At 38.8% G+C, this 72,089-nt stretch overlaps 2 protein-coding genes and 1 pseudogene across 8 annotated transcripts; 1 reads left to right on the top strand and 2 right to left on the bottom strand.

Moving 5' to 3' along the window:
* Nucleotides 1-22,857: 22,857 nt before the first annotated feature.
* Nucleotides 22,858-36,533, bottom strand: LOC109189145. Of its 4 annotated transcripts, XM_019339916.1 has the most exons (5): nt 36,443-36,533; nt 36,119-36,139; nt 35,876-35,952; nt 35,469-35,559; nt 22,858-23,171 (listed from the first exon to the last, which is right to left on the bottom strand). In XM_019339916.1, the coding sequence occupies exons 1-5, from the start codon at nt 36,504-36,506 to the stop codon at nt 23,101-23,103; spliced, it is 324 nt and encodes a 107-aa protein (XP_019195461.1). In that variant the 5' UTR covers nt 36,507-36,533; the 3' UTR covers nt 22,858-23,100. The 4 variants fall into 4 exon arrangements, 2 of the variants coding, with proteins under 2 accessions (XP_019195461.1, XP_019195452.1); XR_002055550.1 differs by lacking the exon at nt 36,443-36,533 and having other exon boundaries at nt 35,469-35,551; nt 36,119-36,435; XM_019339907.1 differs by lacking the exon at nt 36,443-36,533 and having other exon boundaries at nt 36,119-36,429.
* Nucleotides 32,920-50,252, top strand: LOC109189135 (annotated as a pseudogene).
* Nucleotides 50,253-50,639: 387 nt separating this feature from the next.
* LOC109189114 (pleiotropic drug resistance protein 1-like) lies at nt 50,640-57,964 on the bottom strand. 4 transcript variants are annotated; one of them, XM_019339860.1, is made up of 24 exons: nt 57,333-57,814; nt 56,992-57,112; nt 56,811-56,896; nt 56,648-56,732; nt 56,397-56,556; nt 56,220-56,296; nt 55,758-55,811; nt 55,598-55,688; nt 55,211-55,512; nt 54,847-55,131; nt 54,440-54,756; nt 54,187-54,347; nt 53,996-54,099; nt 53,730-53,886; nt 53,534-53,638; nt 53,349-53,440; nt 52,935-53,267; nt 52,532-52,822; nt 52,357-52,440; nt 52,125-52,258; nt 51,772-51,999; nt 51,524-51,695; nt 51,189-51,443; nt 50,640-51,047 (listed from the first exon to the last, which is right to left on the bottom strand). In XM_019339860.1, exons 1-24 carry the CDS (start codon nt 57,665-57,667, stop codon nt 50,790-50,792), a joined length of 4,287 nt encoding a protein of 1,428 aa, XP_019195405.1. In that variant the 5' UTR covers nt 57,668-57,814; the 3' UTR covers nt 50,640-50,789. The 4 variants fall into 4 exon arrangements, with proteins under 4 accessions (XP_019195405.1, XP_019195421.1, XP_019195413.1 ...); XM_019339876.1 differs by having other exon boundaries at nt 54,187-54,287; XM_019339868.1 differs by having other exon boundaries at nt 53,552-53,638; nt 57,333-57,812.
* Between the last annotated feature and the right edge of the window lie 14,125 nt (nt 57,965-72,089).

Here is a 72,089-nt window from a genome sequence, read left to right as displayed (position 1 = left end):
CCCATCGAATTGAAACTTCTGCCCCAAGGGTGAGATGTGTGAACTTCATCCCTTCAAATTGCATCCCTATATAAATTTTGAGATACTTCATCCCTTCAATATTATATATTAGGGCCTTAATTAAGTGCTGCAAGTTGACTAGGCTTATTAAGTGGTCTGGTTGGACTTAATAACTAGTAGTTGTTAGTCAACCAAACTCTGTGCCTAATATAATTCTGGATTGATGGGATACAGGATGATTGATGTTAGCACATTCAGTTACGGTACTCAGACATGCTCAGTAGATACAAATACACCATCTAGGGTTCTGAGTCAGGTCTGAGGCAAAACATGGCTAACGGTCTACCGTTAAGAGGCATCACAACAGGAACAAACATGGCTAATATAATCCTGGATTGATGGGATACAGGATGATTGATGTTAGCACATTCAGTTACGGTACTCAGACTGCTCAGTAGATGCCAATACACCATCTAGGGTTCTGAGTCAGGTCTGAGGCAAAACATGGCTAACGGTCTACCGTTAAGAGGCAACACAACAGGAACAAACATGGCTAACGGTCTACCGTGAGGCAACACAATAGGAACATCAACTATGGCTGGAGATCACAATTTTATCTTTAAGAAAATTCATCCCATAGTCAACTTGGAAATCTCATCCCATCGCCAATACTTCATCTGATGGATTTAAACTTGGCTTCTTAAAATATGTGGGATGTGAGATTCAAACCTATGACCTTGCATATAATATTTCAAGTTTCATCCAACTCATCTATACAACCTTTTAGTTATCATCTTGTTTCGCTTGGTGTACTTCTTTCTTTCTATAGATGCTTGATCTTCAAGATAGCTTCATGCAAACTTCAAGTCACGTTCTTTCTTCTTCGGGATTTCTTGAGGGATTTCTTCATTAATTTCTTGAGAGATTTCTTCTTAGGATGATAGTCTTCATAACTTCTTCATACGCATACATCTTCCTCTTTTGTTTGCCATTTTCACTAGGCAAATTCTTGATTTTTGGCTTTATCTCTTCTTCATCCATTTCCTCAACTAATGAATTTATTTTTCCCTTTCTTGGTCTATGACTCGACTAGTCTAACCAAAAATAAAATTGGGGATCTACGATTTACAATATGGCATATCAAAATCTATTACAATTTATTCCTAACAATTTCCCCCCTTTTTATAATGCCATAACTTATACTCAAACATTGGCTTTAAGTCTTTGAAAAATAATTTCACTTTATGCTCAATTTTATTTGACAAAGCCAAGATGAGTTTGACAAAAATAATTCTAGGGAAAATGAAAATACTTGTGAATTAATTCAGACAAGTCCTATACACATCCTTGATTAATTTTTAATCAATTTTTATCTTTTCAAATTTTTGCATGCGTTTGACAATTCTTGTCTTTTTAATTCACGAACTAATACATGATAGCCAAGAATAAATCAAAACAGACTTAGATCAGACCATGGGAAATATTTATTCATATTAGTCGATTAGAGGAAATATTATTATAGTCAAAATCATTCCAAAATAGATATTCAAAAACATCATATTTTTGAGGAGTTCATATCTGATTACCTTCTGGGTTTCTTGACTCCCATGTCAGCTTTCAATATGTCCTTGATATGTTCTCTCATCTTGCAGATATCATTTTTGAACTTTTCACATTCAAACCTCTTAGTCACATCTCCAGCCATGTAGTGTCCAAAGGCCTCTTTAATATTGGTGCCCGGAAGAGCTCCGGCTTCCCACCAAATTATGCATTCTTCAAAGCTTCTTTGGAATCCCAAACTTTCACCATTATTTTTGGTATAATCTCTAAGCTCATACCACATCTCGGTTTGCTTCCTTTTTGCTTCTTCTTCCTTATTCTTGTCAGATATCCATTGAGCTTGATCAGCTTTGGGCCATCTTTTCACCATACTTGGCACATTCTCGGATGTCCAAATTTTCTGCGGTGTTATGGTTCCTTTTGAACATTCGAACCAATTTCGAGTTTCAGCAAATTTTGATGAGCTTGATCCAAGACCCGGATTTGCAAATTGAGCGAAACCAACTTGGGATTGTTGACCACGTCCTCGGCCACGACCTTTCGCTGGTGCGGCGGTGAAAACTGGCTGTTGTGGTTGACTTCCAAGGATGAATTCTTGTTGTTGTAAAGCCAGATGATTGAGAATTTCTTCACCCCTTATGGCATTATCAATCAAAAAGCCAAGGGATTTGGAATCTTGTTCTTGATTGGCTTTAACAAGTTTGACACCATCATGTGTTTTGAGAGAAACATCCTGCAAATCAGATATTTTGTTAGGCATAGAGGATAATTCTACCTCAAGGTGATTTATCCTTGTCTCTTGGTCTTGTATGGCCTTTATTTGTCTCATGTGTCTTTCATTGTTGATCTTCTCGGTAGCTTCTTGTTCCTTCTTCATGAGTTGGATTATCTCCAATAATCCTTCGGTGAGATCTCCTTTCAAATGTCTTTCGGCTCTGTCTATCTTTGTTTGCAGAGCGTTTTGATGTTCCAATAGCTCCTTCAAATTGTTTCGTGTGTCCTCAAAATGTTGCAAAGAGAGATGTCCTTGCTCGGTAAGAGTAGTTCCAATCTTTTGACACACAACATCACTTGATTATGTGACTTTTGCAAATAGTGATGTTAACAAATCTTCTTCAGCTTCTTCTCGGGTTCGGCTTCTACTCATGTTCAGAGAGTGTAGACTTTTGAACGAATTCCTTCGTGGATCACCAAGAACTGGATTTTCAATGAGTTTCAAGTTTTCTTCTGGTGATTCGGCTTCTTGAAGATGATTTCCAGTTTCTTCTTCAATAACCTCTGTTCTTGAAATAATCTCTGTATTTAAATTGACTTCTTCCAGAGAGTTGTTTTGAAGAGACATCATAGAGTTGTTATCGTGCACTGGTGCTTCATACAAACATTCCCCCCCCCCCCCCCCCAATTGAGGGTCTAATTTCACCATCAATTTGATCCCTTACTTCATCCCTTGTAGGGTCCATTGCATTTATATCAATATTGGTGGGGGCACTTTAGATATTAAAAGTTCAGCACAGTGAACTCTGGCAGGAATAGACTCATGATTTTCAGAGGCTGAAATTGGTACCTCAACAAGTGTACTTCCTTCATTCGCCATTTCTCCAAAATTTTCAAGAAAATCATTGGCTATATTAATTGAATTATCACCTGGATGTCGATGAGTGTCATTTAAAGATCTGTGTAGAGCAATCTGTAGTCTCACTTCATTCTCCTTTTCAATATTGTCAGAAGGGATTTGAGTGACATTTTCTTGTGCTGCTGCGGCCACTCGTTTTCCTTTACTATTTTTCTCTTGAAGCTTCAGTCCATAAATTTGATTTGCATCCATGTTTAGTGCTTCGAGCATTGAGTCATTTCCAAGCCATTCAAAGGCAAATTCTTCACTTCGTATCAACTCTGAATCAGGGAATTTGAAGCAATCCTTGATGTCCTTTTCAGAAATTTGAACATCTGTTCTTCCAACTTTAGAATGAATCACGTTGTCCTTCATAGTAGCATGATGATAGAACTCGGTCACATCTATTTCAAAAGCTCCAGCATATTTGTAGGTGAAGAAATCATATAGTCCACAATCCTTCAAAGCATTGAGAATCTTCTTTGCAATTTCCTTGTCGACTGCTCCAATCATGAAGAACTCCGGATTGAGTGTCATCCCATCAATCAATGGTTGTTGTAGAATAAGCAGATTTTTGGGTTGCATGGCTTTGGTTCCAGACATGGTGTTCGCCGGTGAGATTGAGATCTTAAGAGAGATAGAGATTTCTGATCTTGATAGAACTGGAATTTTCGTCTGAGAGGAATACGAAGGGTTTCGTATGGTTTAAGAAGGATTTAAGAAGAGGTATAATTCTCAGATAGAAATCTCAATTGAAACCCTTAGAATAGGTGTGGTGACAAGGCACTTTTAGGGGTGGAGGTGTCTTTTGGTTAAGGTGTTACTAGGAAAGAGAAAAGGGTTATCATTAGCAGACAAGAGCATTAAATGCTTCACAGTCTCTTAGGTACCCTATATACGTAAAGTGTATAGAGTAAGAAGATTATGAATGGACACCTCTGATTATTTTTGAAGATTTGAGAGAGAGTATGGATTTGGGAGGAGATTTTTCGGGAGAGGGGATCTGATTTACGAGAGAGAGGGTAAGATTTCTGTGGGATTAATTATGGGTGGAAGTTTAAGGGGTGTGGGTTTTGAGAGGTGAAGAGTTTTAATGGGATTGGGTTTTATGGGTAGAGATTTAGTGGGAGGAGGTTTCAATCCAATCTGATCTCTTCCTTTTTCTTCTCAAAAACACGTACACATCAGATAATCACATAATTCCACATAAATATGATCACACAAATCAGACACATATCCGTATATCTCACATGCAATTTTCAAAACATATATGGAATTCTAAATAATTAGCAATTAAATCACATCCATATATAATCATGCATAAACACGGTAACTCCCAATTAAAATAAGCACAAATTTTGGTAACTAACCAAATTTCAATTATATTACCAAGAAAATACATACATACATACGGTACATTCTAAACATATATATGTAAACAAATTTCTTAAACACATAAGCAATTATTTAGAAACTAGTAAAAATTATTCTAATCACAAAATAACATAAATATAAACCAGATTATAAATCATATTTCGCAAATAGATTGTTCATGCAAACAAATTAACACAAACATGAACATAACTTGCGGTCCAAGTAGCGATAAAACATGCAATTCAAAAACAATTTAGATTAAATAAAAATTGCACATTTTGTCACATTAATTTGCATGGCATATAAAATCACGTTAAACACTACATGCAAATTCATAATTAAAAACTTAACACATTTAGCAAATTAGTTTACATAGAAATTAAGTACATAGAAATATGCTAACACGTAAAACATATAAAAGCATATAAACACGTAAAACATGTAATTTTGAGCATATGTATCATATTAGATCAAGAGATTAAATTGAGTGATACTTAGCTCATTTCCAACATTCCCAATTCATGCCTTAAAGTAGAAAATCTCGTTTCGCATAAAGGGTTCGTGAGAATGTCTGCAACTTGGTTCTCCGTAGGGACATACTCGATTTTTAGATCTTTCTTTTCAACATGATCCCTTATGAAATGATGTCGTATGTCGATATGCTTGGTTCTTGAGTGAAGCACCGGATTGTGAGTGATGGCGATTGCACTTGTATTGTCACAAAATATGCTAACATCGTCGCAATTCACTCCATAATCCTTCAATTGTTGCTTCATCCACAAAATTTGAGCACAACAACTTCCTGCAACAATATATTCGGCCTTGGCGGTACTAGTTGCGATGGAATTTTGCTTTTTGCTAAACCAAGAAACAAGCATTCCTCCCAAGAACTGACACGTTCCGGAGGTGCTTTTTCTGTCTATTTTGCAACCTGCAAAATCCGCATCTGAAAAACCAGTTAGCGTAAAATCTGTACCTTTAGGATACCACAATCCAACATTAATTGTGCCCTTCAAGTATCTTATGATTTTCTTTGTTGCGGTGAGATGGCTTTCTTTTGGATTTGCTTGAAATCTTGCACACACTCCCACAGCATAAGAAATGTCCGGCCTGCTTGCAGTGAGGTATAGTAGTGAACCAATCATTCCTCTATACTTTGTTTGTTCGACATCTTTTCCATCTTCATCTTTGTCTAGCCTTATTGATGTACTCATTGGAATTTTAATCGATGATTTTCCATCAAGGCCAAACTTCTTTATCAAGTCCCGGGTGTACTTTGCTTGATTGATGAATATTCCTTCCTTCAATTGTTTGACTTGTAAGCCCAAGAAATAATTCAATTCACCCATCATGCTCATTTCGAATTTATTCTGCATAAGCTTCGAAAATTTCTCACACAAAGAATTGTTAGTGCTTCCAAAGATAATATCATCGACATAGATTTGCACTAATAAAATATGATCACCATCTTGAATTCTAAAGAGAGTTTTGTCAACAAGGCCTTTGGTGAATCCACAACTTATCAAGAACATTGACAAGGTATCATACCAAGCTCTAGGTGCTTGTTTCAACCCATACAATGCCTTTTTAAGTTTGTAGACTTTGTCACCTTCGCCTTTTACCTCAAAACCTGGGGGTTGTTCGACATAAACTTCTTCTTCGAGTAGTCCATTCAAGAATGCGCTTTTCACGTCCATTTGATAAACAGTGAAATCTTTGTGTGCGGCGTAGGCTAGGAAAATCCTTATAGCTTCGAGTCTGGCTACCGGTGCAAAGGTTTCATCAAAATCTATTCCTTCTTCTTGAGAGTATCCTTTTGCAACGAGCCTTGCTTTATTTCTAACAATCACGCCTTCTTCGTTTGCTTTGTTCTGGAAGACCCATTTAGTTCCTACGACATTGTGGTTCATTGGTCTTGGAATAAGTTCCCAAACGTCATTTCTTTTGAATTGATCGAGTTCCTCTTGCATGGCGTCAATCCATCTTGGATCATTTAGAGCTTCGTCCACTTCTTTTGGTTCAATCTGAGATAGATAACATGTGAACAATGCTTCCATGGTAGATGATCTTGTTTTCACGCCATCTCGAACATTTCCGATCACTAATTCTGGTGGGTGATTTTTGAGCCATCTTAAGTCTGGTTCAAAATGGTACATGGTACTGGGTGGATTCACTGGTTGAGAAGTGGTTTGAATTTCTGCTTCATTTTCTAGATTTCCAACTTCTCCAGTAATTGCATCCAAGGGCTGATTTGCAATTTCCACTTCAACTGCATCCCTGGGTTGATTTGCAATTTCAATACCAATTGCATCCCGCACTTCATTTCTTACTGGATGAGAGATGGGATTTTCTAGAGAATTAATTTCCAACTCATCCATTCCCTGCAAAATATTTTCTTCACACGTATCATCAGTATCACAAAAATCAATATGACACTTGTTACCATTTTGCTCAATATTTTCGCCATTTTCGTCCAGAGCATCAATATTGACGTGTGATTTTTCATCAAATACCACGTGTATGGATTCTTCAACCACCATTGTTCTTTTGTTCAACACTCTGAATGCTTTGTTGGTAGTCGAATATCCTAGAAAAATTCCTTCATCTGCACGCTCATCAAAAGCTTTTAGATGCGATTTATCATTAATATGAATAAAGCACTTGCATCCAAAAATATGAAAATAACCAATATTTGGTTTTCTCCCTTTATATAGCTCATATGGCGTCTTCTTATACTGCTTATGGATCATGCTTTGATTTTGCGTGTAGCAAGCAGTATTGATAGCTTCCGCCCAATATCTTTTCGGGAGACCGGCTGCACTTATCATCACTCGTGTGGCTTCTTTAAGCGTCCAGTTTCTTCTTTCGGCAACACCGTTTTGTTGTGGTGTTCTAGCGGCAGATAATTGATGAGAAATTCCATGTGAATTGCAAAAAGCTTGTATAACGCTATTCACGAACTCGGTTCCACGATCCGTTCGGATTTTTGATATTTGCAATTCTTTCTCATTTTGTAGTTACTTCAACAGCTTCGGCAACATTTGTTCAACTTCGTTTTTCTTCTTGAGAAACACGGTCCAAGTGTACTTGGAAAAATCATCAACAACAACAAGAGTATATTTCTTACCACTTACACTTATTGGATCAACCGGTCCAAATAAGTCCATGTGTAGCAAGCTTAGAGGTCTTGATGTTGATTCGTGCGTCTTAAACTTGAATGATGATTTCATTTGCTTTCCGCGTTGGCATGCATTACACACTTGGTCCTTCTTGAAGATAATACTTGGTAGTCCTTCAACTAGATTTTTCTTTGCAAGCTGATTGATAGTCTTGAAGTTTAAATGGTTGAGCTTTTTGTGTCATTCCCAATTTGCTTCATTTGAATTTCTGGCCATTAAGCATACTGAATCTTTGCTTGTGCTCCAATCAACAACATACATATTCTTTCGCCTTTTTCCAGTGAGCACAACTTCATTTGAGAGCTCATTTTTTATTAGGCAATTATCTTTGGAAAATTCCACAAGATAGCCTTTATCACAAAATTGACTAGTGCTCAACAAATTGAATTTTAGGCCTTCAACAAATGAAACATCTTCGATTTTTAAACCATTTCTTTCAATTGTACCAACTCCTTTTGAAGTTCCATAATTTTGATTTCCTCCAAATATAACTTTTGGTCCATCGATTTTCTTGAAATTCACTAGACATGATTTATTTCTAGTCATGTAGCGTGAGCAACCACTGTTGATGTACTAAACATCCTACAAAAAAGATTAGTTGGTTTTAGGTACCCATACTTGCTTGGGTCCTTTGCTGTTAGTAATTTTTGGTAACCAAACCCACCTAGATCCTATTGAATTAAGATAAGGCGGTTTGTAACCATTTGAAACACGATAATCATAATTAACTTTTGAAAACATTTTTGGCACCGGATTTTGAAAAACATTTTTAAACTTAGGCACCTAGGAAGAGGATTGTTGCTTTGATCTATAAGAAGCATTAAAACAAGATTTACACAGCCAATCCTTTTGAGTGGAATAAAAACTTCCATCTCTATTTCTAGAAAAGCTTCCCTCTTTTCTAAAAATTCTTTTTGCACTTGACTCTTTGGCATATCTTTGCTTGAAGAATTTTTGTTGTTTTGCCGTAGTATTGAACTGTTTCGGCCTTTCAACATTCAACTTTCCTTTCTCATGATAGCCAAGTCCTTGTCTCGTCGTGCTATACTGACTTTTAACAAATTTTACCACTTGCACTTTATTGGTTAAAGGAGTAGTAAGATTAGTCAGTTTCGGAGGGGTTTGAGAACATGCGTAGTCGTAACCGATTCCGGTTCTATCTCCTGGTGGCTTTTGCATGTTTACCATTTTATCCATAATTTTGGACGAATTAGTAAACGTAGCAATGGTAGCCCGAATGTTATGTTCTCTAACCTCTCTTGCTTTACACTCTTCTTGAAGTTGAATATTTTCACTCTTCAAGTTACTCACTTCAAGTAAAGCATCTTGCAATCTTTTATTCATCTCTTCTTTTTCAAGAATTAGAATATTATTGCGCTCCTTGAGTTGAGGATGAGTGAGCATAATCTCTTGACAATCTCGCATTTGACTGCCAATAGATTCTCGAGAAAAAGAGGAATTAACGGAATTGAAAGAATTAGATGTTACCTCTTCTTCCTCTGCTCCAAGAGCCATAAAGCACTCTTCACTTGAACTCAACTCAATTGACTTGCATATTAGAGCCGTGTCATCTTCCGAACTTGAGCTTTCATCACTTGATGACAATTCATTCGACTCATCATTTTCATTTGGTTCGTTGCTAACGAGAGCTTTTCTTTTGTCGCGCTTGAACCTTCGATCTTTGCTTTTGGATTTATTCGGTGTAGATTCAACATTTATGCCATGATACTTGCTAACGATCGGATATGGACAATTTATTTTGAAATGTCCGGGTTTGCGGCAATTGTAGCATAAATTGTTGTTTTCTTCGACTTTTTCTTCTTGTGTCGTGCGAGAGACAAATTTACCACGAGCAGAATTTTTGTTGTCTCCTTTTCTCATGAACCTTTTGAATTTTCTAACAAAAAGAGCAAATTGTTTGTCAGTTATAAAATCAATATTACCTACTGACCTGGAGGTTGACGGTTGTTCGACCATTAGAGCTAGATTTCGAATTTCATGAACATCATCATCTTTGGCCTTCATCTCGAACTCATATGCTTTAAGATCACTAAATAATTTTTCGGTTGACAATATTCTTAGATCTCAGTGATCGCGCATAGCCGTAACCTTCATGTCCCATGTAGACGGTAAGCCTCGTAGAACTTTGAGATTAATTTCCTTTTGGCTAATATTTTTGCCAAGGTCATTAATTTCTCCAATGATTTTGATCATTCGAGCTTCCATATCAACAATGGATTCGTTTTAGCGCATTTTGAAGTCCTCGAACTTCTTCATATCAATAGTGAGCTTGTTATCTTTTTCTTGTTCATCTCCTTCTCCGATCTTGATGAGAGTATCCCAAATTTCTTTTGCACTTGTATATTTTCGAACTTTTGGGAATATTGTATCATCAATGGCTTTGAACAGAATATCTTTGGCAATGTTGTCAAGATTGTTCCTTTTTCTATCATCCGATGTCCATTCCGGTTTTGGCTTTGGCACGAATTGTTGAGTATAGAAGAAAATTTGTATTTACTTTCAATATTTTGATCGGGCCAGTGGATATAACTTCCCACATTTCATCGTGTAAAGCTGATAGATGAACCTGCATACGAACTTTCCAATCATCAAATTTATCAAGCGAGAATAATAGATTTTGAGCTAAATCTTTATTCATCTTCTCGATGGAAACGAGAGATAAATAATCCAATTACACACACTAGGTAAGATGGATCTGCCTAGCAGTCAGAAACAAGGTTGACCCAAAGAGACAACTTGCTTTGAAACAAATTTGACTCAAATAGGCTACAGGCTCTAATACCAATTGTTGGTATCAGTTTGAAAGAGATTGACTCAGATAGGCAGCCTGCTCTGATACCAATTGTTGGTCCCAAAAGAGGTAAGGTGAAAGTCTAGAGGAGGGGGGGGGGGTGAATAGACTTTCAAACTTTTTAGCACAATACCACAATTGCTAAGCCAGAGATAAACCAAAACTCTTAACTAGATTGTTAGAGTATGGTGCACAGCGGAAATAAATAAACGATACGGTGTGTGTGTAGATTGTGTCAAGATTATTCTCGTGAGAAGCAAGCAAGAGCAGTAAGTAAAGAAAGCAGTAAAGAACACAAGGCAATTTATAGTGGTTTGCGAGGTGGTGTAATCTTCCTACTCCACTTGCTCTTATCTCCAAGAGCAATTCACTATATCCACCACTTCTTGGTTCCAAGATACAATGAATTTCCGTGATCTAGTGCTTTGATCACCAAGCCCACACTAATCACGCCCAGTGTCACCAACACTGCTGCTTCGGGTTTCACGTCGCCGCGTTACTTTCCCAGGATTTCACGACTCCGCGTTACTTTCCCCCCGTCTTCTACGATCTGGTAGAAACGTATCCCGTGATCTAGTGCTTTGATCACAAAGCCCGCACTAATCATGCCCAATGTCTTCCGACACTGCTGCTTCGGATCTCACAACTCCGTGTGACAATCCAGGATTTCACAACTCCGTGTTACTTTCCTCCTTTCCCTTGTTTTGCTCCAAAATAAGTTTTGCCTTGCTTCCAACTTTTGAGACTCTGTAGATGATCTTCGATGATGCTCTTAGTCTTTGTAGTTGATGAAGATTTTAACACTCTTGGATATTTCTTTTGTAAGCTCTGTATCACTCTAAGCGTTTATCTCACAAAAAATATGTCAATTTAAGCTCTTGAGATGGAAAACTTTCTTTGAATTTTGTATGCTCTGTTAGCTCTGTTCTTTGCTCTTTTCTAATTGCTTCTGCTTTCCACTGCTTCAATCTTCATCCTTTTATAGCTGGTAATGAGAATCCGTCCGTTGGAAAGAAACGTTCTCATCTTTGAATTTCATCTAGCTGTATAGCCTTTTCAAAAGATAAGATAACGTTTGCAGATATGTCAGAGATTCTCTGCAAGTTGAGGTAGAAGTTCTCGCAAAAATGGCGTCCCAAAAATCTTCATCTGGTGTAGAACACGCCTCTTGGGATTTCTATCTTCAAAATATAATCTCCAATTTAATCCCTTACTCGTTTAGACTAGTATTTTTGCTTCTGTAACTTCTTCTTGTATTTTCCTCTGTACTTTACGTCTGGTCTGTATACTGCTTCCAGACTTCATCTTCTTAATTGACTTGGGAAATCTCTTCCCATGTAAACTTCATCCCTTACTATATTTGGAAGTGAAATCTCATCCCTTCCTTGATTTGGCAATTGAAATCTCATCCGTTACTTGATTTGGACTTGTAACTTCATCTCTTGAATTGAAGCCCTTCATCCCTTGAATTGAAGCCCTTTGCAAATCTCATCCCATCAAATTGAAACTTCTGCCCCAAGGGTGAGATGCGTGAAGCCCTTTGCAAATCTCATCCCTTGAATTGAAGCCCTTTGCAAATCTCATCCCATCGAATTGAAACTTCTGCCCCAAGGGTAAGGGTGAGATGCGTGAAGCCCTTTACAAATCTCATCCCATCGAATTGAAACTTCTGCCCCAAGGGTGAGATGCGTGAACTTCATCCCTTCAAATTGCATCCATATATAAATTTTGCATCCCAATTTCATCTTTAAGAAACTTCAAATTGCATCCCTATATAAATTTTGCATCCCAATTTCATCTTTAAGAAACTTCATCCCATAGTCAACTTGGAAATCTCAAATTGCATCCCAATTTCATCTTTAAGAAACTTCATCCCATAGTCAACTTGGAAATCTCATCTCATCGCCAATACTTCATCTGATGGATTTAAACTTGGCTTCTTAAAATATGTAGGATGTGAGATTTGAACCTATGACCTTGCATATAATATTTCAAGCTTCATCCAACTCATCCGTACAACCTTTTGGTTATCATCTTGTTTCGCTTGATGTACTTCTTTCTTTCTATAGATGCTTGATCTTCAAGATAGCTTCATGCAAACTTCAAGTCACATTCTTTCTTCTTCGGGATTTCTTGAGGGATTTCTTGAGAGATTTCTTCTTAGGATGATAGTCTTCATAACTTCTTCATACGCATACATCTTCCTCTTTTGTTTGCCATTTTCACTAGGCAAATTCTTGATTTTTGGCTTTATCTCTTCTTCATCCATTTCCTCAACTAATGAATTTATTTTTCCCTTTCTTGGTCTATGACTCGACTAGTCTAACCAAAAATAAAATTGGGTTTCTACGATTTACAATATGGCATATCAAAATCTATTACAATTTATTCCTAACAACTATAAACATGTGCAATCTCGCGCAATAATATACTCATACTCATATGCAATCTTGTGCAATATTATACTCATTCTCATATGAAATCTCGTGCAATAATCTACTCATTCTCATATGCAATCTCGTGCAATACTATACTCATTCTCATATGCAATCTCGTGCAATATTCTAAACATGTGCAATCTCGTGCAGTAATATGCTCATACTTATATGCAATCTCGTGCAACAATATATATATACTTATACACTCTTTATAAAAGTAGAGTACTTTCTGTGGAGGTCTTTTTCTTACTTTTGAGTCTCTCTTGACTCGCTTTCTTTCTCTTGAGTTTCTCTTGACTCACTTTCTTTCTCTTAAGTCTCTCTTGACTCGCTTTCTTTCTTTTACTCGTAGATGGCTTAGGGTTTCACCGATGCGTGAATTACCCCATCGGGAATGGTATAAATCCGACCCAATATTTCCTACCGTCTACCGAACCAATCTCGTGGTTCTATCTCTGTGGAATCAGGTATCAAACTATTAGTGTGCACACCCCTAACTAGGATTCCAAGCCTGGCGGGCAGTTTCCATCCTCGTAACGTGAGAATACGCTGCGTTACATATACTGGGATCGCAATGTCCATAAATATCTCCCGAGAGGACATAGTCCAAACGGAATCCTCCAAAACCTCCACTACAAGAATATTAGCATTTAGCGACATTTTTTAAACGTCAGTAAAAATAAAAATACGTCGCCAAATGTCTTTGTAACACCCCCTAAAACCATGCTATGTAAAGCCTTAAAACATGCAGATAACTTAAACCAAAACACCAAACACAGCGGAAGACTGAAAGAGAAGATATATATAAAACAAGGAAACGGGGTGCTATGCCACGCTCACCCAAGGGTGAACGCACAGGCTAAATCTGTATTGTTTAAAATCTACAACCATCCAACAGAGTACTAAGTCTAGATTGGCTCACAGGCCACAAAACATAAAAGGGGAGCTATACTAGCTGGCTCTAGACCGCGCACTCGTCTAAGCATCACCTGAAAGAAGCATATAAAACATGGGACGACGCCCATTCAGCGAATAATGCTGGTAACCCACCAATACATGTGAAATAACATACATAGATAAGGTATAAGTTGTAAAGCCATTTTCGAAACGGAATACGTAGGTATAAGTTCAAAACCAAGAGTAATAGTCAGCACAAGACTCAACACTCTCAACAAGAACACGGGAACACATCGCAAGACTACAAAGAACAACAACGACTCACAAGAAGTCTTAAGGTATAATCTATCATCACACAATAGATTCATACCCGACATGTATAACTCAATGATTAAAGACACAACAAACGGCAACACATGCCTTTGTGACTACACACGTCACAAGAAGAGAACTCACAACAACGGCTACACAAGCCCTCGTGACATCACTCATCACGAGTTGATATGCCTTCCTTATGCCCGGTTCCAACCTTATGGCTACCCCAAACCTTATATCTTCTTCCAACCATTACCTCCAGGACCCCTGTACACCAAGTCCAACCTTTTCCCTCCGAGGACCGTCGTCCCCATCCGCCAACGACTGCCAACAAAACCACCAATTACATAGTACACGAGGGTACCGTTCACACACACGGCAACACATGCCTCTCCCAAAATACGTGAACCCGACACACAGGTCACAAACTCCATAATCACGTCATGGCCACCACGAGGACCACTACAATACCTTGGTGACTAGTGTCCCATACCACTAATCGTGCAATCCAGGTAGAGCCACACACCCATCACACCACAACAGGAATCACTCAATGGATCACAACGAAGATATGAAACCATACTCAATCAAAGGAATGGATCACAGTCCAACAACAACAACGATGAATAACACAAGTTATCATCAACCAATAAGAATGTACGAACAACACACACGCTAGCATTTAAACACCGAACTAGCATGCTTATCAAACGGGTAAACCAAACGTAGTTCCGAAGAACACACAAGACTCATCACGGTTCAACGAAACACAATGTTGAACACTTAGCACGATTCAAGACACCAAAACCTACATGGATCTCTACCATATAGTTCTAGACATACGAAACATCAAGAGACGCTCAAATATTTCCACAAAAGAACAACGGGAAGTCAAAAGACCAATTACCGAGTCAAAAGAATCACAGGGAACAAATCCCCATCATGCACCACTGTGTACCCCGCGGGTGGACCCATGGGTAGAACCCTACCCGCAGTTCCGCCCGTGGGTACATAACCCACGAAGCCTGTACACCGCGGGTGGGCGACGGGTGGACCTCCTACCCGCCGTTCTGCCCATGGGTACACACCTGTACCACAATAAATCCCTTCAGGGATTTTCATCTCCAAACTCAAATTCAAGTCCAAAACATGTCAAATCTCACCAAATACAACAAAATGACTTGAATCAAAGGAGTAGTCAAGCAATGGCATACAAGAACCCTAAACACAAGCTCTAGATATGCATTTTCACAAGACAATGCATAAACACTCACATTTCATAGCAAAACACATGTAGAATCCAAGAAATATTCACATAGGTAAGCAAAATAGATTTTGTAGAGCATGTGTTACCTCTTGTAGACCAAAAACCTTCACTTAACACCTCACAAAGCTCCTATCAAATCTCACCTTCCAAGCCTACTTCAAGAACACACCAAAAGATCATAAAGATTCTATCTTTAAGAAAAGACACCTAAGAAGACAATAAAAACACAAGATGAACATGGATCTTACCCTCCTAGATGCCCAAATTTATGAAAGGTAGAATCTTGGAGACAACTCTTGAAGTCTTGGCAAAGCTTCAACTTGGCTTGGAAGAAAAGCTATCCACCTTTTTAGAGAGAAGGTGGAGCTAGAATTTGGAAAGTGTAAGGAAAGAAATGAGGGTGTTCTTACTAGGTTAGGTTACAATACTAACACAATGTGAAAGGTCAAGAATACCCTTACTAACATGGAAAGGTGTAAGGGAATAAGGGAACTCCTTACAAAGCTCAAGGTACAACTTTGACTTTGGGGTTGACTAGTCAATTACTAGTCCCCGACTATTGAATTTCAGGAATTTAAGGAATTAAATTACAAATTGAAATATGATTAATTACTTAATTAATCCCTTAATCGAATTTGGATTTCGGGGTGTCACATTCTCCCCCCCCCCCCCCCTTAAAAGAAGCTTCATCCCCGAAGCTTGGGTACGACGAATTAGAACAAACGGTAAAAAGGAACTTCAATGTGACAAGAGTGTCAAGAACAATTTCCTTTGGAAAAAATCCCAAAAGATTCTACAAGATTTCAAGGCAAGAATGAATTCAAGACAAGGATTGGCAAGAATTAAACAAACGGATATATTTAGCATAACGAACTCTAGTCCCAACACAAACGCCAACTTCTAGCCAACAACTAAGAACTAAACAACTAACTCAAAACAGCAACTACAAAACTAACTATCCAACCAAACAACAAGCAAGAACAAGCATACAAAGCAAGCAACAACTAAACGGTAATAACGGCTAGGAAGATAACAACAACTAAAGAAGAGCAAACAAGACGGCCACAACTCCACTCTAGAAGGACTCGCTCTCCGACTCCTCGGACTCCTCAGATTCTTCTTCATCTTCTCCTCTGCGGCTTGAACTGGCTTCGATCTGGTCTAGCCTCTGGTTCACTGCGACAAACTGCGCCTTCATGTACGCGAAGCCTTCTTCGATCATACTGTTCTGTTGATGAAGCAAGGTGACAACGCGCTCCTCATGTGACATGGCATCATGCTCCCTTTTGGTGCGGGATTCCCTTCTTCTTTGGTTCTCTTCACTTTCAGAGTCACTTTCTTCGGCCTCGGCAGCTTCTGGTGCTTCCACTTCCTCCTCTCGGCCTGCTTCACCCTCATCTTCTTCATCACCACCCAAACTTTGGACTGCGAGGCTCAACTTCCCGGCATGAATCCCAAGCTCGGTTGCCAACTCAGCTCTTTCCTCAGGGGCTTTTCTTGCAACTTCTTCAAGAGTGATGTAATCACCATCATCCAACTGAAACAGATTGCAACTTCGAAGATTGGTGGCATCCAACACCAACTTTCCCACAGCCTTCGATAGACACCCATCAACACTCACACCTCTCCTAACCAGAATCCAGCTCAACACCATCCCATACGGTAGGCTTTTCCGGTTATGATCACGGCAGAAAACCATATGTTGCAACATCAAAACTGGCAGGTTAAACTTGACCATATTCTTGAGGCAAAAGGCAAAGCTACATTCCAACTTTCCCAACAACTTACTCTTGTTGTTATTGGGTAACAAACAATCCGAGACCAACATAACCAAGATCCTCTACTCCGCGAACAACCACTTTTTCTCCGGCCTTGAAGCTTGAGTGAAGCCACTCGTGCGACCCAACAAATAACTCAAATAGTCCCGGTACCCCATGGTATCCGTACTAATCCATGAGTTACCGCTATACTGAGCAACTCCCGAAGCAGTTAAACTCAAAAGCTGAGCCAGCCTCTTTTCAGACAGAACTATCTTCACACCTCTCACTTTAGAAGTGATCTCAAGCTTATCACCATCCTTTGTCACAACCATGTGACGATAAAATTCTTTGACCAAACTCGGGTAAGTCTCGGCCCTTATGGCGAGAAACCCATCCAACAAACCTTGGAATCTAAGCATATCCAACAAGGAATTAGAAAAAGATTCCGGGTCAAAGGCTTTACCTTCAAGAACGAGGTAATGGGTATCCACCCATTCCGCTTTTCTAGCCAAACTTGACCTTCTAGGCATGATAGGAGATGACCCAAAGCTCAGAAAAAGATGCCCACAACATCCTCTTTTTCTTCTTCTCTCTCTCGCTGCTCTCTCTCTGTTTCACGGCAACGGAGCAGCTCGACGGCGGAGCTCTAGCAGGCGGCGAACAGCGGCGGCGGTGCGTCGGCAGGCTGCTGCGTCGGCGGTGGTGCGGCGGGCTGATGGTAGGCGACGGGTGAGGAGGGCTCTCGGTGGTTCACGGGTAGAGAGGAAGAGGGAAGAAGGCTTTGGGAAGTTAGGGATTTTGGGGAAAAATTGGGGAAAAGATGATTTAATTTGGGAATTTGGGTAAAGTGAAAATTTAAGGTTTAAGTGGAATTAAAAATGAGTTAGTTTTAAGAAAGATAATTAGCTCAAGTGGTTTAGAGGTTAGGTTAGCAAAGAATAGGCTTGAGTTTGAAACTCAAGAGTTGTAATTAAACATTTTTCTTGAATTTTAGGCTACACAAGAGAGGATTTTGTATGGGTTTTCTATTCTCACATTCAAAGAATACTTGGAAAATCTAGAGGGTTCTCAAAGGAAAGGTTGCAAGAATTTCCAAGTGCAAGGATTGTAGAATCATTCAAAGCATGATTCATTTATGAGATAAATAATTACTTTCACAACGAAACTTACCCACAAAACTAGGGAAATAATCTATCAAGAAGGGCTTACACTTAACTCCAAAGAATCATTATAAACGAAATATGACAAGGATAGCTAAGTAACTCAAGTATGCAACAAAGGACACAGGACAACACTCAAGGTAACAAGGAACAAGATGCGCACAAGGAATAAGGGTAGGTTAGGAAAGGATTACCTGCGAGCTCCTCCTCCACTAAACCCTCGGTCTCCGCTTGCGAACGCCCCATCACAAAGACTCTCCCTGCTGGCCTGGCCCCAGCTGCTCCGCGGCTCGAGCTACCTCCCGCTGATCCTCCGGCTCCAGGGGGTGGCGGCAGCGCTCTTTGATTGACCGGATGAGGGCACTCAGCAACCTTGTGGCCCCTATCTCCGCATCGGTAACATCGGAACGCTTGGCCATTGCAGTCCTGGCCCGCGTGCACCTTCCCACATCTACGGCATGCAAACGTCTTGACTTGGTTCCCTTGCTCCATCCGGTTGGGTACTTGAGTCAAAGATGGCCCACTCTTGGCTTGAAAACTCGACCGTGACTTCTTGAAGGTGGAAGAGCCTCCACTCTCGGTCCTTTTCCTCGCTTGCTCATAAGATCCTCGCTGGAGCTACTGAACGCGATACAGATCCGCGGCACTCAGATAAGCATCCTTAAGAGAACTCGGCCTACTCACATTCAAAGCTTTTCGTGCCTCATAATTCAAGCCGGCAACAAATCTCTCGACCTTAGCGAGCTCCGTAGGCACGAGTATCCGAGCAAAGCGCGCCAACTCCAAAAACTTCTTGTGGTACTCGACCACAGACAGGGATCCTTGCTGCAGATGGAAGAACTCCTCGTACATAGCGGCTCGCACGTGTGCCGGGTAAAACCTCTCGCGCATCCTATCCTTAAGCGCAGACCAACCGAACTCAGGCTCTTCAAGGAAGGTCGGACCCTCATGAACCCACCACAGATCAGCCTCCTGGCAGAAGTAAAACGTTGCCAGTTCTACCCTTCTCTCCTCTGGACAACCCACAACAGCGAAGATCTTGTCGAACACTCTCATCCATTCCTCCAAAACCACCGGGTCTTCTTCACCCTTGAAGGTTGGCGGCCTATGACCTGACACCAAGCGGCCCATATCCCTGTGCCCAGCAGGTTGAGGAGGTGGCACGGGGTGGTTGTTGTTCAGCAAAGCCTCGCTAAGCATCTGCATCGTCTGTGTTAGCTGCTGGAGGTTCTGAGCAAGCTGCTCATTCGTCGGGGTCTCCGGGGTACGCGCTCGGGGAAGAGGAGGCATCACAAACTTCTACAACAACAACACGGTTACCAAAGATACAACAAGCAAGCAAATAACTGAAAGCAACACTCAGCTCACCGCGCAACCTAGAGTCCTAAGCCTCACACTTAGATTCTTAAGGTCACTTTAACGTCTCAAACCACTTAAAATTCTAGACTTAACCTTCCTAGGCTCAAACCAAGGCTCTGATACCAACTGTAACACCCCCAAAAACCATGCTATTTAAAGCCTTAAAACATGAAGATAACTTAAACAGAAACACCAAACACAGTGGAAGACTGAAAGAGAAGATATATATAAAACAAGGAAACGGGGTGCTATGCCATGCTCACCCAAAGGTGAACGCACAGGCTAAATCTGCATTGTTTAAAATCTACAACCATCCAACAGAGTACTAAGTCTAGATTGGCTCACAGGCCACAAAACATAAAAGGGGAGCTATACTAGCTGGCTCTAGACCGCGCACTCGTCTAAACATCACCTGAAAGAAGCATATAAAACATGGGACGACGCCCGTTCAGCGAATAATGCTGGTAACCCACCAATACATGTGAAATAACATACATAGATAAGGTATAAGTTGTAAAGCCATTTTCGAAACGGAATACATAGGTATAAGTTTAAAACCAAGAGTAATAGCCAACACAAGACTCAACACTCTCAACAAGAACACGGGAACACATCCCAAGACTACAAAGAACAACAACGACTCACAAGAAGTCTTAAGGTATAATCTATCATCACACAATAGATTCATACCCGACATGCATAACTCAAGGATTAAAGACAAAACAAACGGCAACACATGCCAAGGCAACACATGCATGTGTGACTACACACGTCACAAGAAGAGAACTCACAACAACGGCTACACAAGCCCTCGTGACATCACCCATCACGAGTTGATATGCCTTCCTTATGCCCGGGTCCAACCTTATGGCTATCCCCAACCTTATATCTTCTTCCAACCATTACCTCCAGGACCCCTGTACACCAAGTCCAACGTTTTCCCTCCGAGGACCGTCGTCCCCATCCGCCAACGACCACCAACAAAACCACCAATTTCATAGTACACGAGGGTACTGTTCATACACACGGCAACACATGCCTCTCCCAAAATACGTGAACCCTACACACAGGTCACAAACTCCATAATCACGTCATGGCCACCACGAGGACAACTGCAATACCTTGGTGACTAGTGTCCCATACCACTAATCGTGCAATCCAGGTAGATCCACACACACATCACACCACAACAGGAATCAATCAACAAATCACAACGAAGATATGAAACCATACTCAATCAAAGGAATGGATCACAGTCCAACAACAACAACGATGAATAACACAAGTTATCATCAACCAATAAGAAGGTACGAACAACACACACGCTAGCATTTAAACACCGAACTAGCATGCTTATCAAACGGGTAAACCAAACGTAGTTCCGAAGAACACACAAGACTCATCACGATTCAACGAAACACAATGTTGAACACTTAGCACGATTCAAGACACCAAAACCTACATGGATCTCTACCATATAGTTCTAGATATACGAAACATCAAGAAGATGCTCAAATAGTTCCACAAAAGAACAACGGGAAGTCAAAAGACCAATTACCGAGTCAAAAGAATCACGGGGAACAAATCCACATCATACACCACTGTGTACCCCGCGGGTGGACCAACTACTAGACCCCTACCTGCGGTTCCGCCCGCGGGTACATAACCCACGAAGCATGTACCCCGCGGGTGCGCGACGGGTGGACCTCCTACCCGCCGTTTCTCCCGCGGGTACACACCTGTACCACAATAAATCCCTTCGGGGATTTTCATCTCCAAACTCAAATTCAAGTACAAAACATGCCAAATCTCACCAAATACAACAAAATGACTTGATTCAAACGAGTAGCCAAGCAATGGAATACAAGAACCCTAAACACAAGCTCTAGATTTGCATTTTCACAAGACAATGCATAAACACTCACATTTCATAACAAAACACATGTAGAATCCAAGAAATATTCACATAGGTAAGCAAAATAGATTTTGTAGAGCATGGGTTACCTCTTGTAGACCAAAAACCTTCACTTAACATCTCACCAAGCTCCTATCAAAGCTCACCTTCCAAACCCACTTCAAGAACACACCAAAAGATCATAAAGATTCTATCGTTAAGAAAAGACACCTAAGAAGACAATAAAAACACAAGATGAACATGGATCTTACCTTCCTAGATGCCCAAATGTATGAATGGTAGAATCTTGGAGACAACTCTTGAAGTCTTGGCAAAGCTTCAACTTGGCTTGGAAGAAAAGCTATCCACCTTTTTGGAGAGAAGGTGGAGCTAGAATTTGGAAAGTGTAAGGAAAGAAATGAGGGTGTTCTTACTAGGTTAGGTTACAATACTAACACAATGTGAAAGGTCAAGAATAGCCTTACTAACATGGAAAGGTGTACGGGAATAAGGGAACTCCTTACAAAGCTCAAGGTACAACTTTGACTTTGGGGTTGACTAGTCAATTACTAGTCCCCGACTATTGAATTTTAGGAATTTAGGGAATTAAATTAAAAATTGAAATAGGATTAATTACTTAATTAATCCCTTAATCGAATTTGGATTTCGGGATGTCACAGTCTTTACTGACAAAATGAAAACGTCACCCGGACCGTCGGGTTAGTGGCTGGAATGGTATTCCTGATGAAGTTAATTTTTCGTCACAAAATATTACGATTACTGACGTTTTGGCATGGTCTTGATAATGTCTTTGAATACATACTTTTTACAACAAAATATTAACAAAAATGTCGGTAATAGTTTTTGACGAAGTAAAATATTTCGTTAGCAAATGTGTCTTTACTGACGTTTTCTATACAATTATGCTTGTCATTAATAAATTTAATTGGTGGCGAAAAATGAAATGCGTCAATAAAATAACATTTATTGACGATTGTGTACATTATTATGCTTTTAATAAAAAGACATTTACTGACGTTTTTTTCATATTCGTTTTTCATAGCAAAATTTTATATTTTGATATATTTGCAATTCTTTGACCCTTGATTGATGATAATTTATATATACTTTATATATATATATATATATATATATATATATATATATATATATATATATATATATATATATATATATATATATAGTGGTTTACACAACAGTTTCATGTAATTGAAAATAAAATATTTTAGCATCAATTAAATGTTCAAAATAGAAGAATATTATTCATAGTATTTAATCAATTTCAATTCTAGCAGTATACTCCACAAAACCAAAATTATATAACAAAGAAATGATAAATAAAATTCTAAACTTTGGGTATATCTTCAAATGTTGGTATGCCCCTTGAGTTCCTGTAACACTGAGCTTCGCATTCCGAAAATGTCATATACCCCATTGAAATGGGATGTTAGGTCATTTCATCCACTGAAGCCTCTTGAACCTCTCATCTTCATTGCACTCCAATCCTATTCTCCTCACACACCCTAAGAGATAAGAACACCACAATTCTGATCAAACAAAAATAAAGAAATAAAACTTAAAGCAAACCACATAAAAATATTAGAATACCATCGAACCGAACATTTTGTAAATGGCAAAAAAGATCCAGTTGTAACACCCCCTATTTCCATGCCAATTTAAACTTAAATATGCAGATAATCTAACCACAATATAAACAAATCACAGCGGAAGTCTAACTATATAAAACTGGAAAACGAAGAGTGTTATGCCACGTCCACACTAAGGTGAACGCACAGGCGAGAACAATATCAACATCATTAGTCTAACAAGGGACAAGGTCAAAACACATCAATCTAAAGTTCATCATAAAAGGCACACAGGACCATAACAAAGCTAACAAAGTCTGAGGCAACTACTCTATCCATCACTAGATCGCGATCGCCACTACTCGGGACCTGAAAAGCACATAAATAAATGGGACGACGCCCGGTCAGCGAATAATGCTGGTAAGCCATCAATACGCGTCAATAGCATATATATATAGATAGATAGTTTATTGCAAACTCATTTCGAAACGGAATACTGTATATATAAGTTCAAAGCCAACGATAGAAGTCAACCACAAGACTCTATATCTCTCACAACAAGGATAAGGGAACACATCCCAAGACACATCAAGAAGTAATAACGTGAACACAAGAAAGGCTCAAGGTGGATTCTACCATCACTCAGTAGAATATCACCCGACAAGCTCAACACAAGAGAATAAAGAGACACACACTGGCAACACATGCCTTCGTGACATCACACATCACGAATAGAGAAACACACAACGGCACACATGCCTTCGTGACATCACTCATCACGAATCAAAAATCCTTCCTTATGCCCGGTTCCAACCTTATGGCTACCCCCAACCTTATATCTAGTTCCAACCTTTACCTCCAGGACCCCTGTACAGCCAAGTCCAACCTTATCCCTCAGAGGACCGTCGTCCCCAACAACCAACAACCACCAACAATTCCACCAATTCATAGTACACGAGGGTACCGATCACACACTTTGGCAACACATACCATCACTCAGTAGAATATCACCCGACATGCTCAACACAAGAGAATAAAGAGACACACACAGATAACGCATGCCTTCGTGACATCACACATCACGAATAGAGAAACACACAACGGCACACATGCCTTCGTGACATCACTCATCACGAATCAATAATCCTTCCTTATGCCCGGTTCCAACCTTATGGCTACCCCCAACCTTATATCTAGTTCCAACCTTTACCTCCAGGACCCCTGTACAGCCAAGTCCAACCTTATCCCTCAGAGGACCGTCGTCCCCAACAACCAACGACCACCACCAATTCCACCAATTCATAGTACACGAGGGTACCGATCACACACTTTGGCAACACATGCCTCCCAAGGAATACGTGAACCCATCACACAGGTCAAAAACTCCATAATCACGTCATGGCCACCTCGAGGACCACTGCCTTACCTTGGTGACTAATGTCACATACCATTAATAGTGCAATCCAGGTACAGCCACACACACAACACCATCATAGGAATCAATCAACGGATCACAACGAAGATATGAAACCATACTCAACAATGAAAGGATCACAATCCGACAACAACGATGATTAACACAAGTCATCATCCACAATAGGAAAAGACAAACATCACACGCTAGCATTTCAACACCGAACTAGAATGCTTATCAAATGAGTAAACTAAGCATAGTTCCGAAGAACACACAAGACTCATCATGGTTCAATGAATCACAAGGTTGAACACTTAGCACGATTAAAGACACAAAAACCTACATGGAATCCTACCATATAGTTCTAGACATACGAAACATCAAGAAGACACTCAATCGCCCAACAAAAGAACATCGGGAAGTCAAAATATCAATTACCGAGTCAAAAGAAACACGGGGAACAAATCCCCAACAATCACCATATATGTACCCCGCGGGTGGGGCCACGGATGGACCCCCACCCGTGGTTCCGCCGGCGGGAACACACTCCCAAACGCCTTGTACCCCGCGGGTGGGGCGGCGGGTAAGCCACTGCCCGCCGTTCCGCCCGCGGGTACCATACCCTGTACAAAAATATCCCTTCGGGGATTTTCAACACCAAGCTCAAATTCAAGTCCAAAACACCCAAAATCTCACCAAATACAACAAAATGACTTGAATCAAAGGAATAGCCAAGGAACGGCATATAAGAACCCTAATAACAAGCTCTAGATATGCATTTTCACAAGACAATGCATCAACACTCACATTTCATAGCAAAATCACATGTAGAATCCAAGAAATCATCATATAGGTAAGTAAAATAAATTTTGTAAAGCATGGGTTACCTCTTGAAGACTAAACCTTCACTTTTAACACCTCTCAAAGCTTCTAACAAGGTTCACCTTCAACACCCACTTCAAGAACACACCAAAAGACCATAAAGATCTCATCTTTAGAAAAAGATACCTTAGAAAACACTAAAAACACAAAAGGAACATAGATCTTACCCTCCTAGATGCTCAAGAGTAGGAAATGTGGTATAACACCCCCTAAAACAGGCTAATTAAAAAGCCTTAACGCATGCAGATAACATAACAAAACACTAGCACAGCGGAAGATAAAAAGGGTAACTGGATAACATAGAATCCAAAAACAGGGGTGTTATGCCACGCTTATCAACACGATAAGCGCTACGGCCAAATCTGCATGGTATACAACTATCCAAAAACTCATAGTCTAAAGCTAAATCGGCTCACAGGACGTAAAGCAAGGGAAAGATACTACACTATCGGGTACTAGACATCGCGCTCGACTAGACATCACCTGTAAGAACACAAAGATAAACATGGGACGACGCCCGGTCAGCGAATGATGCTGGTAACCCACCAATACATGTGAAATAACATACATAAGTAAGGTATAAGCTGTAAAACCATTTTTGAAACGGAATACATATATACAAGTGTAAAACCAAGAGTCAAAGCCAACATAAGACTCAACACTCTCAACAAACAACACGGGAACACATCCCAAGACCACAAGAACAACACGACTCACAAAAGAGTCAAGGCATGATCTATCATCACTCAATAGATCAAAACCCGACAAGTACAACGCGAAAGAATAAGACTCACACAACCGGCAACACATGCCAAGGCCACACATGCCTTTGTGACTACACACGTCACAAGAGAAGAACACACAACACCGGCTACAATAGCCCTCGTGACATCACCCATCACGAGTTGGTATGCCTGCCTTATGCCCTGTTCCAACCTTATGGCTACCCCCAACCTTGTATCTTCATTCCAACCATTACCTCCAGGACCCCTATACTTCTTAGTCCAATCTTTTCCCTCCGGGACCGTCGTCCCCCACCAACAAAGCCACCAATTTCATAGTACACAAGGTACCGTACACACACATGGCAACACATGCCTTCCCAAGAAATACGTGGACCCATCACTCAGGCCACAACTCCATAATCACGTCATGGCCACCACGAGGACCGCTGCAATACCTTGGTGACTAGTGTCCCATACCACTAATCGTGCAATCCAGGTAAAGACACACACATCACACCTCAATAGGAATCAATAAACGGATTACAACAAAGGAATGAAACACACTCAATCAAGGAATGGGTCACAACCCAACAACAACAACGATGAGTAACACAAGTTATCATCAACCAAACGGAAGGTACCAACAACACACATGCTAGCATTTAGACATCAAACTAGAATGCATATCAACGGGGAAACCAAAGATAGTTCCGAGGAACACACAAGACACTTCACAGTCCAACGAAACACAATGTTGAACACTTAGCACGATTCAAGACACCAAAGTCCTACATGGATACCTACCATATAGTACTAGACATACGAAACATCAAGAAGACACTCAAATAATTCGACAAAAGAACGGGGAGTCAAAAAACCAAATACCGAGTCAAAAGAATCAAGGGGAACTAATCCCCTAATCATCTCATCATGTTCCCCGCGGGTGGACCCACGGGTGGTGCCCCGCCCGTGGTTCCGCCCGCGGGAACATCTCCCACGAAACCTTGTACCTGGGGGTGGGGCGACGGGTGCTGCCCCGCCCGCCGTTTCGCCCACGGGTACACGTCCTGTACCAAAGCAATCCCTTCGGGGATTTTCAACTCCAAGCTCAAATTCAAGTCCAAAACATGCCAAATCTCACCCAATACAACAAAATGACTTGAATCAAAGGAAATGCCAAGCAATGGCACAAATGAACCCTAAACACAAGCTCTAGATATGCATTTTCACAAGACAAATGCATAAACACTCACATTTCATAGCAAAATCACAAGTAGAATCCAAGAAATCACATATAGGTAAGCAAAATAGGTTTTGTAGAGCATGGGTTACCTCTTGTAGACTAAAAGACTTCACTTTACACCTCAACAAGCTCCCCATAAGGTTCACTTTCCAAACCCACTTCAAGAACAAACCAAAAGATCATAAAGATCCTACCTTTAAGAAAAAGACATCTAAGATGGAACCAAAAATACAAGATGGACTTAGATCTTACCCTCCTAGATGCCCAAATAGGTGAAAGGTTGAATCTTGGAAGCAAATCTTGAAGTCTTGGCAAGGTCTCAACTTAGCTTGAAGGAAAAGCTACTCACCTTTCTAGAGAGAAGGTAGAGCTAATGTTTTAGAAAGTGTAAGGGGTGAAATGAAGATGTCTTCTAGGTTAGGTTACAATACTAACACTTGGTGAAAGGTCAAGAATGCCCTTACTAACATTAGAAACTGTAAGGAACAAGGGAACTCCGTTCAAAGCTCAAGGTACAACATGACTTTGAAGTTGACTAGTCAAATACAAGTTCTCAAGTATTAAAAATCAGGATTTTAGGAATTAATTCCTCAATTGAAATAGGATTAATTACTCAATTAATCCATGGATTCAATATGGATTTTTGGGGTGTCACATCCCCTCCCCCTTCAAAGAAGCTTCGTCCCCGAAGCTTGGGTACGACGAATTAGAAACAAATGGTGATAGGAAACAACATTGTGACAAGAGATTCAAGAACGAATTCTTTCGGTCAAAGCTCAAAAGATTTCACAAGAATTCCAAACAAGAAAGAAGGTATAACAATTCATGGATTGGCAAGAGTTTAGCAAAGGAGTAGATTGAGCATCATGAACTCTAGTCTTAACACCAACATCAACTTCTAGCCAAACATTAAGAACAAGACAACTAACACAAAAACACCCACTACTACTACTAAGCTAACTAAGCCACAAGCATCCCACAAAGACAAGCACACAAAGCAAACAACAAACGATGGAAACGAGGTACCTTCTATGAACAACTCTGGGTACCGCTCCCGCATGGTTGACTCCAGTTCCCAAGTAGCTTCCTCAACCCCATGATGTGTGCACCAAACTTTTACCATCTTAACGAATTTCCTACGTGTGTCCCGAGTCTTGAAGTCCAAAATTCTGAGCGGCCTCTCCTCGTAAGACAAATCCTCATCTATCGATATTACTTCCGGTGGTAAAACATGAGCCGGGTCGTGAACATATCTCTTGAGCTTTGATACGTGGAACACGTTGTGCACTCTTTCTAATTCCATGGGCAACGCCAAACGGTAGGCCAAACTTCCAACCCTCTCCAGGATTTCATACGGACCTATAAACCTAAGGCTCAACTTCCCTTTCCTTCCAAACCGCATTACTCTCCGGGTGGGAAACACTTTCAACCAAACTTTATCCCCAACTGAGAATTCCACTTGCCTTCTAGCCAAATCGGCGTAGGACTTTTGACGATCTTGAGCCGCTTTCATTCTTTCTTGTATCTGTTTAATCTTCTCGGATGTGTCAAGCAAATACTGCGGTACCAACACTATCGGATTGATAAGATCCTCCCAACATAGCGGACTGCGACACTTCTGACCATAGAGGGCTTCATAAGGCGCCATGCGAATGCTCGAATGATAACTGTTATTGTAAAAAAACTCGATTAAATCCAAATGGTACTCCCAAGACCCTTGAAAATCTAGCATACAAGCTCTCAACATATCTTCGATAGTTTGTATAGTCCTTTCTGTTTGCCCATCGGTGGCTGGGTGGAAAGTAGTACTGAGACGTAATTTGGTTCCAAGAGCCGCTTGCAAGAATTTCCAAAATTGAGACAAAAACCTTGGATCCCTATCGGAGACAATATCCCTCGGAACTCCATGATACTTTACCACTTGATTAACATAAGCTTGAGCCAACTGTGTCATTGTCCAAGTCTCCTTCATTGCGATAAGGCGGGCAGTCTTAGTCAAACGATCAACTATCACCCAGATTTTGTCCTTACCCGAACGGGTTGTCGGTAGTCCTCCCACAAAATCCATAGATATAGAGTCCCACTTTCCTTGTGGAACTTCCAAAGGCTGTACCAACCCCTTAACCTTACAGCGTTCCGCTTTAACCTTTTGGCAATTGAGGCATTTCCCAACAAATTCTGCAACTTCCTTCTTCATGTTAGGCCACCAAAAGATGCCCTTTACATCTTTGTATAGCTTGTCACCTCCAGGGTGGACCGAGTAGGGTGTGTTATGACCCTCTTCCAAAATCTGTCGTTTCCACTGCCCATAAGACGCGGGTATGCACAACCGACCCTTATACCTCAACACTCCATCCGTAGACAACTCAAACGGTTCCCCTTTCCCTTTAGTTAGATCATCCCGTACCTTCATCAAGTGCGCATCCTTTTGTTGCTCTTCCTTAATTTTTCCCAGAAATGTAGGTACAATCCTTAAGTTGTAAAAACGGGCTTCTGCCTCAACATCACCCTGTTCAACCACTTCCAAGTTCATCCGTTGGAACTCTTTGCAGAGTTCATCAGCTACTACCCAAATGGAATTAGCGGTATGCTTCGATTTTCGGCTTAAGGCGTCCGCCACTACATTAGCTTTTCCTTCGTGATACTGAATATCCAATTCGTAGTCCTTGATGAGTTCCAACCACCTTCGTTGTCGCATGTTGAGATCCTTTTGGGTGAAGATATATTTGAGACTCTTGTGATCCGTGTAGATCTTGCAACGCACCCCATACAAGTAATGTCTCCAAATCTTTAAAGCGAACACTACAGCGGCCAATTCCAAATCATGTGTAGGGTAATTCTCTTCGTGAACCTTAAGCTTTCGCGAGGCATTAGCAATTACTCTTCCATTTTGCATCAATACACAACCTAGTCCTTTCTTAGACGCATCACTGTATACCTCAAACCCTTCCGTTCCGGATGGCAAAATTAAAACTGGAGCAGTCGCGAGCCTCTCCTTCAAATCTCGAAATGCTAACTCACAAGCTTGATCCCAAACGAAAGGCACTTCTTTCCCTAATAACTTAGTCAACGGTTGAGCCACCTTGGCAAAATCCAAAACAAACCTTCTATAGTAACCTGCTAAACCAAGAAAACTTCTTACTTCCGTTACCGATGTAGGTACGGTCCAATCCTTCACTGCCCATATCTTGTCCGGGTCCACAGAAATTCCCCTACTATCAATCACGTGGCCTAGGAACGCTACACTGTCTTTCCAAAACTCGCACTTAGAAAACTTGGCGTACAGCTACTTTTCCCTCAAGATCTGAAGTACCGTCCGAAGGTGTCCAACATGCTCCTCCTCATCCTTTGAATAAACCAAGATATCGTCAATGAATACGATCACGAAATCATCGAGGTGGGGTTTGAACACCCTGTTCAGCAAGTCCATAAAAACTGCAGGGGCGTTAGTCAAACCGAACGGCATAACTGCAAACTCGTAGTGACCGTACCAAGTCCGAAACGCGATCTTAGGAATATCCTTGTCAACCACCTTTATCTGATGATACCCCGACCTCAAGTCAACTTTGGAAGACACTCCTGCGCCACGGAGTTGATCAAACAAGTCGTCGATTCTTGGAAGAGGGTATTTGTTCTTGATGGTGACTTGATTCAGCTCCCGGTAGTCGATACACAATCTCATACTACCGTCCTTCTTCTTTACAAACAACACCAGAGCTCCCCACGGCGATGTACTTGGCCGGATGTAACCTTTGTCTAGAAGTTCTTGCAATTGGGTCTTCAGCTCTTGCATTTCTGTCATTGCCAAACGGTATGGGGCCTTAGAAATGGGTGCAGTGCCTGGCATAAGATCCACCGAAAATTCCACTTCTCTAGCAGGAGGCATACCTGGTATTTCCTCGGGAAAAACATCAAGGAACTCACGGACGACGGGTATGGTCTGGGTTACCTCCCCTTTTTCCTTCAAGTTCTCGACCGAGCACAATTATAAATCATTGCCTTTCTCCATATACCTCATCATCTTTATCATAGACACTAGCTTAATCCCGGGTTCTTCCGTCTTTCCCCGATAAGATACCCTTTTTCTACTGGGTCCTCGCAGCACCACCTTCTGATCCTTGCATAGAATTTGGGCTCTAAACCATCCCAACCAATCCATACCTAAGACCACGTCTATCCCATCAAAGTCGTACTGGATTAGATCGCTGGGAAACTCTTCTCCCTTGATGTTGATCTTGATGCCCTCGAAGAGACGGTCACACATCCTAACCTCTCCCGATGCTACTTTCACGTTAAACTTCACTCCAGTGCCCCCGGATAAACCCAACTTCTTCACGAGTCCGGGTGACACGAACGAGTTAGATGCTCCTGAATCGAACAAGATCGTTGTCGGGACAGATTGCACGAGGAAGGTTCCAACTACTACATCACTGTCACTTGTTCGAACTTCACTTAGGGTAAGCATTCTCTCTTGGGGTGGCCCTTCCGTCGGATGATGAACCTCTATTCTTCCATTCCCTCTTACACCCCGAAACGTCGGCAAGGTAGCTGCACTAGGACTTACCCTAGTGGACGTGCCACTCCGGATCCACCGCTCAATCACCCCAGAATCATTATTAGATTCGGCCAACTGAGATTTCTTAACCACTTCACTCACGTCTTCAAACGTTGCAGCACGCTGGTGGGGTAGCATCGCAAACTTCTGCTACAACAACACGATTACCAAAAGATAGCAAACAAGCAAGGAACAGAAAGCAACACACAGCTCACCGCGCAACCTAGAGTCCTAAACCTAACACTTAGCTTCTTAAGGTCGCTTAGAGGTCTCAAACCACACTTAACCACTTAGAAAGCCTAGACTTAACTTCTTCCTAGGCTCAAACCTAGGCTCTGATACCAACTGTAACACCCCCTAAAACAGGCTAATTAAAAAGCCTTAACGCATGCAGATAACATAACAAAACACTAGCACAGCGGAAGATAAAAAGGGTAACTGGATAACATAGAATCCAAAAACAGGGGTGCTATGCCACGCTTATCAACACGATAAGCGCTACGGCCAAATCTGCATGGTATACAACTATCCAAAAACTCATAGTCTATAGCTAAATCGGCTCACAGGCCGTAAAGCAAGGGAAAGATACTACACTATCGGGCACTAGACATCGCGCTCGACTAGACATTACCTGTAAGAACACAAAGATAAACATGGGACGACACCCGGTCAGCGAATGATGCTGGTAACCCACCAATACATGTGAAATAGCATACATAAGTAAGGTATAAGCTGTAAAACCATTTTCGAAACGGAATACATATATACAAGTGTAAAACCAAGAGTCAAAGCCAACGTAAGACTCAACACTCTCAACAAACAACACGGGAACACATCCCAAGCCCACAAGAACAGCACGACTCACAAAAGAGTCAAGGTATGATCTATCATCACTCAATAGATCAAAACCCGACAAGTACAACGCGAAAGAATAAGACTCACACAACCGGCAACACATGCCAAGGCCACACATGCCTTTGTGACTACACACGTCACAAGAGAAGAACACACAACACCGGCTACAATAGCCCTCGTGACATCACCCATCACGAGTTGGTATGCCTGCCTTATGCCCTGTTCCAACCTTATGGCTACCCCCAACCTTGTATCTTCATTCCAAGCATTACCTCCAGGACCCCTGTACTTCTTAGTCCAACCTTTTCCCTCCGGGACCATCGTCCCCCACCAACAAACCACCAACAAAGCCACCAATTTCATAGTACACAAGGTACGGTACACACACACGGCAACACATGCCTTCCCAAGAAATACGTGGACCCATCACTCAGGCCACAACTCCATAATCACGTCACGGCCACCACGAGGACCGCTGCAATACCTTGGTGACTAGTGTCCCATACCACTAATCGTGCAATCCAGGTAAAGCCACACACACCACACCTCAACAGGAATCAATCAACGGATTACAACAAAGGTATGAAACACACTCAATCAAGGAATGGGCCACAACCCAACAACAACAACGATGAATAACACAAGTTATCATCAACCAAATGGAAGGTACCAACAACACACATGCTAGCATTTAGACATCAAACTAGCATTCTTATCAACGGGAAAACCAAAGATAGTTCCGAGGAACACACAACACACTTCACAGTCCAACGAAACACAATGTTGAACGCTTAGCACGATTCAAGACACCAAAGTCCTACATGGATACCTACCATATAGTTCTAGACATACGAAACATCAAGAAGACACTCAAATAGTTCCACAAAAGAACAACGGGGAGTCAAAAGACCAAATACCGAGTCAAAAGAATCAATGGGAACAAATCCCCTAATCATCTCATCATGTTCCCCGCGGGTGGACCCACGGGTGGTGCCCCGTCCGTGGTTCCGCCCGCGGGAACATCTCCCACGAGGCCTTGTACCTGCGGGTGGGGCGACGGGTGGTGCCCCGCCCGTCGTTCCGCCCGCGGGTACACGTCCTGTACCAAAGCAATCCCTTCGGGGATTTTCAACTCCAAGCTCAAATTCAAGTCCAAAACATGCCAAATCTCACCCAATATAACAAAATGACTTGAATCAAAGGAAATGCCAAGCAATGGCACAAATGAACCCTAAACACAAGCTCTAGATATGCATTTTCGCAAGACAAATGCATAAACACTCACATTTAATAGCAAAATCACAAGTAGAATCCAAGAAATCACATATAGGTATGCAAAATAGATTTTGTAGAGCATGGGTTACCTCTTGTAGACTAAAAGACTTCACTTTACACCTCAACAAGCTCCCCACAAGGTTCACTTTCCAAACCCACTTCAAGAACAAACCAAAAGATCATAAAGACCCTACCTTTAAGAAAAAGACATCTAAGATGGAACCAAAAACACAAGATGGACTTAGATCTTACCCTCCTAGATGCCCAAATAGGTGAAAGGTTGAATCTTGGAAGCAAATCTTTAAATCTTGGCAAGGTCTCAACTTAGCTTGGAGGAAAAGCTACTCACCTTTCTAGAGAGAAGGTAGAGCTAATGTTTTAGAAAGTGTAAGGGGTGAAATGAAGATGTCTTCTAGGTTAGGTTACAATACTAACACTTGGTGAAAGGTCAAGAATGCCCTTACTAACATTAGAAAGTGTAAGGAACAAGGGAACTCCCTTCAAAGCTCAAGGTACAACATGACTTTGAAGTTGACTAGTCAAATACTAGTCCTCAAGTATTAAAAATCAGGATTTTAGGAATTAATTCCTCAATTGAAATAGGATTAATTACTCAATTAATCCATGGATTGAATATGGATTTTTGGGGTGTCACATGTGGAATCTTGGAGACAAACTTTGAAGATCCTGGAAAGCTCAAACTTAGCTTGGAGAGAAAGCTAGCTAAATTCTAGAGAGAAGGAAGAGTTTTATGTTTTGAGTGTGTTAGGAGAAGAATGAGAAATGACCTTAGGTTAGCTTGGATACAAACATGAGGTGTAATGTCATCTTTACCCTTACTAAGATGAAAAAGTGTAAGGGACAAGGGAACTATTGACAAAGCTTTAGGTTCAACACCTCGACTTGGGTTGACTAGTCAATTACTAGTCCCCGACTATTGAATTTTCCGGAATTTAAATAATAAATCACCAATTAGATTAGGATTAATTACTTAATTAATCCCTAAATAGAATTGGGATTTACGGGGTGTCACGCCAGTAGTGCATGTAATGGTTAAAGTCCCTTCGTGCCTTCAAAAGTACTAGCATAAGTGTGAACAAGCGAAGAGAAAAAACGGCCTAACGCATTATCTGGAAAAGGGACAAGTTCCAGCTAATGGACAGGCTGGATCCTCTAATTGAGTGACAATTACATGGTTTTTCATATACAATCCGGATTACGATCTTGTTAAAAATAGAAATGAGAAGTTAGATAGAGTCACGTATCAGAAGTGAAAAATTAGAACCTAAATGAATGTCATTTGCAAGGTGTTGCAGAAGTTTTCTAGTACTTATTAGATCCCAACAATATTCAAATTCGATCTTCAAACTGCATAGCTTTAAAACAATGAGAAAATGGAACAAAGAGATGACAATGAGAGATTAAGATTGAAAGAAAAAAAACTATTAAAAAAAAAGTAAACGAATAAAGAAGAGATGATTTCACTAATAAATAAGAAATGGGAGATATAAAATGGGACAAATGGAGTAAAAAAATCAGTAATTACACCGTGACATTGTGTGATAACGATAAAAGCAGAACCGTAAGCATGAATGGGCTATCTTTTATTCTTTAACAAAAATCATCAACCTTCAAAATGACCTATGTAATTACAGAAATACACATTCCAACTTTGTATCTCTTATAACTTACATGCTTTAATTTGCAGATGACGCAAATGGGAAATCTCATTTGGCAAAAACCCCTGCAAACCTTGGTTGTCCAGGCCACTGATTGCAGTTAAAATGTCACATGAGTGATTATGATCATACAAGAAAAATTAAAGGCATTTTTACATTATAATAATTAATGAATGAATGTGTATAGAATAAATATTTGCATGATATATTTGGATATCAGAAAGTACTCATCAAGAGCATAAGATCAAGGACATACAGGCCATCAATAACCCATTTATTAGAAGTTTTGTCATACAGGCAGTCTGTTCCACTCCATGGATGTTGCTGTGGAACACACGGATCACCATTCCATCCAAGACGAAGCGGAAGTCCTAGTGAATCCTTAATTAAGTGTCTGCAAGGCCTTGACTAAAAGAAAAAAGACAAGGAGAAACTGCAGTCTTCATTTACATCATCTAACTTTGCAGATTAAAAATTGTTGAAAATGTTTGTGTGCATGAAAAGTAAAAGTCTCTTGAGGCACCAGAAGTCCCTTTGGCAATTAAACAAGAAGCTATTTTGCCTAGCACAATGCTATTATTAAGAAGTCTTAAACCTTCACAATCCATTTTACCTCTTTTAGCATTATTGATCAGAAGCATCATAGAATACGATTTGAATACTAAGTTTATTTTTACCTTCTTCTGGTACAGTTTTGGATTCATGCTGATGTTTCAACTTTATATCTTTGACAAGCTTGATAAGCAATCATAGCATCTGCTCCAAAACCTTGAATTGAAAGATAAATTATAAGTCAGATTGTATGAAATGAAACGAAGATATTTTAACCATAGTAGAATGCACACTGGCAATCACTGGCAGCCACCATGAGTTGCAGTCCATTTCGCTCCACACGCATAGCAAAATTCTGAGCCACACCTGAATTAACCATTCAAAGATGGAGGAAAACACATAATTTTGTTATTCAATCAATTGTAAAATAAAAAACAAAAAACGACTAACCTGTTGTTAAAGTCCTCGCCGATGGTGTCAAAGCCGAAGCCGAATCTCCAAGGTAAAATTAAAGGGATTAACAATGGCCACCTAAATGTCAAAATTTTCAACGACAAACTTTCATGATAAATGGTGAATTTCATAAACAAATGAATAGACAGAAAGTGGTTAAGTGTTATTATATGCTCCTACATCACAATGACAGGATAGAATGCCTTACAGGACCATAAGGCCAGCGGAAACCATGGCTCTGCTGCAAGATGATTTCCAGGTACTCCAAAAGACCTTGCCAGAAATCAACTTTAGGTTCCTATACTCTATGACTATCATGACATCTAACTAGGGCATCCACTGATCTATATTAAACATGTCCAACCATGCTAATATATTTTCTCTCATTTGTTTTTAATTGGTGCCAGTTGCGTCATACTTTGAAAATATTCATTTCTATCAAGATTCATTTAATCAATTCCAGTCATGAGAATCATATAATGAGCATTTTGTCAAGTAGACATATTATGGTAGCATACCTTTCTGGTGCCTTAAATGGATTATGTAGGCCATGTTTAGGGCACTTTCTCATGCTCTCTAAGAATGGCTGCACATTGAAAAATTAAGACAAAGAAACAATCACAATGTTAAAAGTTTGACATTTAAATTGTAAGAGAAGCGGAGCTGTAAATTCATTCAAACCAGACCAACAACAAAGCAAATGTAAAAATTTTATACAGCCACTAAGAAGGGAAAAAATGCAAGAAGAACAATATATGATTGAATTTGTACCTGCAGTTTTGCTTCTTGTACTTCTGCAACTTTAATAAATGATTCCCCATTTAGGGGGATCCAAGATTGTGTTCCAACTGGAAGATTTTATCCAATTTCCCTGCACTAAGAAAATTAATCCCTCTTATATCTCTAAGGCTAGGCTCATGTATTGGATTCAGTTTTACTTTAAAATATGAGAAAGATATACACTATTTGAATTAAATTAAAGTTGAAGAAAACTAATCTAATACCAAAAACTGTAGTGGAAACAACGGTGGTGTCACGACGGTCTTGTAGTGGAAACAACGGTGGTGTTATGAAGCGGTGCGGTCTTTTTGCAATAGAAGCCTGCTGCTACTGGTACTGCAATGGAAATTTTAAGGGAAATTTCTTTAGGTATATCAGTCTCAAGAAGTGAACAAAAATACATATGAAAGGTAAATCTGCTCATGTTTTAACTAATTGAACTTTCAACATAAAACAAAACGGTTGTCTTCCTTTCCATAGATATAGTGCAAGAAGGTTTAATTCTTCTTGCCACCACCTCTAGTAGCCTTGCACAAATTCCAGACAGATGAAACAGGAGCAGATTAGCATAAGTAAGAAAAATAAAATTTATCAATAGAATTTAGTAGGTTTAAAAAGAAACGAAGATATATATATATATATATATATATATATATATATATATATATATATATATATATGTGTGTGTGTGTGTGTGTGTGTGTGTGTGTGTGTGTGTGTGTGTGTGTGTGTGTGTGTGTGTGTGTGTATTCAAATGAGGACAAGTATATTATAGAGGACTGTGAGGACATATGTAGTGTGTGCCATTAGCCGGTATGTCGTGTGCATGGCTGAATGTAGTCGTGTGCCACAGTTTGTATGTTGCGTGCTAGATTTGTTAATTTATAGAGCCTGGGTTCGAAACATGATGTTTACATTTATTCTTGTGTGCCATTATGTATTAAGTTGTGTGCCTGGTATAAATTTGTTGTGTGCCCATTATTTGTCCTCACAGTCCTCTATATATTGTTGTCCTCATTTGAACTCAACCCTATATATATATATATATATATATATATATATATATATATATATATATATATATATATATATATATATAAGCATGGTTGTAGAGGGTTTTCGGTGTTTCAAAACTAACAATCTAAGGAATCAGTGGGTTTTCAGTGTTTCTTCTCTAACAATCTAAGGAATTATTGAATAACCTCATCTTACGGAGAACACTAGACATCTCCTCTCTCTTCCTCTTAGCCCTCTTGTGAGTACGCAACTTTTGCTTGGGTACCTTCAAAGCACAGTTGTCCTTTCCAGCTTTAAGAAACTCAGTGATCCTCATCTTATACAGAGCAAATCCATAAACTTCCCTGATCAGGCTCTTCACGGAATGGATTCTTTTGCTTGTTTTTTGAAGAAGATAAAATTTGGACAACAAAGATAAAACATCAAACTTAAATTGCAAGGTGTGTAATGGAAATTTTGAAAGGGAGGGGGGGGGGGGGGGGGGGGGAATTGGTAGCCCTTTTAAACAGTCAAAGTACACATATTCACAAAAATTATTTACAGCAATGTTGATGCATAGAAAGAGCAGAGTTAGGAGCCTACAACAGCAAACTGATATTTGAAAAGCATATCGAACATACATTGCAACTTCTATTTCATTTTTCAAAATCAATAATCATAAGCCATAAGAACAGCTAACATAATATTAACCAACAATGCTACAACTAAGTAAATATAACATTTTGAAAATCTATCTGTGATTTAACAGCTCCAATACAGTGAACTCATAAATTAACATCAGAAATTTGATAAGCAACTTACGCCTTTCCTATCAGAGGGTCGTGGTGCTAGTTCCTTCTTGGTCACAACATGTCCTCTGTTCAGTCCAACAAATAGCCCAGAATTAGCCTGTTTCGGTGCCATCCCTCGTTCGTTTTGATTCTGCGATGGCCGAGGGCGGGCGATGATGGAAGAACAATTAGGGTTTTATAGAGATGTGAAGCTGACTTTTAGATAGATTTTGTTTTTTTTTTTTATTCTGAAGAGCTTGTTTTTTAATGGGCGCCAAATGAAAAAATGTTTTCCCGCAAAATATTTTTACTTTTTCTAACGTTTTATGTTAAAATTAATTTTTTTAAAAAATATTTAGAGACGTTTACTATAAAACGTCATTAATTCTGTATCTTTACTGACAATAAAATTATATTTCGTCAGCAAATATTATAAAAAAAATATATATTGTCTCTACCTAAATATATAGTGACGTTATTTAATATAACGTCGCAAATTGTTACATCTAGCGACGTTTTCTAGAGCGTCGTTAAAATTTTCGTCGGGAAACGAAAGATTTTTTGTAGTGCTCACTGATATAGATAATACATAAATATATCTCTCATGCATGCAACAACTCTACTACTTCTCAATGCATCAAAGAATGCTATACCACATGCTCATGGTTTTTGAAAATAATACTTGGGCTCACGTATGCCCCTTATGCATTTTTGAAATATGACATATGTGAGATGCCAAAATGCTCTATAACATGCTTCTAATCCATGTATGAAATATCATGAAATATTTAAGAATATAATGTCATGCTCGGTTTGCAACATAGCAAATTCTATACATTCTATCAACAAAATATGCTTCATTTCACACTGATCAAATATCACAATCTAGTCATCCTTTCATAATAAATCATATTCTCAAATGACCATGCTTCTCTACTCAATAAAAACATCATTAGATCACATAGTCAAATAATTCTTCATACTCAGTAAACTAGCAAATATATTCTGTGTAGCAAATCTTCAATAAAACCTTTATAACATACTCGTTTTTAATCCAATTTCAACGAAATCAAAGCCAAAACGTGCGTCGAGACGGTCCCGAAGAGCCGAGCCACAAGGGCCCGTAACACTCGGCCCGAAACGACACGTAGCTGAGCCACAAGGGCCCCGCCACTGCACAGATTCTTCTCAGAATCAAAATCAGGGACCTGGGGCGGGACTCCTCATGGTCCGCCCCATGTACCCCGCTACTCCACCGAGACTAGGCGGATGACCTTCTCTAGGGCCGTGAACTAGTCCCGTGCCACTACGGCTCTAGCCGGCGGCCCTCCTGATGGGCTGCGGCTAGGGCCGTGAGTCTAATCTGGTGCACCCTGAGTGTGCACCAGAAGGTTTTCTCATCTGCAAAACTCAACTAAACAAGTCCAAAAAAATCTCAACAACCCACAAACAAATACTAGATCACTTCTAAGCATAAACACAACAAAATCTCATAGATTCTACTCACTTCTACTAAAAAACAAGGCTTCATAGAGCCCAATTTCAAGAAGAAATCCATGGGGTTATACCTCTTGTAGTTCTTTTTCTAGCTTGGATCTCTTCTTCCTCTTTATCTAGCTAGTGCCTCCTTCACCGCCTATACTTCCCAAACACACCATACAATCTTATCCTAGAACCTCAACGATTAAAAGAAACTAGAAGAGAAATGAAGGCTTGGATTGAAGAAGGAGATGAGCTTACTGTGATGTTGTTTTCTCCCTTTTTCTTGGCAGACAAAATATTTGGAGAGGCAAAGAAAGAGATCAGGGAATAAAAATGGAATAGTGGAGTTTATATAGGGTCCAAAACCCTAGGTAGAAGGCCAATGATTGGATGAGGGCAAAATGGTAAAAGCTTGCATAGTATGTGTTCTCAGCAAAGTCTTTTGGAATGAAATGGTTCACCTTGTATCATGGACCAAGGCTAGAAATGCTAACTTTAAATACTTTGGGGTTGAAAATTAATTCTCTCAAAAATCTATTTGGATGAACACTTGTTTAAAATCTTGTTGAACTCTCCCGGTCTCACTCAGATAATTTCTCGATTTAAATCTTGGTACACGAAGTACCCGAAAATTTTGGAATTTTCGAAATAGAATAAATTTTGGTGTCGAATTAATTTAAAATGTGACGAAAATAATTTATTCAAACACCAATTAATCGCAAAAATTTTTAATGGAGTGAAAATGGCTATTTTGAAATTTCTTAATACCAGATTTATAAAATTAAATTTTGGGTTGTTAAACCAGCGGTGTGGGTTCAAAACCTGAGTGCCCTGGAATCGGAGTTAGCGGTGTAACCGCCTGTGTGATCCGGGGGATTATGGGCCCAGCTGCCCAAGGCACGGGCGAAGGCGGTGTAGCGTGTAACGTCTGTCCTGTGGAAAAGAGGAAAACAGACTCGTCAAACTGGACATGACGACAGATTAGGTTTTTCCACTTATCAGATCCATGCACCTATATCCCCTAAAGGACGGGGGCTAACCTAAGAAGACATAGGGGGCTGAGCGGTAATCTCTCTTGTGCCGATTGTATGGCCGAAGATAGGGGTAACACCGGCACCCGAAGACTCGTAGGAATGTGTAAGGTGGTGACGCTTTATGTAAACGGGAATATGGGCTTTTCAAATTTTAAGACGGACAAGGGTAGATAATTGATTAGGCAAGTGGCTGTTTCAAAGGCATAGTCCCAATACTGGAGGGGTACTGAGCCTTCGGCTGAAGAGCTAAACCGGTTTCAACGATATGTCTATTTCGGCGCTCAACTCTGTCGTTTTGTTCATGTGTGTAGGCACACGATTGCCTGTGGTTAATACCGAGATATTGGAATATGTTGTGTAATTTTCGCTATTCACCCCCTAAATCCGACTGTATAGACTTGATAGAACGTGAAAATTGGCGCTCTACCAACACACGAAACGACTCGAATATTTTATATATATATATATATATATATATATATATATATATATATATATATATATATATATATATATATATATATATATATATATATATATCTGATTTTACCCGTAATGGATAAAACCAGCAGAATCGTGAATATTCGTCTACAAATAGCAAGAAATACCGAAAACCATTAGCAGAAATTACAGATGCAGGTCCCCAGATATCAGTATACAATAAATCTAGAACATTATTACTAGAAGTTCCGACCCTATCTAATTCTAAACGTGACGATTTGCCGAGGTGGCAAGCTGTGCACGACCCCACCGATTTGGATTTATTTGACTCTACTAAGCAACTTTGTAGAACTCAATTTAGGACGTGGCCGTGCGGGTGACCCAGTCTGCGATGCCACACCGTGGGAGTAGTACGGGAACTGATGAACGTGAAGTGAGATTGTGACACTGGAAGTCTGTACAAGCCACCCAAGGTGGGTCCTTTAAGCAGAATTGCCCTGGTTGTGGAATCCTTCACAATAAAACAATTTTTATGAAATTCAAAGAAAACATTGTTTTCATTAGTGAATCTATGAATAGATAAAAGGGGTACGGACAAACTTGGTACATGTAATACGTTAGATAGACATAGGGATTTTGACACGGAAGGAATAGTTGCATGACCGACTCGTGAAATAACCTAACATGCGTCGTTACCGACTCGAAGCACATCAGGGCTGTTGTATTCATCGGAGTGAGTCAACATTCCGGCATCGGGCGTGGCATGCGCCGTAGCTCCCGTATCCGGAAACCAACTGTCCGTCGTGCTTGCCGCCGCACTCGCCCTTGGACCTTCGCCAAAGACCGCAACATGAGGCTGTGCCGGCGGCTGAGTTGTGTACCGCTTATAACAATAGATGGAAGTATGCCCATGGGAGCGGCAGATTTGACATCTCGGTGCACCACGACCGCCACGGCCACCGCGTCCACCACGGCCTGCACGTCCCTGTGCATTCGATCCATGTCGGACATCATCGCCGTTCGATCCACGGCCTCGACCAGCATACAAGGCCGTGTGTGACCCGCCATTGCCGCCGTCAGCCACCACCGGGTATTCATCGGAGAGGATGAATTCTTAAGCTTGCAAATAGTCCGATAGTTACGGTAGGGAGATCGGAGTACCTGAAATAGTGAGGGAAGCCGCCATGGCTCTGAATTCCGGACGTAGTCCCTGGAATACATAGAGATTTTTCTCATCCAGGGAGAGTGGTCGGCCGGCCTGTGCCAACGCCTCCACGATGAGCTCTACCCGTCCCAGATAGTTAGCCGGCGAAGCGTTCCCCGGGCGAAGAGACTGGAATTTCTCGAGAAAATTCAGGCATCGTGCGCGTGTGGATGAACCGAGAGCCGAGGTGATGGAACGCCATCGACGGATGGCGGCAGTTGCGTCGGACGCTGATTCACCGGAGGTGGGAGATGCGTCGATGGTCGGCGGAGGACACGATGTATCGCCATCGACGAATCCAAGGAGATCCTAACCCCATAAGAACGAGACTAGTTGCGTACGCCAGAACAGGAAGTTCTTGGACGTAAGCTTGATAGAGACGAAGTGGTGGGCTGAGGCTAGGGTATTCGGGTGGGTGGTCGGAGAGGGAGCACCGGCGTCGGTGACCGTTCGTTCTGATGAATTAGTCGACATCGTTGGTGTTTTGCGGTGGGTTTGGTTTGTTTACGGTGGAGAGAAAGAGAAAGGTGAGGACCGATAACCTACAGCTAACTGATTCCAGATGTGAGAAAGTGTTTCAATTCAGTAACAAGTGATAGAGATTACAATAGTATATCATATAGGTAAACGCTAATTAAACTCTCCTAACTAATAGACTGGCACTTGTCAACTAATCTAACACCACACAATTATTAACTATAATATAAAACAAATATAACATGAAATAATAACATTATTAACAAACCCTGTGGGAAAAAAACCCAGTTAAGGGAAAAAGAGTACAACCATAAATCTTCAGCATTTGAAATATTTTGATCATCGGAACCAATAAATCAATCATACTTAGCTTAGATATTGTCGCTCCCCTTGAAGACATTAATCTCCCTAACCTACACACCCCAATTTTATGAACGTACTTTTCAAATGTAGATGTAGGTAGGGATTTAGTGAACAAATCTGCTAGATTGTCAATATATCGAACCTTTTGAACCTGTATTTCACCACTCTTTTGGAGTTCGTGTGGGTAAAAGAATTTAGGTGCAATATGCTTTGTAAGTTGCCTTTAACATATCCACTACTCATTTGTGCAACACATGTTGTGTTATCCTCATACAGGATAGTGGGGTATGGCCAATACTTGTTATTTCACACGATCTTTGAATATTATGCATTAATGACCTCAACCATACACACTCCTTTGAGGTTTCATATAAAGCAACGATTTCTGAGTGATTAGAAGATGTAGCTACTAGTCTGTTTAACGGATTTCCATGAAATAGCAGTACCTCCATAAAGGAATACATATCCAGTATGGGATCTAGCGTTATGTGGATCAAACATATAACCAGCATCCGAATATCCCACTAATGTGATATCTCTGTTTCTTTCAAATAGAAGTCCACAATCCTTCGTACCTTGAAGATATCTGAGGATATGTTTCACGCCATTCCAAGAATATCCTCGTTATCTTCCTTTGGTCTGTATGGGTCCTTATCAACTTCAAGTGATCAGATCACTATTGGAGTACTAAGTGGATGAGATTTATTCATATATAAATTTCCGAATAGGTAATTCGTATATTTAGATTGGTGTATGAAAATTCTTTCAGGGGATGCTCGATCTGTAGGCTGAGACAAAACTTGGTTTTTCCCAAGTCTTTCATTTCAAATTTCTCATTTAAACACAAGCATGCCCTTTTGGCATCTTTGCGTTTTATATCATCAACATAAATGGATATTATACAAAAACAATCAGATGATTTCTTAGAGCATCCATATTTGTTGGGGTTTTGCATAATTTTTTAGGATGCCATGTAAGAGAGAGGGAGGATGGAGAGGAAAAAAAAAAATAGTAGGCTGATGCACCAATGGGCGCGTGCAATGCATGAGCCCAGCTAGGTGCCCGGCACGCGGAGAAAGGTAGATTTCTTTGTTTCCATTTCAGCAATAGTGAGCCCAACAAAAGTGTTGAACTTGTAAGAGAAAAAAAAAAAAAAAAACATAAAAAAAACCGCATTCCACATCAACAAAAAAAAAAACAATCTCTTTTCTTTGTACTGTTTCAAAAACCAACAAAAATCATTGGTGTGGTTGCTCTTAAAGTGCGTTTGGAAATCCAGAAATCCATTGCATATTTGCTGGGTTGCCATTGGATTTTGCTGTTATGCCGCCACCTTGGAGATGCTCTTACCAAGTCAATACTGAATCCCATAATTTAATTTGTCAATTAATTTTATATACAACTGTTAAAATAATGGTTGTGATATTTATCATTAGCTTTCAAATGTTGGTGGAAGGCTTATAATAGCCTCCGATGGTATATGGGATGCTTTATCATCTGATTTGGCTGTCCAGTCTTGCCGAGGTTTACCTGCAAAACTTGCTGCGAGGTTGGTTGTTAAGTTTTTCAGGGTTTTACTAATTCTTCTATGTTTGATCTCAGGAGGCTCTTAGGTCACGGGGTTTGATATTGTTCCGTATGACCAATCTGCCTTACCGCCAATGCCTATCAAGAAACAAAGTTTGTTTAGTTCACTCATATTTAATTTGGTAGGAAATCACATAACTCCCAATCATATCAATGCTTGCAGAACAGTATGTCATATGCCCTATCATATCAACACTGATCGAATATTTGCCCATATGATTGTTTCACTTATTCCTCACAATGCCATCAGTCTAAAATTGATCCTTTGTTTATTACTAATGATGGGTTCATTTTAGTCTAAACAATTACACCTGCACAAACTCATTAGTAAACTAATAGCCGTACAAATTCCTTCAGTTTAGCCTGGTGTTTACCTCATGATAGTGACTGCCTACTGTAAAGTTCGATGCAGACAATCAAATGGTTTTAACTCTGAAATGCTGAGCACACCCTTAGTCATGCCTTGTTGGATGGAATATAGTTATGGTTTAGGACTTTAGGTTTCAATTGTAGAGCTGGAATCTGGATTTAGGTCTTTCTGTGTAGCTACCACTGGATACGCAGAGCACTGTGGAGATTGTCTTGTTTCTTGCCTTTGCCCGTTTCTTGGTCACGGTCTTGAGCGTGGGAGCTTAGCTTGTTTTAATTCTTTTGCATGTGGCCGTACTGAGCCTTTGGTTCGGTTTCCTTTCTGGCTGCAGAATATCCAACCGGAGCAGTGTGGCTATCCGAGATTTCGTTTATCCTGTGATAGCTCAAACATGACAGTTCTTGAGCTGCCTAATTTTGCTCCCTTAACTATCAAGGCTAAAGACTATGCCACAGAGGAGCTATGGCTTAATTATCCTAGTGACTGCCTCCATTCCTATCTTTTGACCTTGAATCTCTCTGGTTCACCCTTTGCTGGTGTTTATTATCAAGATTTTACACTGTTTAATTGCTCGTTTGATTACAGAACCTATAGGTTAAGTCCCATTGCTTGTTGGATGGAATATATATATATATATATATATATATATATAATACAAAATGAAAATAGCTAACTTGAAGAACATTTGTGTACCCAGTTCATGAAGTATAACCTAATTTTAGCAAAAATATGTTATAAAAATAGCTAACCGTAATATGTATCAATAATGAGCAAAAAATTTTAAAATTTTAGTTTCATTATATACCAAAGAGTCTGGTTTTATATTAAGATTATAACAGTTTTAATATTTATTGTCACTAACAATACATTATATGTTTTCGGGTTTTCAACATACAATCCTTAGAAAGGTAAAGAACGATGAAATACGAATAGTTGTTCATAGATACTTAGCTTGATTGATTAGTTGCCTTATTGTCCCTGTCAACAGGTTTACATTGTGTATACGGGAGCGAGGCAACATGATGATTTAGAGTTTATCACATCCACTCATCATCATACTGGACTTGGAAGGTATGCTTAGTTTTAGTGTGTTGCATTCTAGAGTTGTATCCCCTTTTCTTGCTAATTGTTTTCCATAATGTTTTTCAAATTAGAATTGTTTTCTAAATTGTTGAAATAATTCTAGTAAATGTATGTCATTACATCTTGCTACCATACAGAACACATAATTTACATTTATGTATATCTGCTATGAAAAGTTTGAGCAAGAAGATTATTAATATAGTTATATAGAGCAACTCTTCCATTTAGAAACTGGTTATACAGACATACATATATACATGCATATACATACATGTGTTTGTGTGACAATATGCAAATGGAAAAACTGCACCTTTTGGTAAACCTATGAGATTAACTTGTTTTCCTTTCATACATATTCAGAATGTCAAGGAAACATTTATATACAGAATCATCACCTTGAAATCTAGTCTGTGAAGGAAAATAAATCGGATTGAAGTTAATCAAGATCTTATGAAAAACTAAATGAAGAACCATATACAACTTTCATGTTTTCAAGATTTAGGGTCCGTTTGAAAATCTAAAAAATGACTTCCAAAAGTATCATGGAGCAATCTGCTACTCCCTGGTAGAATTTGTAGCAGGGTTATGCAAGTTGCAACTAGTCTCGTTGAATTAGGGCATAAGAAAATTTGGGGTACCTTGAATATTTTTATTATATCTCTCATATAAAATTAGATTGAACTTATACAAAATTTTATGAAAAGCTAGAAGTATCTACATTTTTTATGTTTTGAGCATCCTAACAAAATTTATCCATATATTTCTTTTCACCAAATTCGTAGTGGTCATAACAAAAGCTGGGGGTTGAGGTATAGTTCTTGGCTTGTTGAGCAACCCTAATTGCTGTAGAGAAGATAAAAAGATTAGAACTCAGAAGGGGAAGCAAAAATGGAGCAAAATGGCAAAGAAGACAAGGAATATCCACGTAGTACTCAACCTGGAAACCTTGTTATAGCCACCGATGATGATAACCTAAAGGACATCTTTCACAGTTTCACTAAATCAGAACTTCCAAAACCCCAGTCAGTATATATTCTTCCCTTCCACTTTTGAATTTTATTCATCTTCTTGTATATATGCATATGCATGTGTGTCTGCCCACATATTCAGATAACCGTACCCTAGATGCATAAATGTGCTGGATTCCAATTTCAAAAACTGTTCTTGCAGGCCGTTATTAACTATGGTGCATCTTGGTATGTTTTGAACTTCCATAAGGCTTATTATATGTGCTTTGCTTTCAATGCTAAAATCAAAGCTTCAGTTGAACTTGAATTTAGATGAATTCTGCTTGAAAGATCTAAAATGAAGTTTTTTTTAGAGGAAAGGGAAGATAATTTGTTCGTTCTCTTCTTTAGAACAATGTTTTATACTGGCATTGACCTGATTTGTTTTTGTTGTGTAAATATGTTATAAGCTCAATTTAAAAGTTCTAATTGCACTGTCCTCTGGGGTTAGCTCCTTGAATGTGGATATCCAATCTGAATTTTATGTCTGAAATTGAGAAATTCTTCTGATGCTTAATGATTCTGCATTGGATTTAGTATATCCATTGAATTTGCATCTCCACCACCTGGTCTGTGCCTCTGTGGTGGGTTGTGCCGGTGTGGAGAGTGGAGTGATATGACCTCAACTTTGACCTTCAAAATGTATTTGGAGTTTGGTCAGGCGGTTGGCTTTCTTGGTTTGAGCTAGTTAGCTATGGATAACCTAGATTGGTTTATCTTCTTGTAATCCTTTGCCGGTCTAATGCCTTCTTGGTTTGAGTCGGTCAGCTATGGACAATCTAAGCTGGTTTATGATCTTTTGCCGGCTAGGGTCACAAGACGGCGTTTACCTGGTGCACAATATAGTAGTTGTGGGTTTCCCTCGTCACTCAAAAAAAAAAAAAAAAAAAAAAAAAAAAAAAACTTGAATATGGGCTGTCTGCAATCTGGATTTTTTCTCTCAATTTGAAAAATTCTTCTGATGGTTAATGATTTGCAATGGAGTATTTCCTATGAGCTTGCACCTCACCTCCTAGTTTTCTGGTGGTTTGAGGAGTGAACGAGTGATGTGGCCTCGTTAAACTAGACTCTCAAAATATGTTAGGAGTTTAACATTGATAGCACATCCCACTATATTCAGGATATAAATCTTTGAACACAGATATCCTGTTTGAATTTCTTGGTCTAAAATGGTGATTTCTTGTTATGTTTATAGTGATCCTAAACTCCCCCCTTTGTTTCCAAAGTACAGATAGCTTAAAAGAACAAGGAAACAATTTTAAGCTGATTGTCTGCTAATTATGTGCACTGAAATAAGCCACTTTCATCATTTTCAGGTGTGGTGTTTGCAGCCAGATGCTTCCCGCATTCTCTGAGTTGAGTTGAGTAACAAGTTCTCTAAACTCTCGTTCGTGTATGCTGATATTGACGCTTGTCCGTAAACTACTCTGGACATCCGGTACACGCCAACTTTTCATTTCTATCGAGATGGCGAGAGGGTTGATGAGATGTTCGGTGCAGGAGAAGAGAGGCTGTGGTTGCACTCTTAGAGGGGAAAGCAGTGTGTCATTCAGTGACCAGTGTTAGAAAAACATCATAGATGTACTATTGCTGTTATCAACTACTGTAATCGCCATGTTTTTTCTCTAATTAAAATTTAAAAGCAAAAATGTCTCTGAAGGTGTTTGTTAAATGGCTGATAGCTGATTAAGTTAGTTGGGTTAATTGGTTTGACTGTTAGTATTAGTTGGTTGTAAAAAAATGTTTGGTAAATTAGTTGTTTATTTTTAATTTACACCATACAAACAAAATTGAGATTTTAATTTCAAAAATTTTTTAATCCTTCCTACAATCCTACCCACCCACCCCTTGTCCCTACACTCGCATTAATTAGTTACCAAGTACAACTCTCCAAAATTAAGAAACACAACACTTTAGTCGACCCAAATCGAATAGTATATGCAAAAGAAATATAAATTGCTCTATCTTTATTGGATTACGAGGGAAACTAGCACCAATTAGGCAATTACCAAAAGGTATGCTGAATAAATGAGGAAGTGATATGCAGAGTGCATCAATTTAGAGATACTACTACATTAGAATTTACTCCTCCATGTACTATATATAGGATGTGCTTTACACTTTACAATCAATAAACAGACAGTTAATCTCTTCACAAGAATCATTTCATTATAATATGCATCTAAATTTTTTAGACTTCAAATTTACAGTATGCTTTTAAACATAATTGATCTGAGAATGAAATTGAAAACTTATGTAATTATTGTTGGAATTACAGTAATTTGTGTAGGGTGCTTATAGTATTAACTAACGCTTCTGGAAATGGAATATCTTCATGCAGAAAGCAAACATGAGAGCAAAGAGCAGAACAAATGAAGAGAGAATGGCTGCAGTTTCTCCCAAAAAATCACGTCTGTAACCAAAATAGGTTCTCAAGAAGGTCTCCACCGTGTCAGATGTCTCCAAAACATCCTCAACATCTCCGAACTGGGAAGCCACCAATCCGTACAGTGTCCAAGAAACAGGTGAGAAGAGAAAATACCATCTCCACCACACCGGAGCATGCTGTCATGATATGATATGATATGATATGCAAGAAACTAAGTGTCATGGCATATATATATATATATATATACATATGTTTTTGGGGGCTGGGGATAAACTAACAGATTGAAATGAAGAAAGGGGTTGAGCAAGGTAGCTTACAGGCCGTGGAATCAAGAAGCCGGAGAAGAGGTTCCATATCCCGAACGCCCCACATGCCACAATGGATGCAATGTCCACATTTGGAGTCATGGCCACTGCCATCATGCCCAGGAAAGTGGAGTACAAGAATGTCAAGAACATAACGAAAAGGTACCACAAAAACTTCTCGCCTGTCCACTCGAATCCAATCATGGAATACACTATGGTGCCATATACAACTGCTTGTATCAGAATATATGGGAGCTCAATCACAATCTGCATACCAGACTAGAATCAGAAAACACCATGCATTGCATATATATATATATGGACTATTTTATTATTTAAAAATGTACCATTGCAAAGGCGAAAGGCATGGTGGAATACATCCCTGCAGCTCTTTCTCTGTAAAAAACTGTTCTTTCTACTACAACTACTTGCTCAACAGTGAACGCATTTAGAGTACCGATGAAGAGAACAGCTGCATACATGGAACCCATGGCATTGAACAAGTCCTGTGCCCTACTCCTGTGAATTGAAGTGGCACGTACTGATGAGAACTAATTAAGCGTGAATTGAAGTTGAAGATTAACTAACTAATTACCTCTTTCCACCAAGATCCCAGAACATAGTACCAAACAGCAATGCAATAACAGTAGTGAAAAGGGCTCTAATTGCAGTGTACGACGTGTTGTGCCAGTAGGACCATCGTTGTTTCTGTAGGCATGCTTTGAATTGAGTGAAGAAAGGGCGTGAGTACTCAGTTGGAAAACTTAGATCCCTCGAACCTGGAGGAGGTGTGCTCAGTTCTTTAACCAAACCCTGGTTTCTCCTGCAACATTACATACATTATTATATATATATATATATATATATATATATATATATATATAGTGTAACAGTAAAATCCAGAAATAGGAACTATAATTGTATTCAAGTTGTCTGTTTGCAACTTACTGGTACAGTTGTGACTTTCTGTACATCTCATTGAAATTAATCCCCAGAGCCTCTTCCTTTTCACGCGTTGTATTTTCCAGAACCCATGTAGCAGGATTATAACCATTTCTTATTTTGATGATGCCTTCAATGCTCTAGATGCAGGGAAAAAAGTAGTCCATATATATGAATAAGTAGTTATTATTTATGATTATGAAAAAAGACAGTAAAAAAGGCGTGGCATGGAACTTACCTCAAAATAAGCTATTAAATGGCAAGAATGATGCCCTAATGGGCCAACATAAATTTCCTGCCCTCCTAGTGTCATTAGGAGCAACTGCATTGTTAATACAATTTTAGTGAGTGTATATTAATGGATTGAGGTGAAAAAATGTATGAGCAGGAGGAGGCCGGAATTACTTAATTACCTCATCAAAAGCCTCAAATATGTCGATGCTGGGCTGATGGATTGTGCAGACAATTGTTCTACCAGTGTCAACAATGTTCCGAACTGTCCTCATAACTATTGCAGCAGCCCTTGCATCAAGGCCTGAGGTTGGCTCATCCATGAAGATGATAGAAGGATTAGCCACCAATTCAACCGCGATGGTCAGCCTTTTCCGTTGTCCAGTTGATAGACCATTCACCCCAGGTAACCCAACCACCGCTTCTCTCAAAGAGGTAAGTTCAACCAACTCCATCACCTCCTTGATGAACAACTATTACCAACCACCATATATTCGCCATTAGAAAACCCCCAAGCAATTTTGTTATGAAAACAGGAGGAGGAAATGATCCAGTGTCCCAATTAGCATTAATTTATACACTAACCTTTCTAGTTTCACAAGTTACTTCTGATGGTAAGCGGAGCCAAGCTGAAAAAATCAAGGATTCATACACTGTAAGGTGAGGAGAATGGATGTCGTTTTGTTCACAGTATCCAGAAATGCGAGCAAATGTTTTCTGCTTCTTTGTGAAGCCAGATATCGTAATCTCCCCTTCAATATATCCACCGGTTTTCCTCCCAGCCAGGACATCCATCAGCGTCGTTTTACCTGCACCACTAACGCCCATGAGAGCTGTCAGAACACCAGGCCTGAAAGCCCCGCTTACACCTTTCAAAAGCTCAAGACGATTATCCTCAACTCCCTCAATCTTCATCTCCTGTAGGTAGATTCAATGTTAGAATAATGCTTCAACTATACATACTTAACATTATATTTACTGGCAGTAATATAATATTACCTGTGGCATGTCTACACAATATTTAATGTCATTAAATGCAATGGAGTGTGGTTCAAATGGAAGGATCATCCCATGCTTTCTGTTACTCATCCCTGTCATACCAGGACGGACGCAAAGCTTTTAATTAAGAAGATCAACCCATCCAAAAACATAAATGTTTGTGAATCAGATCGAGCTTAGCTTACCATCAGATACTCTCTCACCAACTGAGTTATCGGATCCTCCATTGCTCACATCATGTTCATTGCTATGTGATTCTGCTGAGATGTTGGCACGAGATTGTGCCAGTGCTGCAAATTAAATGATATTACACAAACTAAACTATCAATATATGGTTAACTAAAGAAAGCTAATGTAGAAATATGTTATGAAATACTTTACGTCTTAGCTTTGCCAGAGCTAGAGTATAAATGAAGATTGAGAAAATTGTGAATCCAATCAGTGCCCCTACTCCAAGCCAGTACCAATACGCCTCGGGGAAAAGCCCACGATACTTGAGTACTAGAACACCAAATGGTTCTGATGAAAACGGAAGGACCTTTGATACATTAATGTAAATGCATGTAAGCTACTCTGATCTTGCAGAAATACAACATAAACCACTAAAAGATGAAGTATAGAGAGAGTGGGAGAAAACTAAAGCTCACAGTATTCCAACTTTTCCCAAGGAATTCATTTACTGCAATAGCATTTTGAGCATACATCAAAGGTGATATCCAATAACCCCAGATCCACCATTTCTTCACATCATCTGGAAGAACAATGAATACAAGACTTATAATAAAATTAAACAGGGTGCATTATATTTTTGTAAAAAGCTAAGCAATATAATATATACCTCGCGACAAGATAAAGCCACCCAAGGCGAAAAGCACAAGCATTATGAATGAACCGACCACAAATGCATTAGTCATACTCCTGCCTACTACTGCAGCAGATCTAAATAACACAGATGCAAGTTGTCTGAAAATTATGAGTAAAACCCACATTTTGAGTAACCTGCACTCGAAACACACAAATGGTTATTGCACTGAAGAATATGATAATTGGGGTTGGGGTGCAACACATTACACATACAGTTAGTTAATTACCTTCCAAAATTTGGATCATAACCAATGACATAGTATGTGGAGAATACCCAGACAGAAACTTCTATACATGTTATGGGAATCCTGAGGATAAATGTAGGTATAGCATAGGCCCAGGCAGGATAAAATAGAAGGTCCCTTTGCTTGTAGAAAATAGGAAGCCTAAAAATAGTAGGGGCTAACTCTTGTAATGCACTAAACATGATGACAGTAAGGGTAAAGAACAGGGAGCTCATGTAAATCTGTGCACCAATTGGAGAGTTTCGTTGCATATTGGTCCTTATGAACAGTGTCATTGTAATCAATGCCATAAGCACCACCTAAAAGAATGAATAAAAGCCCGCAATGAGTAAACTACTATAAAGTAAAAGTAAAAGTAAAGATAGGCAGCCAGGGTAGAAAGTACCCACCCAACCAACTTCAAATATATGAAGAACACAGTTTCTCTTCATCAGCAGAACTTCTCTGGAAAAACAAGATTTCAAGAGCTCCATCTTACTAACTCCATATGTTTTGGTAGTTAAAGCAGCGGGATGACTTGTACTCTTTTGAAATGGAGTTGCAAGCTCATCTCCTAAGTTGCGGCCAATGTGAAAAGATTGAAATGCTTCAGAAAATTCATTTATGGTCACGAATCTGTAAGGCTTGTTGTCCTTACGGATCCAATACTGCATTTGATCTTTCCTTGATGTTACCTGCAATCAAAGAGTAATAGGCTAAGTGCAGTTGATCTTTTATCCCTGCCAACTGCCCAACACCACTACTTTCACTTACTTCTTGCAAGAAATCAGCCACTCCTTTTCTTTCTGGACATCTGAACCCCAGACATTCAAAAAATTCAAGCACACAGTTACATGGACCCTGATAGACGATCTGGCCTTCAGATATGAGAATAATATCATCAAACAGATCATAACACTCAGGTGCAGGCTGGAGAAGAGCAATCACTGCAGTTCCATGGAGAATGTGTATATAATGTTTGATAGATTTTAGAATTTGGAAAGTAGTTGAACTGTCTAAACCAGTTGATATTTCATCCATCAACAAAACATTTGCTGGTCCAACAAGCATTTCACCTATAATGCGGTCGGTCACTGAGCTTGTTACAATATATACCTCAGCACTGAATACAAGTATTTTTTTTAAAAGAAAAAAACATACCTGCAGTAAGCCTCTTTCGTTCTCCTCCTGACATACCACGTAAATATTCATTTCCTACAATTGTGTCCTCACAGCCTTCAAGCCCCAAAACCTAAAAATTTAAATAATTAGGTAACTTCATAGATATGCTTCATTTAGGAAAAGAAATTATATTTCCTACCTTGATGATGTAGTCTACTATTACATTTGCTTTCTGACCATCTGTTGCAGCTGCCTGAAGCATTGCACCAATAACTTTAATGACTAGAGAAATCTTGTCGCTGGTTTTAATATAAAAAATCACATACTGAACCAACAACTATATTAACAAGAAAATACATGAAATGCCCTATATCTATCTATCAGATACTCCATTGGAAATTCATAAAGACAAGTGGAACACACTACCATATTCCAAGGGTCAAGGGTCAAGGGTCTTAATTCTTAAATGATTAGCTTAGCAACTTATTTGAAATATATAAATATAGACTCTTCATAGTGGTGCTTCTGTATCTAAGCGCTCGTATCCAAGACGAAGGCAACTTGATGCATTTCATTACATATTTTGATCTCTTTATTGGACCCCAAAAAAAAACAAAAGTACAAAGTACAAAACCGAAAAATAAGGTAACTTCTTTGTCACCTTCATAAAAATATCTATATCAGGATCAGGCCTAATATTTGCTGCTTTTTCTCTTCTAGATAATTCTGCTAACATTTCTGCAACAAAGAAATAGAGAGCACCATTGGCAATAAATATTATGGAATATGGTCTGAATTTAACAAAACAAATCAATTGAGTACAGTGATTCATGCTAACCATATCTGGAGCCAACACCTTGGCATCTTGCAGAAAAGGCCAGGGTTTCTCGGGCAGTCATTTCTGGAATATGGAGGTCATGCTGGCTGATGTAAGCAGCAGTTCTCATGGGTACAAATTCATTCATTTCATGCCCATTGTAAGAAACTCTTCCAGAAAACTAACAATCAAAAACAAAGTATTCATAATAGATTCTAATCCAGAAAAGTTTTTACTACTAAAGAAGCAATACAGGGCAAGTTGTTGTTTACTTCCAAACTAGGATCAAGTTGCCCTGCCAATGCCAGCAGAAGGCTCGTTTTCCCTGAACTTGGAGGCCCTAAGAGCAGTGTCATTCTGAAAGCCATCCAATAAGTAAATAATAGATACCGGCTCAAGCAAACAGCAAAAAAAAACACAATTTGATACTAGTACCTGCCAGGCTTGATGATTCCACTAACATCACGAAGAATAGAATTGTGTTTTTTGGTTGTAGGCAGGTAGAGATAGCTCAATAGCCCCTGTTCAAAGGGATAGCAATGTTAAAATGTAAAACAAAAGAGCAGATGAAAAGCTGGTAATACAGAAATGCCTACAAATCTATCTATCGAGTTACCTCCAGTATATTTAAGCAAAAGTTTGTGACAGAAGGCAAAGCTCTTTTTCCTACATAAGCTTCAGCACCCACATTTAAATGCTCAAATCTCACCTCAACTTTAGGAATATCAATTGCAACCCTGCCAAAGTAAAACATGTATATATGTAAATCACAGAATTCACCTAAACTATATATATATATATATATATATATATATATATATATATATATATATCCATCCAAAGATGAATCATGATATTGTCTTAAAAGAAGAGAAAGTATTATATATATATACTCTTTTGTCTTTCACTTCATTATCTGTTTCCAGTTTCCACTTAAGGAATGGATGTCAGTCATACCTTTCCATGCGATCCTTAAGTTTCAATAGGAAAGTCTCATTATCCCTTTCTGGAACTTTTATCAACCTCTCAAGGATTTTTTTCTTTTCTTCATATCCAATGTTGTTTATATCAACTTCAAAGGTCTCTCCTCTTAATCCAGTCATCAACCCCTTCTTCAAGCGGTCAAAGGTTGGAACTTTCTGAAGTGCAGCCCACTTCAGTGCTGCTTCATCATCATCATCTTCCTGCAGCCGCCGGGACGACTTTGCAAAACCATCCGTCCCATTGCTCCATAAGGACGAACTGTTTATTCTAAAGCTTCCGCTTCTTCCACGAGAATCATTAATCTCCATTGCAACAACTTAAGAACACAAAACAATATAAAATGCAACAACTATATATAGATTCAGTTCATGCCCATAACCCCAAGAAAAAAAAAAAAAAAAAAAAAATGAAAAAAGATTCATTCTTTTTACAAGTATATATGTACTAAGCTAGCTAGCTAGGGTTCATATTGCAATAAGGCTGTGGCCTGTGTGTAGTCCACCTACAGTTAGGTGCATTCATTACATACAGTAGGTCCAGTAGGACTACTTCACCGGAAATTCATGCCGTGTGTCCATACGGTTCCTTGGCATCTTCATCACCTTAATGAGAGAATGTGCAATTACCTGATATTTGACAAGAAAATGACAACAACAAGTGTGAGAAGGTATGAAAATTGGAATGGCCCATGAAATATCTCCCAGTTAAACTTTGAAATAATTTTTTTTTTTAAATATAAATGTTTATACAGCGTTTCATATCCTTTTAGCATCGAGAACTTAGAGAAAGATTCATTATATTGTCATATTATCAAACACCTTGTACGACCTTCCAGCTAAAGCTTTACTGCACATGATCGATTGAAGAGCCATAATCAAAGCCACCGTACTCGAAATATTTTACCATAGTTTTTCTTTTTCGGAAATTATTTTTCCTGTCGACGACATTAATGCAGTAGTTGTTCATTATGAAGTACGTGGCGGCAAATTTGATTTTCAGACATGTGAGCTGAGGTGATAAAAGTATTTTTTTTTGAGAAACCGCATTAAAAAAATAAAAATAATAAAAGACTCGTACGACCGGGTCTTCTAAAAAAAAAAAAAAAAGTAAAAACAAAAAGTGTCAAATAATTACTGAATTTTTATACATTGTGTAAGTACAATTGGATCATTAAAATTTTAAATATTGTGCAATAATATTTTTTACATGTTCCTTTCAAGTTTCTCTTAAATATGATATCATAGTGTCAAATTATATATATAAAAAATTATTTTAATTAAAAGTAAAAGAAAAAAAATGCTAAAAATTTGTCTTTTTTTTCAAACTCCTTCTCCGCCTCAAGGGCACGAGCAATTGCGATCTCGTAAATCACATTAATAACGTCAAAACCACAAATCTCTTCAGTTTCCTTACTATCATCAATATCGCCAATCATATCAAGATAAACATCGTCTTCTCCGTCAATATTGCCACCACTATAAAAATCATTATCAAAATCGCTATTAGAATCCAAATCATTATCAAAATCATCATCACTATCATCATTACAAATCTTAACCAGGTCCTGGTTTCGAAATACTGTAACGAAAGGAACATAGGAGAGCTTCAAATAATAATTATAATATGACATTATGGCATCATATTTAAAGAAAATTTGGAAATAACCTATAAAAATGCTATTTGGACATTTTTTGAGTTTTTAGTTGTCCAATTACATATTTTTTTATTTGATGATTCAATTGCACAATATGTAAAAGTTTAGTAGCGTATTTGTTTACAAAAATAATTCTTTAAGTTAGATTTTTTTTATTAGATAATGTCCTAAGACAAAATTTGATGAACATAACATTTATGTAATTTTAGTTTATCATCTCTAGTGACATAATGGAGGTTCAATTCTTATCCATCATCGAAGGAAGAAAAAAAAAGTTGTTATCTCCCTTTAATTGATCAAAATTAGGAAAATACATTTTGTCCTCTTAAATTCTCTTAATGTGATTTTTTTTTTTTTTTTGAGTACCTCTTACAGGGCGTTTGGTTGGAGAGAGAGAATTACGTGAGAAAGGAATTACAATTCCATGGGGGATGAATTATTGGGAATAAAGTGGAAATTTAAATTCCAGTGTTTGGTTTACAGGAATAAAATTAGTGAGAATTTCAATTCCAATGTTTGGTATACATGAGAATTGAAAGAGAATAAGTAGTATAAAGTCCAAAACGCCCATTGTTGTTATCAGGCATCAATTTTAGGTTAAAAATGGAGGGTAGTTATGTCTCATCATTATCTTTTTTCTTCCTAAAATCCATTGAATTAAAATCCCAATAGGGTGGCATGGGATTTTAATTCCATGAAAATGAGGGAATTGCAATTCCGTGGAATTACAATTCATTCCAACCAAACTAAGGAATTGAGTAACCTTTGGAATTAGGTGGGAATTAAGTAGGAATGAAATTTAAATTCTCTCCAACCAAACGCCCTGTTAATGTGACTTAATCATTAGGTGCCTGTAAATTAGGGCAAATTATATCATGCACCGCGGGGCATAATCGATTATGCACCGCGCATCAAAATGACGTCGTTTTATTTAATGAAAAGAAACGGAATCTGTTTCGCGCTGTTCCGGACCGTTCTACAAAAAAGAACTCTGTTCTTTAGTTTCATTTTGTATACACTGCAGTTTCAGTTCAACACAACTACAGTTTCATTTCGATATAACTACAGTTTCATTCAATATTTATACATGCAATCAAATATGTGAAAATGTTATTTAATTTTATTTTATATACACTATAGTTTCATTAAAACACAACTATATGATCATTTCGATATAATTACAACTTCATTGTACAATATATACTCAAATATGTGAAATGTTATTCAGTTTCATTTTATATATACTGCAGTTTCATTTCACCACAACTACAGTATTATTTTGATATAACTGCAGTTTCATTTGATAATATAAAAATAATACATGATGCAGTGTCAGTTTAGATACACTGTAGTGTCACTCCGTTAACACTAACAGTCTGCCATTTCTTTACTTAAAGAAACGGCACCGTTTTGATGCGTGGTGCATAATCCATTATGCACAGCAGTTCACGATATAACGACTGGTAAATTAGCTGGCCCACCAACTTATAAAAAAATAAAGTATCCAATCAAATTGTATCATGTCATGAAGGGATGTTAGAATAAATACATTTTGGGGATGTGAGTAACATTACTCTTAAAATTATATAAAATTTACTCAAATTTGAAATTTTAGAGTGGTCAATTGATATTTAACAATTTTGTTAGGAATTTGGAAAATGTAGCCATTTTGATGATGATTGAATTGGTATTTAACAAGTTTGTTAGAAATTTGGTAAATATAGTTATTTTGATGATATTGAGGGAGAAAACATAGACGTAAATATAAAAGGTGTTTGGCAATTAGTTATTAACGGGTTAGTAATAGTCAATTGTATTAACTGTTTTGACCATCTAATAGTGTCGTATAACTAATTGTGTTAGTTTTTTTACCAGTTGATAGTATTAACCGTTTATAGAAATGTGTTTTTTAAATTAGTTATTTATTGTTAGTTGATAACAAATAAACTAACTTATAATGACATAATTCTATTTTTTATTTAATTATTTTAATTTTTTTTTTTAATTTGAGATACATACCATTTAAAATAATTTAACTTCAAACTTTATTTTTGATTTAATATAAAAAATGAGTTGTAAAAATATGTAAATAATTATATGAGTGGACCAGTATTGAATAGAATCATATGATGTTACAACTTAATTAGAGAAGAGAAGGATTTAATTGAAAACATATACGAAATAAAAATGTTTTATTTCCTTCCATTATTTTATCTATTGTTATTGTTTTCTTTCATATTGCATGTCCATAAATTAATAATTCACCACTAATTAAAAATGAATAACATTTAGTTACTAACTAATTACATGTATTTCATAGGGATAAATTGGATGGAAAAATATAAAGGCTATATAGCATTCCTCTATACAAAATTCATAATGCTAATTTGCAAAGAAAAGAAAGTCAATTGAGCGGGCCCCAATTAGATCCAAATTGCATAACCTGGATCTTGACCCACCATTAGACCCGACCCATTTCTAAACCCTTTATCCCTCTTTTCCGGAGCCCTATTTGCTGCGGCGGCAATGTTCGATAGCGTCCGAGTTCCGACGACGGGAATCAGTGGCAACCGGAGTTGGAATTAGGGAAAAAAATGAGAGAGGAAGAAATAGAGAACGAAGAAATTACGATCATCGGCGGCGTTGGTTTGCGGCTTCATAACTGAGCGACGGTGAGAACAAAACGACCTCCGATGGCATTCGACGGAGGTTGAGTGAGATTGACGGTGCTCTTTCTCCCATTTCTTCGTCGGAAGTATTTTCCGGTTGCCAATTGCAGTCATACCCTTCAATTTCAGGTAATTACATTTTATGCCCGCATTATTTTCCTGTCATTCGAAACTGGTCCCCTTTCTTGTTGCACACATCAGTGTCCAGTGATGCAGCTCCCGCCCATAACCTCATTAAATTCTACAATCAGAAAGTTGACCATTGATATTGGATAAATCTCTATCTCATAACTTTTTTATTTCATTTTATTTTATTGAATTACACATAGGATAAACACTACATTATGGTGACATTACCTCTATTTGATAGAATTTTTATGATATCGTATATTTTGATAGAATTTTATCATATATTTTGTTATAAACAAATATATAATTTTGCCAAATACAACAATGATATTGCATAGACATTTATGGTAAATTTTTCTTTATTTTACAGTATTATGACTTTCTTACATATTTTCGTATATATTACTATATATACCACTGGAAAAGTGATTAGATATGAATAATATTATTTGATTTAAATTTAAATGTTTGTACCAAATATTGTAACAAACTCATTTAATTACTATTTACAAATTAATAGTCTTTTATCATAAACTAATCAAATAAGAGTATATATATTTTAGATGGTGCGGAAATCGGTCTAGAGTATTTGCCCAATGAGACACGGTTAGAATTTGTAAAAATATGAAATGGGATAAACAAATTACACGACGAAAATGTAATAAGTGTGGAGTTTTTGTGTATTGATTGTTGTAATTAAATGCTATTACATGTGAAAGAAGTGAGAGAAGACATATAAATTGTGTCCCCACAAATACTGCGACCAACTTGTATACATTAAGGCATAACATACAAGAGTTGTGACAAAGTATAAATTGACCATATATGCACTATTGCACTACTTATGTCCAGGAACTGTTAAAAATTTATTACAACTACTCTTGTGATAAAAGGTAAAATCGCTCACCCAAACGCCCCTTATAACGATTATTCTTGATTTTTAAACTAGATTCATAATTTCTATATTGTAGATTCATAAAATTTATACTGTAAATTCATAATTTCTAAATTGTAAATTCATAATTTAAATACAGTAGATTCATAATTTCTATACTGCAGATTCATAATATCTGCATTGTAGATTCATAATTTCTGTATTATAGATTCATAATTTATAAACTGTATAGTTATCAAATTATGAGCATATAGTTCTGTGATTTATGAATACAGAGTTCAACAATTAGGAATATGAACATCGAAAATTATGAACATAGAGTTCTGTAATTGTGAATATAAAGTTCAATAATTATGAATATGAAGTTCAAAAATTATGAATATATAACTTTATAATTATGAACATATAGTTCAGTAATTATGATTTATGAATATAGTACAGTGTGCACCATGCACAACATAATTTGCCCTCTACAATAACCTATACAACCATTAAGTTCATATAATCATATCAAAGATTTCTTATGGTAAGCAAGTAAGCAAGTAAGCAACTGAGCATGCACTATATTTTAACTTATATTTAACATGTAACATAATTAATAAGAATTAATTTCATAAATGCTCCATTAACTATTAATATTTACTAATTTTATCCTCGACTTTCTATTGGATCATAATTTTTCATTGATTGTTGACATTTATCAATTTTCATTATCGACTTTTAATTTGACCATAAATTATTCATTGACTATTGATTTTGTTCTAGAGTTAATATTCAATTTAGCTATTGACTATAGTGATTTTTTCAATTTAGTTTTAAAAGTTTTTTTTTTTTGGGTGTTTAATTGGGTCCTTAAAAGTCTTTTTTTTTTTTTTTTTTTTTTTTTTTTTTTTTTTAATGTGGAAAGAAAGTGCAAATATATATTAATAAGAGTCAAGCTCTAAAGTATGAACAACAAAAGGAAAAGGGACCGAATGATGAGAACTGATTGTATTATATTTTCTGAACTTGATTACAATGAGATCAGATGATGTGAATATATAGAATAGAGAGTCACAGTGTGACAATGATAAGAAGTAGAGAGTCACAGTGCGACAAGGATAAGAAGTTCTAAACAGACTCATATACATAGAGTCCTAATACTCCCCCTCAAGCACAGTGTATACTAGTAACCTGTAGCTTGTCCCTTAAGGAAGAAAATCTAGGTCCAGGCAGAGCTTTGGTGAAGATATCAGCAAGTTGATCCTTTGTGGAGATGAAGTTGACTTGGATATCGCCCGAAGCTACTCGATCACGAACAAAATGATAATCAATCTCCACATGTTTGGTGCGCGCATGAAAGATTGGATTGACACTCATATATGTAGCTCCTAGATTATCACACCATAATTTTGGAATGGAAATACCCGGAATCTGTATCTCACGCAATAATGACATAATCCATAGAACCTCAGCACAAACATCTGCAAGAGCTTTGTATTCAGCCTCAGTGGATGACCTGGCAACAGTTCTCTGTTTCTTGCAAACCCATGATATAAGATTACTCCCCAAGAAAACAGCAAAACCACTCGTGGATTTTCGATCGTCAGGACAACCAGCCCAATCAGAATCAGAGAAAGCATGAATGTCTCTAGATGAGCACCGTCGTATGCGTAAACCATGATCAACTGTTCCCTTAACATACCTGAGTACCCGTTTGAGCTGCTCCCAGTGTGATATGGTAGGGGCATGCATATGCTGGCATAACTGATTAACTGCAAAGGATAGGTCAGGTCGTGTGACAGTGAGATATTGCAGTGCTCCAGCTAAACTCCTGTACTGTGTGGGATCATCATATAGATCTGAATTGAAGGGGACAATTTTCGAGACAGAGATAGGTGTAGAAAGGGGTTTGCATTCAGACATTCCAGCCCGTTTTAAAATATCATTCATATACCGTTGTTGAGATAAAATAATCCCATTGTCACTCTTAACTGTTTCAATACCCAGAAAAAAAATTTGGGTCACCAAGATCTCTGATTTTGAATGTAGCAGACAGTTTGAACAAGAGCTGAGACATAATACCTTGATTACTTCCCATTACAAGAATGTCATCCACGTACACCAATAGATAAACCAAAGCAGAGTCTTTAGAGTAATAGAACAGAGAGACATCTGTCTTGGATGCTTGAAAGCCAACCGATAGTAAGAACGTATGTAGTCGATTAAACCAAGCGCTGGGAGCTTGTTTTAACCCATACAGAGATCTTTTTAACAAACAAACATGATTCGGGAAGTTAGCATCAATATAACCAGGGGGTTGCTTCATATAAACTGTTTCAGCCAGATTACCATTCAGAAAAGCATTATATTATGAACATCTAGCTGTTTGATAGACCACCCAGATGATAAAGCTAGAGATAGAAGGAGTCTTACAGTCGTAGGCTTTACCACTGGACTAAAAGTGTCGAAGAAGTCCTGACCTGGAACCTGATTAAAACCTTTCGCAACCAGCCTGGCTTTATGCCTTTCAATATCACCATCAGCCTTTCTCTTCGTACGAAACACCCATTTACAGCCAATAATATTCATACCTGCAGTGGGTGGAACTAGAGACCATGTGTGGTTATGCAGGAGAGCATTGAATTCTTGGTCCATGGCTTCACGCCACTCAGGATATTTGACAGCTTGAGAGTAACATGTGGGTTCCGTGGGATGCACTTGAGCTGCTAGAGCAAAAAGAGGAGCATCTGCGTTGCTGCGAGTGGCCATAGAGTGAGTACAGACATTGGGCCTGATGGACCGCCCACGTGGACGGCCTCGCCGGCGAGCAACAGGCTCCACAGGATCACCCGACGAGGCAGCCTGTCCAAGAACCACGGCTGGTTCGAATGAAGCAGGTAGCGGCGGTTCTGGCAGCTCATAATTGGACACGGCAGGAATAGGTGTGCTGTGACTGAGAACAGATTCCGCCCAAGGTCCAGAAAACAGAGTAGATAGATCCTGCAAAGAAGTTTTAGTAGCAAAGGGGAAAACTTCTTCATCAAATCTGACATGCCTGCATGTGTAAATCTTATTAGTATGTAAGTCCATGCATCTGTACCCCCTAAAGGACTCAGGATAACCTAGGAAGACACATGGAGAAGACCTGTATGACATCTTATGACGATTATATGGTCGAAGATGAGGGTAGCATAAACACCCAAAGACACGGAGAAAAAGATAGGAAGGAGGGGATTTATGTAACAGGAGATGAGGACTGGAGTTATTTAATACAGAAGATGGCATTCTGTTAATTAAATAGACAGCAGTCTCAAAGGCAAAATCCCAAAATTTCAAAGGAACAGAGGCATGAGCTAGAAGAGCCAGACCAGTTTCAACAATGTGACGATGTTTTCGTTCAACACGGCCATTCTGTTCATGTGTATAGGCACAGGATTGTCTATGTTGAATTCCTAATTGAACAAACAAAGAATGCAACTTTTTGTACTCAGCACCTAAATCAGACTGAATGGCCTTTATTTTGCAATTAAAGGACCGTTCAACAAGAGTACGAAATTTATCAAAGATGACATAAAGATCAGACTTTAATTTCATAGGAAAGAACCATGTATAACGGGAATAGTCATCCACAAAGATCACAAAATAACGGAAGCCAGAAGTAGATAAAGTGGGCGCAGGACCCCAAATGTCTGTGTAAATAAGATCTAGGACTTGAGAACTAGAGGAAGCAACATGGGGGAGGGGAAAACGGGCAGATTTGCCTAATTGACACGCATTGCATAAAGAATTATGACAACGAATATTATCACGAGACCCACTAACCAAACAAGAACGAAGTATATGGCTAAGAACACGGTTATGAGGATGACCTAGACGATTGTGCCAAGTGGAAGCCGAGGCACGAGCGGAAATAAACGCTGACGGAGACGAACTAGGTAATGAAAGTGTGTATAGTCCCCTCGAACTATTGCCCCGAAGAAGTATTTCCTTGGTATTGATATCTTTTACAACAAAAAAGGAGGGGTGAAACTCAAAAAAGACTTTATTATCGGATGCAAACTTCTGAACAGATAATAAAGAATTAGACAAACGCGGAACGTGAAGTATATCAGACAATGTAAATGATCTAGAAGGGGTATTAAAAGAGGCATGGCCAACATGACTAATAGATAAACCCATACCGTCACCGACACGTAAAGTGTCATTACCAGTGTACTTCTCCGATGTAGAAAGGGCAGCGATGTTCGGAGTTGCATGATTTATGGCTCCAGTGTCCGGAACCCAAGTATGAGAATTTGACGAGGTTTTAGCAACTAAACCATTCTGAAACACCAAATTAGCCTGAGAACCCAGAGCCCCTGAATATCGCCGAAAACAGTTGACTCCCGTGTGACCGAAACTTTTGCAAATTTGACACGGATCATTATAGCGCCAAAAACAATTGGCTCCCGTGTGACCAAAACGTTTACAAATTTGACACGGATTATTATAGCGCCAAAAACAATTGGCTTCCGTGTGACCAAAACGTTTACAAATTTGACACGGATCATCATAGCGCCAAAAACAATTGACTCCTGTGTGGCCGAAACCTTTACAGATTTGACACGGATCATCGAAGCCACGTTGCTGACCTCCACGGTAATTAAGGTTGCCATCGCAGCGCTGCATCTTCTTAATTTTATGAATCACAAAACCCTAGCTAACTGATACCAGATGAGAACTGATTGTATTATATTTTCTGAACTTGATTACAATGAGATCAGATGATGTGAATATATAGAATAGAGAGTCACAGTGTGACAATGATAAGAAGTAGAGAGTCACAGTGCGACAAGGATAAGAAGTTCTAAACAGACTCATATACATAGAGTCCTAATACGAATAACAGTCTACACAGTCAGACTTGAACAAAGCTTCCCAAGCTAACTCGTGGGCAACCTTGTTGTTCGTAGACCGTTTGACAAACAAAAAGTTGAGATTAGAAAAATCTCTAGCTAATTCCTTATATCATTGACTATCAAGTCAAAAGAAGAAAACAAAGTGTTCCTAGTGATGGCGTGCACCACTTTGAGGCAGTCTGTGTCAATATGGATGTTGTCCAGATTAAGCGTCTTGAGCCATTTTAGAGCTTCCCTAACTCCAACTGCCTCTGCCTCCATTGGTGTAAATAAACCCACCCAAGGGACTTCCTTCGCAACAACGAACCATTATCATCTCGCATGACGAAACCCAGCCCCATCTTCTTGTCAATCGAATCCAAGACTGCGTCAACATTGAGTTTAAAGTGACTCTTTGGCGGTTTAGTCAAATTCTGATTATGAGAGGCATCATGAATTTGCTGAGTAGTGTATGAAAATGAACAAGTCGATTTTATCACAAAAATAATCGGCGGCACCCTCCCGTGCGGCCGTGTGACAATCCAAAAATTATTTTCCTAAATTCTATTTTATAAATTCCAAAATAATTATTTTTACTCCTTCGAAAACTTTTCTAAAAATGGTGTATGAATTAAATCTTTTAAATCGTGATTTTAAATTAATTCAACACCAAGAAGTAGCCTATTTCGAAAATCTTAAGTTTCGGGTATATTTATGTACCAAGTTTTGACCGAAAAAGTCAATCTGAGTGAAACATGTGAGGAACCTATGAAATCTGAACCAAATGTTTTTATCTAGAAACATCCTTATAAGAAACCTATTTTATCTTCCAAAGAGTGTATAAACCCATTTGAACACTTCAAACTAAGCTAAAGAAGAACCCTGATATTTTAGAAACCATTTTACCAAATTACCCTCATCAACCAACATTCTACCTAGGGGTTTGAGCCAATATAAATAAATCACTATTCCATCAGATATCTCTCAAACCCTCCATTTGCCTCCTTCATCCTGAGAAAACATCACTCTGTTAGAAAAAAGGAAAACACAATAAGTATCTTACTTCATTCATCTTCTACCTTTCATTTCCATCTTCTGATAGTTCTCTTCCTCCAAGCTTTTCATTCCTTTCCTCTGGCATTACAAGTTTAGGACTTTGATAGGTGTTGTATATGTTTATGTTTGTTTGAGGAAAAATAGGAGGTAAAGGTGGGAATCTCAGTTGAAGAAAGGAGGGATTCACACTAGAAGTAGCCAAGCTTAAAGTATAAACCATGGATTCCAAACCTATTATTTTAGCCTATGTTGTTAGATTTCTTGAGATTAAATGCTTGGAAATGTTTGAGAATGCTTGTTGATGAGTTTATTGTGTGTTGATGATGTTATATGATTGATTCATGGTTTTCTGGAAGTGTTTATTTGAGCTCTGAGTTGAGATTTTTGGAGAAGAAGACATCTGGTGCACAAGAGGTGCACACTGTCTGTGGACCCTGTTTGGCCTTGCGGGCCTTGCCAACGGACCCCAGTGGGATCCGTTGGTATGGTCCGTTGATTCAACGGACCAGAGTGAGGGATCTAGGCAAGATCGGTCACTCTAAGCTGTAGCTTGGCGGAGCCAAGTGGCGGGGCTTCTCAAGCCCCGCCAGGCCAAGTTCAAGAAGGTCGGGCCCTCTGAGGCTCAGCCATGTGTTGTTTTGGACCGAGCTCGTAACGACGAGCTAGAATGGGTTGTTTCGTTTGATTTTGGGATTAAAAGAATGTTAGCAAATAAGAAAAATGAAAGGTGAATGCTCTGTGTTGTTTGGCTGTGAACTTGAGTCCGTGAAGGAATTTTAGCATTTGAGTATATGAATGGTTGAATAACATGCTTAATACTCTATTAGCTCTTGTTGAGAAGATTTGCTAAGTTGTTGAGATTATTGACATGAAACATTGTATTTTTCCATCTTCACAATGAATGAGCATTTTAGCATATTTTAATGTTTAAGTGCATTGAAGGCTCTGAGTAAAGCCTAAGTCCTATTTCAAAACTTATATCTATTTTGAAAAATCTATATCTTTTGCATTGAGAAGTTTGCATGATAAGTTGATTTTCAAAATGTGAGAAAGAGATATTGCTTAGATTTATGTGCATTGCAAAGCCTGCATATTATTGAGATAAATTGCATGAGAAAAGAAATTGCATGAGATATATATGCTATCTATTATGTGAGGAAAAACCCTTGTTTTGGAGGACCGTTAGGACTATGTCCTTTCGAAAGAAAAGAGAAAGAAAGAAGCTTGAGAAAAGAAAGAAACGGTCACAGAGGACCGACAGATATTTAGAAGTAACTTGGTCGATATTCCCGAGTTGCTAGGTTGGATACTACCCGTTGGGCTTGGAATCCTGGTTAGGGGGTGTGCATACTGAAAGTACGATACCTGATTCCACAGAGAAAGAAAGAAAGACAAAAAGAAAGATTAAGAACCGCGAGTACCGGTTCTATGGGCGAGATGAGTATTAGGCTGCCCATGTTTGCGAGCCTGGATAGGTCCATTCATGAATCGTGAAGTTCCTACCTCCCCCACGAGTTTGAGGTTCCGTTGATACGGATGTGGCGGTGGCAAGAGATGCACCATTCGTTAGGGCTTCGCTACAGCGGAGTACCTGCCTCGCATACAAAGAAAGATTGAGAAAGAAGAGAAAAGAGAATCATGAGAAAGATTGAGAAGGAAGAGAAAAGAGAACCATCAGAAAGAAAGCAAGAAAGAAAGAAAGAAAGAAAGAAGAGAAAAGCGAGTCAAGTGACTCGACAGAGATCCTCCACAGTAAAGTATACCTTTTTCAAATAAGAGGAGAGTATATATATATATATATATATATATATATATATATATATATATATATATATATATATATATCCAGCATCATATCCTTACTTATATAATTGCATCATGACATAGCATATGTCTTATTTGATTATATGAGAAGTAAAGTATCATACCTGACTTAGCATATGTCTCATCTTGAGTATTTGAGAAGTACAGTTTTATCGTTGTTTAAGTGTTAGCATGAAAGCATGAATTTACTTGTTAAGATTCAGTTATCTCTTTACCTATCAACATGACTGTGAGAAGTGCATAGAAGACTATAGTTGGTTTATATCTGTTCTCAATATGTGAATGTGTTCAAGTATGAGTTATGAGTTAAAGCATGTTGATATGAGTTATAGGTTTCGAGCATATAGAAGTAAATATGTATATCTATTGAGATCTATGACTAAGTGCCTTGATTGCTTATATTCATACTTGAGAATGCGTGTGAATGCAAAGCGTTTTCCAATCTATATCTATAGTACTTTACAGGGTTGAGTGACTTTATACTTAGCATTAATTTGATAATAAGTTTATTTTCCTACTTGTTTTATAACTCCTTTCAGGTGGGCCCAATTCTTGAGAGCGCATAATGATAGTTCAGTGTGTAGCCTTAATGTGGTAGTTACTAGATTAGTATTTCTACCCTTAGTAGTACTTTTGTCAGTTGTTGTTTTAACTGCTCTTTTGTTGGTGCGTAGACACCAGGGTTTGTTCCCCATCTTTATGATTGTTGTAGAGCTTTTGACTCTAGTTTAGTTAGTTATTTTTGTAGCCTGTGCAGTTACCGAGAGTGGTGGCTGTGGCTGACACCCTTAGTTGATCGTTTGGATGATTATTTAGTTATCTAAGTCTTGCTTATTTACTTTATTTAAGCTTGTTTATCGGGATTTAGATTTAAGAAAAAGGGGGTGTTACAGACCGTGCAACATTTTTCAGAATACAACAATAGTGTTCACAATATGCACCAATATGACCCGTTTGGTTCACGGAATAGGCCGGGAATGGCATAGCATTCCCAGTAATAGGCCTATTCCTTTGTTTGGTAACCATTTCTATTCCTGGTAATAGCCTATTACCTCAAATAAGGTAATAAATATTACTAGGGCCCCCTTGGTATTAGCAGAACCACCGCCCTGCCACAACCGTCGCCGCCCCCACCCCCACTGCCACAACCGTCGCCGCCCCCACCCCCACTGCCACAACCGTCACCGTCACCACCACCACTGTCGCCCCCACCACTGCCACCGCCATCACCACCACTACCACCCCAGCACCACCACCACCACCGCCACCACCATCGCCACCATCACATATTTTTATAACGGTATTTATGTCTTTTAAAACATATTTCATTTCTATTCCTTAAATCAACCAAACACTGTAATATAATTCCTAAAGTCTATTCCTTCCGCGAACCAAACAATAGAATACAATTCCTATTCTATTCCTTGCCTATTCCATTCCTTATGGAATAGCATTCCTATTACCTCAAAATTCATTCCGTGAACCAAACGTGCTGATAGTGTAAGAGAAACACACAACAATGAAATGCAAAAATACACAACACACCCAAAAATACGTCTCTATTACTAATGGTGTATTTCCAAACACTGTGTGGTGCTTTTAGTCATATTTGTGTGTGTTTTTGTATTGTTGGTGATGCATACC

This window comes from Ipomoea nil, unplaced genomic scaffold (assembly GCF_001879475.1).
Source record: "Ipomoea nil cultivar Tokyo-kokei standard unplaced genomic scaffold, Asagao_1.1 scaffold0202, whole genome shotgun sequence".
In the NCBI taxonomy this organism is placed as follows: domain Eukaryota; kingdom Viridiplantae; phylum Streptophyta; class Magnoliopsida; order Solanales; family Convolvulaceae; genus Ipomoea; species Ipomoea nil.
The sequence above is the reverse complement of the archived record's forward strand: the minus strand, read 5'-3'. Positions and strand labels throughout refer to the sequence as shown.

What these genes read in the sequence shown, in the direction of transcription:
- LOC109189145 (XM_019339907.1), bottom strand. Translation starts at nt 36,209, where the DNA reads ATGGTGATCCGTGTGTTCCACAGCAACATCCATGGAGTGGAACAGACT. An exon ending in AAATGGGTTATTGATGGCCT is followed by an intron (nt 35,953 to 36,118) that starts GTATGTCCTTGA and finishes AACTGCAATCAG; the next exon opens with TGGCCTGGACAACCAAGGTT. An exon ending in TGCAAATGACATTCATTTAG is followed by an intron (nt 23,172 to 35,468) that starts GTTCTAATTTTT and finishes CTTATCTCTTAG; the next exon opens with GGTGTGTGAGGAGAATAGGA.
- LOC109189114 (XM_019339860.1), bottom strand. Translation starts at nt 57,667, where the DNA reads ATGGAGATTAATGATTCTCGTGGAAGAAGCGGAAGCTTTAGAATAAAC. An exon ending in ATATAGATATTTTTATGAAG is followed by an intron (nt 55,812 to 56,219) that starts GTGACAAAGAAG and finishes GCAATGCTTCAG; the next exon opens with GCAGCTGCAACAGATGGTCA. An exon ending in AGAAAGTCACAACTGTACCA is followed by an intron (nt 52,000 to 52,124) that starts GTAAGTTGCAAA and finishes GTAATGTTGCAG; the next exon opens with GAGAAACCAGGGTTTGGTTA.